Source organism: Rana temporaria, chromosome 2, assembly GCF_905171775.1.
Source record: "Rana temporaria chromosome 2, aRanTem1.1, whole genome shotgun sequence".
NCBI lineage: Eukaryota > Metazoa > Chordata > Amphibia > Anura > Ranidae > Rana > Rana temporaria.
This window is the reverse complement of record NC_053490.1, coordinates 412,120,661-412,192,749: the sequence shown is the minus strand read 5'-3', so window position 1 is coordinate 412,192,749 and position 72,089 is coordinate 412,120,661. Positions and strand designations below refer to the sequence as shown.

Genomic DNA, 72,089 nt, shown 5'->3' with positions numbered 1-72,089 from the left:
TTCATTATCTTGTTCATTTCTTAGATTAAAACGTTTCTTAGAAACAAAAAAGTAAAAATAATTCCAGCAAAGCAAGAAAAAAACTGTTCTTCAGAAATTATAACTGTGTTATTACTATTATTATGATAATTTATTACATATATGAAGAAAAGTAATTTAGCAAAACGACAAATAGGCTCAAATTATACATAAATAGAGAATAACAGAAGAGATGAAATACTGACCTTTTCTCAAGAATATGCAGTTTCAGGATCCTTTCAGTGCTAAGCACCGAGTCCATCCATACCCCCAGCTGATCCCGGCATGTGAACCAAGAGCCGAGCGGGAGGATACAACACCGCAAGCCGTCTGCCCATCGAGCACAGACTGCCGCACAGTAACCTGAAAACGCTTCCAGCTCCAGTGCCGGGGAGGCACTTTTTAAAGTAAGAGGCCAATCGGCACACTGTCTTTTATTTGCTTTTAAACAAATGGAATCACGCTATGAGTTCCGCTTTGTATTTTTTGGTATGAACACATACACATACCATAGACTGGACCTGGAGTTCCAGGTCCAGTCTATGCTATCCAGTGTGCAGGCACTTATCCTGTTCAGCGTTCATAACTATCTTTTTAATTAAAGTAGTCCATGTGTTGTGGTAAGCGCAATATTAACCTTGAGCACTTCGGGTGAAGCTGTGTTGTTTGGTGAAGGCATTTCTATCACGCTGAACTCAGATTGCATAACAAGCTCTGGAAGAATCTCCCATATATGTCGTTTCCTTTACTTTGGCTGTTGGACTTATTATATCTCTTATTGGGACATTTACTTATTATTGATCACATTTGATTGTTCACATCACTTGATTGTTGTTGTTTTTTGGTTATCTAGTACATTTGTGTTCACCATCACAGGTAACCCACTATTAGATGGGAATTTAACCGATACTATCACACACTGTTCCGGCCAGGAACTATTAGCGCCCTCACCTGTTCATCCTATTGCAATCACAGATCACCACTGTTTTGAGGAGCAGCTTTATTTAAAACACTAATATATTTTCGTATTTTTACTATTTTGGCGCGGAACTCACCTCTTTCCCAATCAGCAGAGATTACCTTACAAGAGCCTAGGCTTTCCTTTTGAAAAACAAGGGAAGTTTTCCACTGAGTAAAAATAAATGAGTGGAAATGGAGTTGCGCAGCCTATGCACGTATTAACATACAATTGCCATATCAAAGATTCGCCACTTAAATAATATTAGCAAATAAAACAATAAAGCATATACAAGATTGGTGTGGTATCCAGTGAACCACAAAACACATAAATATTGTGTATATACTAGTGATAAATAAATGTCCAAATGTGATTAGAAATATATTCCACTTCCGTGATACACTTCAATCCACTGTGGATGATGTAAAAATATGCTGTGCACTTTCACTTCTGCTGGTCACCTGAGTGCTCACAGAACTCTTACCTTATTTCAAACTTAAATGGGCCTTAAAGTAAATCTCAATGGATGGTCTGGTCACCGTTAACTGAAAGTATCTTGTCGACCCAAGTAGACTGCTCAAGATGGAGTACTGGTCCATTCAGAAGCCGTTACTCGCATTTATCAGCATGTTAGGATAAAGCATATATAGTGCCTCCCATATTGGCGTAGTTTAAAATCTCAAATGTATTTAATGAAAATGACGCTTATGACAATATACTGGTAAACCTGCTTTTAAATGGTAAAATACTCATCTGCCTCTCACATGACTTCTGGTCCGCTAGCTGCTCTGAGACGCCCTACGCGTTACGTCACATCACTCTGAAGAAGTCACGTGATGTTACATAACGTGTAGGGTGTCTCGAAGCAGACAGCAGACCGGAAGTGATGTGAGAGACAGATACTGCTGAGTATCTTACCATTTCAATGTGGTTTTAATAGTATATTAGTATGGGTAGCAAAGCACATGTAATCAAGGGCCCATCGCTGGATGGTAGATGCATAGATAGAATGTTCCTTTACACATAAAAAGGGCATAGGATTAGCTCAGAACAGTGTTGAGTTCTTTATACATTACAGTACAAACTACCTGTAGCTGACAATAAAAAAATATGCTGAGAAACAACTGTAATGTTTGGGGGACCAGCTTGATCGCAGGACACAGGCTTTTTAAATCAAAACTGAGGTTTATTAAACTTAAATGGCTTAGCAGCAAAAACAAAAGAAATAACAGTCTCACCGACTTGTACAGCTCAGAACTGCTATCGCAGTTAAACAGTCCTTGCATGTAAGTCCTTCAGTAGCAGGCTTTTAGGCAGGACACTGCTAAGTCCTTTCACAGCTATTCGCAGCTTTTCATAGCTTCCACAGGTTTCCTTGTCCACCATTCCCCATGCATAGACTCTCCTACACTCCTTCACCCTCACCTGCAGCTTCCTGTCTGCTTTAAACTACTTCCTTAGACAGGTGTGTTAACCTTTTCCGTACCCTTAAAGGCACCACAGTGCAAACAGAGGGGAAATATACCGTCCTTCCAGGACCCAGCCACGGCGTCCTGTACATATCCCCCCCCTGTGCCCCAACGCCAAGGAGGTGGGGGCAACAGTGGAGCCCAAACAATGGACTCGGGAGAGGGCATCTGCATTTTGAGGCAGTCTCCCGGGCCTATGCTCCACTATAAACTTAAACTCTTGGAGCGCCAGGAACCACCTGGTAATCCTGGCATTAGTCCCTTTACCTTGCCTCAGCCACGTTAAAGGGGCATGATCAGAAATTAACCTAAATTTCCTCCCCAAGAGGTAATATCTGAGGGACTCCAGAGCCCACTTAATGGGCAGACACTCTCTTTCAATAATAGCGTAGTTTTTCTCCGCTGGTGTCAACTTCCTACTGAGGAAGACTACTGGGTGCTCCTCACCATGAACAACCTGTGATAATACAGCTCCAAATCCTACATCGGAAGCATCAGTTTGGACAATGAACTCTTCAGAAAAATTGGGCGCTATCAAGACAGGGTTTTGGCACAGTGCTGACTTGAGCTCCAAAAAAGCCTTCTCAGCATCTGCATTCCACTCCACCATGACCGATTTCCGACCCTTAGTCAGATCAGTCAATGGAGCCGCCAATGTGGCAAAGTTGGGTACGAACCTCCTGTAGTATCCCACCATGCCCAGGAATGCACGTACCTGCTTTTTTGTGAGGGGGCGGGGCCAACTCTTTATAGCGTCTACCTTGCTGACCTGAGGTTTCACCACCCCTCTACCCATGATATAGCCCAGGTATTTCACCTCCTCCATTCCCAAAGCACATTTTTCAGGGTTTATTGTAAACCCCCCCTTCCAGAGAGAGTCCAGTACTGCCTGGACTTTGGGCAAGTGTGACTCCCAGTCTCTGCTAAAAATGACTATGTCGTCCAAGTACACTGAGGCATACTCCCGATGAGGTCGTAAAATCCTATCCATTGCTCGCTGGAACGTGGCTGGAGCAGTTTGCAGTCCAAAAGGCATTCGTTTGTACTGAAAACTCCCCTCTGGGGTAGAAAAAGCAGTTTTCTCTTTAGCAGCCTTAGTTAATGGGATTTGCCAATACCCCTTGGTAAGGTCTAATGTTGTGATATACCTGGCTGGACCTAGTCTCTCAATAAGTTCATCTACCCGGGGCATGGGGTAGGCATCAAACCGTGAAACCTCATTAAGTTTCCGGAAATCATTGCAGAATCGCAGAGTCCCGTTGGGCTTTGGTACCAACACAATCGGGCTCGACCACTCACTCTGCGATTCCTCAATGATCCCCAGGTCTAGCATCTTCTTTACTTCCTCTGAAACGGCCTTCCTTTGAGCCTCTGGGATGCGGTAGGGCCTGACAAAAACTTTGACTCCAGATTCCGTGATAATATTATGCTCGATGATACTAGTTAGCCCCGGCAAGTCTGAAAACTTCTCTTTATTTCTCTGCAAGAACTCCTTTGCCTGCTGACTTTGGTATTTAGATAGGGTATTTGCTACTTGGACACTCTCCACCCCAACCTGAGGCTCAAGTCTTGCACTAGCCAGGGAGGTCACCGGTTCCCTGTCTGTCCAGGGTTTTTAACAAGTTGACATGATATATCTGATACGGTTTCCTCTTGCCTGGCTGGTGGACTCTATCTTGACATCCTCAATAGTATCAACACTACTTTCATCACCATTAACCCAATCATTAGCATTTTCCTCATCTGGGTCCACAATAAAGTTTGGCAGTTCAGGGTTATCCCTCTCAGCAGCAGGAACAGGGGGGTTAGTTTCTCCCCAGTCTCGGAACTGTTCTCCTTGTTCCCACAGTTTTGTAAACAATGGACAGTCTCGTCCTATTATAACATCATGCACCAAGTTCTTTACCACCCCCACCTCTTGAGTAACAGTGCCACATGCTGAGGAGATAGACAACGTGATGAGAGGGTACTCTCTAGTGTCCCCGTGAATGCATACCACCCGTAAAGTTTTTCTTACCGGACCGATCTTCCCAATCACTCTAGGATGAACCAGGGTTACCATGCTTCCAGAGTCCAACAAAGCCCGGGCAGGGAGGTGGTTCACTTGGACTTCACACTCAAACTTTTCCTCCTCCAGGTCGAGGTGTGTGGTGCACACTTTATGGGCACAAAAAGACCCCCCCCGCATTCCATGGGCTCCTCTTGCAGTGGACAGTGTGCCCTGGTATGACCCCAGGAATGACATCGCCAACATTGTACATCCCCTCCTCTTCGAACAGGAACAGAACGCTGCAAAGGTACCGGGAGTGTCTCTTGGCCTTCCGGGGTGTTTGTTCCAGGGCTCCTTGTAACATCCTTTCGAAGGGCAGCAGTTGGTCGAACAGGCCGTGGTAGACTAGGCCCTATGCGCTTGGTAGGTCCGAGCAGGTCCTCCACCACTGTATATCGTTCCACCATCTCGACAAGGAGGTTTGCTGTTTTGGGGTCTCCATGGCTGACCCACCATTGAAGGTCATCTGGCAGGGACCTCAGGTATCGGTCCAGCACGACCCGCTCCACGATTTGGGGGCCAGACAACACCTCAGGCTGCAGCCATTTTTTTACTAGCTGCACCAGGTCATGCATTTGAGACCGGGGTGGCCGATCTGGATGATATTTCCATTGGTATACACGTTGGGCCCGAACGGCCGTAGTCACCCCCAGACGAGCCAGAATTTCTGCCTTTAGCTTTTGATAGTCTTTAGCATCATCTGGTGGCAGGTCAAAGTAGGCTTTTTGAGGATCTCCAGTGAGAAAAGGAGCAATTAGGCCAGCCCACTGGTCCTGAGTCCACCCTTCTCTCTCCGCTGTCCTCTCAAACGTAGCAAGAAATGCCTCTACATCATCGCTCAGGGACAATTTCTGTAGAAAATGGCTTTCCCTCACAGTCACCTGGTTGCCAGGGGCAACAGCCACTTGTTCCCGAACCTGAGACAGCTGCTGCACCGCTTCCTTTAAAGCTGTCACTTGAGCCTGCATAACCCCTTGCTGGGCTGCTTGCTGGGCTGCTAACTGGGCCACCAACATGCGAGTATTTTCTTGCTGCAGAGCCAGCGCCTCTTTGTGGTGTTGATTAGCTTCCTCATGGCGAGTCTGCGCTTGCATGTTAGCCAAGGTCAGCTGTTTAATTAGCTCCTCCATTGCTTCAGCTTTCAACGTTTGTGCAGCTTTAACCCAGGACATAAATCCAATGTACTGTCCCTTTAAATGTCAGTTCAACATAAAGTCCAATGCAAAAGAAAAAATGCCTGTTATTCAGTCCTACCCGCATTCGAGCACCAGTTTAATGTTTGGGGGACCAGCTTGATCGCAGGACACAGGCTTTTTAAATCAAAACTGAGGTTTATTAAACTTAAATGGCTTAGCAGCAAAAACAAAAGAAATAACAGTCTCACCGACTTGTACAGCTCAGAACTGCTATCGCAGTTAAACAGTCCTTGCAGGTAAGTCCTTCAGTAGCAGGCTCCCCATGCATAGACTCTCCTACACTCCTTCACCCTCACCTGCAGCTTCCTGTCTGCTTTAAACTACTTCCTTAGACGGGTGTGTTAACCCTTTCCGTACCCTTAAAGGCACCACAGTCCAAACAGAGGGGAAATATACCGTCCTTCCAGGACCCAGCCACGGCGTCCTGTACACAACATACAGTTTTTAGCCACAGTCTTAGCTAGCAGGAAGATACGTAGTTCCAGGTGGATCCAGACATATTATTGCAATTTATTTATTTTATAATAAATGGACATCTCAAAGACTAAGGACTCAAAAGTAGAATCTTTCCCCCCAGAAATATGCTTGACACATACAGGCCCTTAGATTCAGGCAATGCCACAAACAGGTAAATAGTCTGACAACTGAACTGCCTAACCACTAAAAGCACTGTGGACCCTCACACTTGGAGTCACAGGGGGTATTTATCTCTGAATAATTAGGCAAATCACATTTTAAAAGAACAGTTCACCCACCTAAAACAAATGTTTTTGTTTTTGGAAGATGCCATAGACTCAACTTACTTGACAATATAATCCTATAATTCTCATATTCTTTTTGGTGATATCTCCCTTCTTGAGTTCCTGCTGTGGCCATTTTGAGCAAGAGAAGGTTCAATTTTCCTAGGTGTATTTATATATACAGTATATAACATTTGAAATAACAAAGCTTGGCCAGAATACATAAAATCTCAGGTGGATAAGAATTATGCAAAGATCATCTCACTCTTATTTTTTATCCAAACATACATAAGCCAGGACTAAGCACATGACTAAGCTCCGGGATTGGAGTGAAACACGTTGGTGGCATGGCCTGGTCGGAGTCCAGGCTGAGGTTGCCACTCCATTCATCTCTCTAGGACACCTTAGATGTGCGACTTCCAGGGGCTATCCTTTTTTCTTGAACGGAAGCACATTTCCAAATGGGCATATTTTATGAATATTAAATAGAAGTTCCGCTCCCTACGAAAAAATTAAATGTCAGCAGCTACACATACTGTAGCTTCTGACTTTTAATATTAGAACCCTTACCTTAGAACACTTACCTTACACTTTAGATCAGCTCTCGGGTGCTGCCGCCACCATTCAAGGTAAGGGAAACCTATTGCGCACTGTGCTTTCTAACTGGCCCTGCGGCGTAGGAAGGAGGCCAAAAATCGGCCTTGTCTCCCGGAAGTGTGGAAAGGTACCTGTAAAAAACAGGTACCCATTTCCCCTCCCCCTGAAAGGTGAAAAATGTGGCACTGGAGGGAGGAGGAAGCATATAAGCGGAGGTTCCACATTTGGGTGGAACTCCGATTTAATGACAGAGAGAACATCTCCTGGAAATGTCCATACTGCCATTTGCAGAGAGTGGATGATTTGATTTACCTACCTTGTATCTAATTTTTTGTTCATTCTGGTTATATTTCTGGTTTAGAGAATTTTCTCCTATGTCTACTTATGCTGAGTAATTCACGATTAATTCCGGATCATAATCTGCCCCTTTCACTCTACATAGAATTTTTTTTTTTTTTAAAGAAATGCATGCTACTGTATATACAGTATATTCTACAAAAGAAGTATGTAAGGAAATTGCACAGTTATTATTGTATTCATTATTAATGAGTATAGAAGCAATTTCCACTGCAATGGGATTACAGTATGTACAAGGATTATAGGAATACTTTTGTAACATTGTACTTATAATATGCATAAAGCATTGCGAGACTCCTTCTATCAGTAAAATACAACCATTAGTAAAAAAAATTTAAATTATCTTTTCCAGATATATGTTTTTTTAATATTTTAGGATAAAATGATAAAAGTAACTTTCCTGCAATGCCTCGATCTACAAATGTTAGAAAAAAAAAAACTAACTGGTCTCGGGTTAGTGGAATGAGCTGATTTTGTAATGTTACCCCTCTAAAAACTATTGTAATTTTGAAAATGGAACTTTACAACTGGCCTCTCCTCCAGTCATGGCGTTCTTTTTGCTGCACGAAGGATATCTCAACAACAAGACTCCGCATCAATTATTTAAGGCATTGTAGACTCCAAATGCAGTTTGTAGTTTATGAGTGAGCCATAGCATGCAATGTGATGTAACCTTGTGGAGTTTAGCACACAGCAGATAGTGATAACCATTCTAATATATGGAAGGTACGTCAATTGTTGTATTTAGCTTGCACATGTTGATAACTGTGCCATTCAGGAAGTACAGTATATGGACACTTCTGGTATACACAAAGTCTTTTTTTGACTACCTGGTAAATGAATGAGGCGAGGTAAAGGTGACATTAGGTGCGCTATACACGTAAGTCACTAAAATTTCAGGAAGTAAACCTCCTCACTTTAGAGGTGACTGATTGGTTGCCTCCTGGACTTTCTTGATAATTTGACATGTCTGTTCGCATACAGCTTGCGTATATACATCTTATATCTGCCTTATGTGATCTTCTGAGCAGGGGTCAGCCTGAAAGAGGGAGGGAATTCCATTACATTGCACATAGCTCCCAGTTTAACTCTGAACATGGTTACAGTATGAGAGAGCACAAGTATGACTTTATCATTGTGCTTCTTCATTAAATTAATTGAAGGCAATGGAAGTTGGGTAAGGAACTTGGACTTCAGCATCTATTATTTTGAATAGTTCATTACCATGCCAATTATTTCAAAGGGAGATGGGTGTGCATGTGTGCCTAAAGAGGATGCTTGCAACTCTAGAAGTAAGTTAGGACACATATATGGGATGCTGAAGTCATGATTTCTGACTTGAGTCCCACTTAAAGTGTTACTACACCCACAACAGTAAAAGCGGTCTGTATATGCAGTAAAGCATGCTTTATTATGCTCACTGTGGAACCTAAGGGGTTAATCCTCTGCATTGTGTAAAAAAGCTGTTTGATCCTGTCTTCTCTGATCCACCCCTTCTTCCACTGTCCCCAAGCCATCTCCTGATAGAACATATCCTTTGGAATCAATCTACACATGCTCAGTTTTGTGTGTATTGCTAGAGATTTTTTTTTCTAGGGAGGGTGCATGCGATCAGCACAGGGCCAATCAACACTTTTCAGACAGAGGGTCAGGGGTCCTGCAGCCTCATAGGAAAGTCACAGTAGAATGAAAACTACTCCTACAATCTTTAACCAGACACTGATAGAAGTCACAAGACTTCTATATATTTCTGATGAGAAAAGGTATTTAGCAGTTTATAATTACTAAAAAATTTGCATTTCCATGTTTTGTGTACTGGGAGATCAGATATAGTGAATTTTCTCATTTATATTTGGAAGGCGGTTTTGGTGGTTCCAAAGCTCCAGATCCAATGCGACTACGTGCCTAGAGGTGGCATGTTTGGGGTCCCTATCGGACCTGCAAAGTCTAACCTATCAGGGCCCATGGGCCTATAGATTTGTTCCAGGTCCGACATGTGCCACTTTGTGGGTTTGGAAAGCTGCAACATGGAATTTTATAAGCCCTATTCAGTTGTCATCTGCTCGACCCCTCTGGGGTAACCCTACACTTCCTCAGCTCCATACCGCCCCGGATCCTCAGATGTGGGCACATTATGGAGTTAAGACTCTAAGAGATATTATGCCTTCGGGTACCCTACTATCTTTTTCCCAAAGGTTTTGTTTGCCGGGCTGGATGATTTTTCGTTACTTTCAGTTATGTCATGCTGTAAGGTCCCAGTTTCCGCAATCCCCTCCCTCTGAGCTGATACAATTGAGGAACTATTGGCCCCTGGTGATTTAAACAAACCTCTCTCAACTCTTTATGGTGCTCTCCTCTGTGTTGACTCTCCTAAGATAGAAAAACTGTGGGAGTATTGGAAGGGAGATATTTCCTCTCTGCATAGGGATGACTGGGAGGACTGTTTAGAGCAAGGCTCTAAACTTGTCTCCTCTAAGGATTAATTAATTTAGGTTAAGTTTCTTCACTGTGGTATACTATACTCCCTCTATGCTGCATAGAATGTTCCTAGATCTGGGCCCCTTCTGTTCCTGTTGTAGACTCCAACCGGGGTCCTATTTACATATGTTTTAGAAGTCCCTTTCTATTGTGACATATTGGGCTGCTGTCTTCGAGGAAATTAACCTTAGATTGCAATTGACCCTCTCGCCCTCTCTGTCCCTAGCATTACTGACATTATGATGAACAACTGTCTCAACATACTAAGCTAATAATATCTTATCTCCTTTACTATGCCATAAAAAGAAATCTGATGAAATGGTCATCCTTGATGCAACCTGAAGCATCCTTATGGGAGTGTGGCCCTCCCTCTGTATAAGTTAACGTATATTAATAATGAATGCCCCTGGAAATTCGAAAAGATATGTCCCCTTGGACCTCGACCTGAGGTGGTCCACCTATAACATCCTTGTTTGGGTGAAGGGTTAGGTACTAAGCTTGGAGTGTCCTTCCTACCGGCCCCTCCCCCTCCCTTTCCTGATTGCTCCTTTTGTCAGCCTGTTGCCCCTTTCTTTCCCTGTGCCCTCTCCCCTTCTTCTTCTCACACTTCCCCTTCCCTCTCTAACCTCCACCACACCATGCCCCTGGGTACATGAAGGCTCTCATTCCTATGAAGGAGGTTTTCTTTCCTGTTACTTAAGTGTTTAATTTGCCCGTGTTTTACTATGCATAGTCTGCTTATTTTTACCTGTCCTCTAATGGTTTTGATTGCTTGCCATACCCATATTATATGTGCACATCCCTGTGTTGTCTACTGTACTAAACCATGTTTTTGTGCTCTCTTTATACTGTTTTGCTATGGACTAAATTAAAGAACCCATGTTTTGTGGAAAAAAAATCCAGCATGTGAAATATTAAACCTAAAAATAGATCTTTAGCCCATCTAACTCATACCACCCAGCAAGTAATTAAATGGTATTAATCTTTCATCTGCTTTATAGCTAAACTTTTAAGAATTTCTGCTTCTTTCAACACTCTTCTTTGGTGAACAAATGCTAGCTGTGTTCTGCAAAGCTCTGATATGTTGCATCAGTCAGCAGAAAAATATGAAAAGTTCAAAGAAAAAGGTAAGCTAGAGTAATATGTAAAACTAAATTGAGAAAGAGAGTCACCGCTCAAGGTAGAAGGTGTAACTGATGAACCTCTTCACTGGATCCAAAGCCACGGGTGCTGGCAATACATGTAATGATGCAAAAATTAAGGGAAAAAGTCTGGACAGACCCACTCCAAAAAATTTTCCTTTTATTGTAAAAATGTAAAAATAAAATCACAGCATACATGACACAGCAAACCAGGTACAAGCTGACCTTACCCCTTGTTCCCCACAGCTAATGCTTACTGAACCTGCCCTTTCATAACAGCCCATCAGCCATCTTTAGTTTACAGCTTAGTGAATGAGGTGATGCTGTGCTGACTTCCAATCATGAGTGCAAAAATCCATGTTTTCATTTTCCTTACACGTGATTGGGTTTTCTTTTTAAATTGAATTTTCATTTTGTTTGACCTAAATCACAAAAGTTAACTTTGAAGGGGAACATGCTCTCCTCATTTAGTAAATCAACCACACAACCCCTTCAATCTTTCTCTGATGCTTTAATATCCATTGTGCTGTTCATGTTGGTCCCCATTATTTAGAAGAGAAAAAAAATGGGTAAGGCAGGGTAAGGTAGCAAAGTGGTTGCTATGGACAACATTATCCAGTTTTTAATGTGAATAGGGAAAGATGAAACAAAGAGTTACCCAAACTCTAATCCATGAAAAACCTAGATAAGATCTCGAAATTTGAAACATTTCCTACCACCAGGGTTTGATACCTCGTTTTTACTCCCTTAACCCCCCAGAATATACTACACATAATATTATTTAGTTCACTGGATACCCCTTAGACAGAGCACCCCCCCCCCTCCCTTTGGAGACATATCTCACTCTCCTTTCTTTTCCATTCATCTTTTCCTATTATTTACGTCAACGTATATTTCTATATGTATTAGTTTACATTTTTTTATGTGTAACACAAGAGATAGTTAGGATTACTACCTACAGCTCCAGATAAAGCCAAGCCATATTGCTGGAACTTGGACCTAGAAAAATGACCTATTTCCCCCTTGCTGTACTATGTCTCCCTTATTTAGGATTAATCGAACAATATTAACTTCAAAATTTATATTTATCACAGTTTGCATTTTAGACAACGGTTTTATTACCGTTTATTACCGATTTTATTTATTAAAGATCTGTTATATACTTTTACCCTACATTTAAACAGTAGTTATGATACGCGAGAAACTTCATCATTATACAAATTGTATCCTTTATTTTCATTAATTTATGAATTGTATAGCCAAGAATGTTGTTATCTCAAAACTTCAAGTTTCTCAGAAATTCAAGTAAAATAATATTTTTTAATATAGTTGTAGAGATATGTTCAATTAATGGATCTTGGATCTGAAATTATAATTTAAAGGCTAACTTTAGTGTAAATCATAGAATGATTTGGGGGCATAAGGTCATTTGCCACACTGAAAAAAAAGCATATTTTTACTAATCCTAATGGCAAAATTAAACAGAATTAAAACAGACTTTATTCAACTCACTCCTTCCAGACAGCTACATAAATGAAGTATAAGGCAGCCCGGACAGAAGAATAATAAGAATAAAACAGTAAAGACCATATCCGTGACACCATCTCAAGGCAATTAAGACTTAAGCCCCGAACAGCGTTACCAAAGCAGACATTTTACATAGAAACTTGGCCTTTCACTTCATATAGGCAGAGAATCACACAATCATAGTGGAAACTTGGAAGACACATTCATTGTTAATAAAAACCAGAAATTTAATTTTGAGATCCTAAGCATATAGAAATATATTACTGAGACATTGCAGGGTTCCCTCATGTGTATTACATTTTTGGCCATCTAACTGAGTTGTTGAAGTTGACTAGTATGTTATGAAGTCTATATTGAAAAATGTCAGCTTTGCTTTCTTAGATGAATGAAAATGCAAATTTACCATTAATGGGTATAATACTTAGTGCCGATCCTGACCTCCCTGGGGCCCTAAGCAAAATGACATGGCACATTAAAAATGAGAAGCGGGGGGCACTGACGACAGTGACATGTCACATTAAAGAAAGTTGAGATGCGGGGGAGGGGGTGTTCTGCTGTCGGAAATGACATCTTACATTAAATTGAGAAGCGGGGGGTGCTGACTTCTTACCTCTTCACCCATGCAGCCAGCGAGTTGAGAAGCGGGGTGAGGGGGCGAAAATGACTTCTCACCAGGTGGGGCCTATAGTAATTTGGGGGGCCCTTCGCAGCTTGGCGGGGCCCTAAGCGCCTTGCATAGTGAGCCTGTAGGGCAGATCGGCCCTGATAATACTAAAACATCTAATGTTCATTTTTGTTTTTATAAAAATGTCAATAGGTGTCCAGTAAAGCATTGAGTATATTTATCATATTTTAGCTGTTGAGATGCACAGGTTTACTAATTCATAATCATCTCTTCTGAATCGTAATCAGAATGAGTAAATGCAATTTAGACTATAGCCACATCCTTTTTGCTATTCCTAGCAGATGGACAGAGCAGTGAAGGATTTAAGGAAAATGTATTATGTACTTGAACTTGATAATGTAATTTCAAAAGTTATTTTAAATTTTTAAAAATCTGCAGCTTTCATTTAAAGAGGTTGTGAACTCTTTGAACAACAAACAAGAAAAAAAAAACCTGTAAGACAAAGGCATAATGAGCTAGTATGCATCGCATACTAGCTCATTATGAAATACTTACCTTACAATGAAACCTTACAGCGACACCCACACACCTCTGAGATGGCTGACATTTTCACCAGAGTTTCTTCTGGGTTTGCGGGCTCCAGCGATGTGATTCACGATGACGTCACTACCGTGAATGCTCATGGGTGCTGCTGCTCACAGCACAGGGCTCGGAAAGAATGGCACCCATGGCCATTTCTTCAGAGTGCTTGTGCCAGTGATGTCACTGGCTGCATGTATTATAGACTTACCTATAGGCAAATGTCTGCAGAGGACGTTTGCATCCTCTTTAACCGCTTGCCGACCAGCCGCCATCATTATACGGCGGCAGGTCGGCACGTTCCCACGAACCGTTGTAGCTGTACGTCGGCCCTTTAAGCAGGGATAGCAGGCACGAGAATGCGCCCACTGCACTGCGGGAGAACCGATGTACGTGGCCGGTGGTCGTGATGACCGCCGGCCACGCGCAAATGTGGGCACAAGAGCCAGAACAGGGATGTGTGTGTGTGAACACACACATCACTGTTCTGTGAGGAGAGGTGAGACAGATCGTGTGTTCCTACAAGATAGGAACAACAATCTGTCTTCTCCTCTAGTCAGTTCCTTCCCCCTACAGTTATAACGCACACTGAGGGAACACAGTTAACCCCTTTATCGTCTCCTAGAGTTAACCCCTTCCCTGCCAGTGACATTTACACAGTAATCAGTGCATTTTTATAGCACCGCAATGTTGCAGTCCCGATAAAAATCATAGATCACCGCTATTTCTAGTAAAAATATAATAATAATAAAAATGCCAAAAAAATGCCATAAATCTTTCCCATAGTTTGTAGACACTATAAATTTTGCGCAAATCAATCAATATACGCTTATTGCAATTTTTATTACTAAAAATATGTAGAAGAATGTAGCACTACCCCTGAAGGAGCTGCTTAGTATTTTGGGCGGCATGTTACCTCTCGCCGTCCAGGGTAGTAGCAGAGAGTTGAAAAAGTTCAAAGTCCACACTTTACACTTCTTTTTCTAAGATTTATTTGAGAATCTTGGTCAAGGAAAGAAGAAGTGGTTGAAGGGGTGGAAGGGTAAACAGGTAGATAGGTTTGGGTGTATAATCTCAATTAGGAAACACTCCTGCTTCCAGCAAACAGTTCTCATCGCCACTCTAGCCAGAGTGGGTATTGCTCACCCGGATAGGACCCTCTCACTGGCCTAGCAACCAGAATGGCACACGGAATAAAGCACAGTCTCTGCCACAGACCTTCCTTTATGAGGAGACACTTTCGGTCCAGAATCCCCTGACACAGGATTCAGCACCCGGATCTCTCCAGATTTACTTCTGTAGAGCTCAGATCTGAGAGGCGTTCGCCGTCAAGCCTCTCAGTGTATGGTGCATCCTTCGATTAAGTTTCGAGGCCTTCTCCCAAGATAACAGCCTTTTGCATGGTCCTCTCCAGGATAGGTCCTCCCCTGGCTTCCTTCATCAAGTGGCTTCTTCCCTTCAGGACAGACAGCACAGGATCACCTTGAAAGCATAGGCCCAGTATGACTACTGAGCATACTTAGACAGATCACAACCCCGGACCAATGTGGTCCCTGGGCCAGGATTTCAGGAGCACGCCCCCCCGACCAGGTGGGCCACGAGGTGGTGGGACGACAGACCGACGACCCCGGTCCAATGGCGTCTGCCCCTTAAGTACCCCTCTCCAGCATGCGCAGCGGGACGATCACCCCCCTGATTAGCTGCCGAGGGGGACACTCAATACACCCTGACTCTGCTGCTGCCACCCTTGGCCTGGGATGGTAATAACACCCCCAGGCGAACAATGGTGGTTACTTCCAGCACAGCCATGGCTGGAACAGAGGCTAAATTTGGCCAAAATCACACATGTCTGAGCTAACACTCAGACCCCCCTCTAAATTTAAAGCAGCGGCTGCCCAACAGGAGCAGTCCGCTACAAGAATATATATTGACCAAAACTGATGAAGAAATTCGATTTTTAAAAACATTTTTGGGGATATTTAATATAGCAAAAAGTAAAAAATATTGTTTTTCAAAATTGTCGCTATGTTTTTGCTTACAGCGCAAAAAATAAAAACCGCAGAGGTGATCAAATACCACCAAAAGAAAGCTCTATTTGTGGAAAAAAAAGGACGTCAATTTTGTTTGGGTACAGCATTGCACGACCGAGCAATTGTCAGTTAAAGCAGCACAGTGACGTATAGCAAAATATGGTCCGGTCAGGAAGGGGGTAAATTCTTCCTGGGCTGAAGTGGTTAAAGAACACCTAGTAGGCCTAACATCCAGGTTATTGTTTAGGCACCTTTTGTGACACCGTGACAACACTCTTTAAACTTTGCTTCTGCATTGTTTCCCTGTCACGTGCACCCCGATTGATAGTTGTTAGTGACAACACATTGCACAGGCAAAATCTATTGTTGTCACTATCAGGAATCTGGTCCAGACCACTAAACAGATACAGCGTATTATTATAAATTCATTTATTTCAAACTGCATACTGCTGTTAAAAAAACTGTTGGCCTTGATTAGCACAGTGCATGGAAGATGACTACTATGGATAAGAGCTTGGGCATAAATGAGAAAGTATAACCAGACAGGTTATGTTAGGTGGCTTTAACCACTTAAGCCCCGGACCAATACGCTGTCTAAAGACCCAAGGTGTTTTTACAATTTGGCAATGCGCTGCTTTAACTGGTAATTGCGCGGTCATGCAATGTTGTACCGAAACGAAACTTGCGTCCTTTTCTTCCCACAAATAGAGCTTTATTTTGATGGTATTTGATCGCCTCTGCGATTTTTATTTTTTGCGATATAAACGCAAAAAGACCGTAAATTTTGAAAAAAAATGATTTTTCTTATAACAAAAAGTAAAAAAAATCGAATAAACTAAATTTTAGTCAAACATTTAGGCCAAAATGTATTCAGCCACATGTCTTTAGTAAAAAAAATCGCAATAAGCGTATATTTATTGGTTTTCGCAAAAGTTATAGCGTCTACAAACTAGGGTACATTTTCTGGAATTTACACAGCTTTTATTTTATGACTGCCTATCTCATTTCTTGAGGTGCTAAAATGGCAGGGCAGTACAAAACCCCCCCAAATGACCCCATTTTGGAAAGTAGACACCCCAAGGAAACTGCTGAGAGGCATGTTGAGTCCATTGAATATTTAATTTTTTTGTCCCAAGTGATTGAATAATGACGAAAAAAAAAAAAAAAAAATGTTTACAAAAAGTTGTCACTAAATGATATATTTCTCACACATGCCATGGTTATATGTGGAATTGCACCCCAAAATACATTCTGCTGCTTCTCCTGAGTACGGGGATACCACATGTGTGGGACTTTTTGGGAGCCTAGCCGCATACGGGGCCCCAAAACCCAAGCACCGCCTTCAGCATTTCTAAGGGCACAAATTTTTGATTTCACTCCTCACTACCTATCAAGGTTTCGAAGGCCATAAAATGCCAAAATAGCAAAAAAAAAAACAAATGACCCCATTTTGGAAAGTAGACACCCTAAGCTATTTGCTGAGAGGCATGTCGAGTCCATGGAATATTTTATATTTTGACACAAGTTGCGGGAATATGACAAACTGATTTTTTTTTGCACAAAGTTGTCACTAAATGATATATTGCTCACACATGCCATAGTTATATGTGGAATTGCACCCCAAAATACATTCTGCTGCTTCTCCCGAGTACGGGAATACCACATATGTGGGACTTTTTGTGAGCCTAGCCGCATACGGGGCCCCGAAAACAAAGCACCGCCTTCAAGATTTCTAAGGGCATACATTTTTGATTTCACTCCTCACTACCTATCACTACCTATCACAGTTTTGAAGGCCATAAAATGCCAAGATGTCACACAACCCCCCCAAATGACCCCATTTTGGAAAGAAGACACCCCAAGCTATTTGCTGAGAGGCATGTTGAGTCCATGGAATATTTAATTTTATGGCCCCAAGTGATTGAATAATGACCAAAAAAAAAAAAAAAATGTTTACAAAACGTTGTCACTAAATGATATATTTCTCACATATGCCATGGGCATATGTGGAATTGCACCCCAAAATACATTCTGCTGCTTCTCCTGAGTACGGGGATACCACATGTGTGGGACTTTTTGGGAGCCTAGCCGCGTACGGGACCCCGAAAACCAATCACCGCCTTCAGGATTTCTAAGGGCATAAATTTTTGATTTCACTCCTCACTACCTATCACAGTTTCGAAGGCAATAAAATGCCAAAACAGCACAAAACCCCCCCAAATGACCCCATTTTGGAAAGTAGACACCCCAAGCTATTTGCTGAGAGGCATGTTGAGTCCATGGAATATTTAATTTTTTTGCCCCAAGTCACTGAATAATGACCAAAAAAAAAAAAATACAAAACGTTGTCACTAAATGATATATTTCTCACACATGCCACGGTTATATGTGGAATTGCACCCCAAAATACATTCTGCTGCTTCTCCCGAGTACGGGGATACCACATATGTGGGACTTTTTGTGAGCCTAGCTGCATACGGGGCCCCGAAAACAAAGCACCGCCTTCAAGATTTCTAAGGGCATACATTTTTGATTTCACTCCTCACTACCTATCACTACCTATCACAGTTTTGAAGGCCATAAAATGCCAAGATGTCACACAACCCCCCCAAATGACCCCATTTTGGAAAGAAGACACCCCAAGCTATTTGCTGAGAGGCATGTTGAGTCCATGGAATATTTAATTTTATGGCCCCAAGTGATTGAATAATGACCAAAAAAAAAAAAAAAAAATTTTTACAAAACGTTGTCACTAAATGATATATTTCTCACATATGCCATGGGCATATGTGGAATTGCACCCCAAAATACATTCTGCTGCTTCTCCTGAGTACGGGGATACCACATGTGTGGGACTTTTTGGGAGCCTAGCCGCGTACGGGACCCCGAAAACCAATCACCGCCTTCAGGATTTCTAAGGGCATAAATTTTTGATTTCACTCCTCACTACCTATCACAGTTTCGAAGGCAATAAAATGCCAAAACAGCACAAAACCCCCCCAAATGACCCCATTTTGGAAAGTAGACACCCCAAGCTATTTGCTGAGAGGCATGTTGAGTCCATGGAATATTTAATTTTTTTGCCCCAAGTCACTGAATAATGACCAAAAAAAAAAAAATACAAAACGTTGTCACTAAATGATATATTTCTCACACATGCCACGGTTATATGTGGAATTGCACCCCAAAATACATTCTGCTGCTTCTCCTGAGTACGGGGATACCACATGTGTGGGACTTTTTGGGAGCCTAGCCGCGTACGGGACCCCGAAAACCAATCACCGCCTTCAGGATTTCTAAGGGCATAAATTTTTGATTTCACTCCTCACTACCTATCACAGTTTCGAAGGCAATAAAATGCCAAAACAGCACAAAACCCCCCCAAATGACCCCATTTTGGAAAGTAGACACCCCAAGCTATTTGCTGAGAGGCATGTTGAGTCCATGGAATATTAAATTTTTTTGCCCCAAGTCACTGAATAATGACCAAAAAAAAAAAATACAAAACGTTGTCACTAAATGATATATTTCTCACACATGCCACGGTTATATGTGGAATTGCACCCCAAAATACATTCTGCTGCTTCTCCTGAGTACGGGGATACCACATGTGTGGGACTTTTTGGGAGCCTAGCCGCGTACGGGGCCCCGAAAACAAAGCACCGCCTTCAAGATTTCTAAGGGCATACATTTTTGATTTCACTCCTCACTACCTATCACTACCTATCACAGTTTTGAAGGCCATAAAATGCCAAGATGTCACACAACCCCCCCAAATGACCCCATTTTGGAAATAAGACGGGGGCCCCGAAAACCAAGCACTGCCTTCAAGATTTGTGTGAGTGAAATCAAAAATTTATGTCCTTAGAAATCTTGAAGGCGGTGCTTGGTTTTCGGGGTCTCATACGCGGCTAGGCTCCCAAAAAGTCCCACACATGTGGTATCCCCGTACTCAGGAGAAGTAGCAGAATGTATTTTGGGGTGCAATTCCACATATAACCATGGCATGTGTGAGAAATATATCATTTAGTGACAATGTTTTGTACATTTTTTTATTTTAATTTTTTTTGGTCATGATTCAATCACTTGGGGCAAAAAAATTAAATATTCCATGGACTCAACATGCCTCTCAGCAAATAGCTTGGGGTGTCTACTTTCCAAAATGGGGTCATTTGGGGGTTTTTTGTGCTATTTTGGCATTTTATGGCCTTCGAAACTGTGATAGGTAGTGAGGAGTGAAATCAAAAATTTGCGCCCTTAGAAATGCTGAAGGCGGTGCTTGGTTTTCGGGGTCCCGTACGCGGCTAGGCTCCCAAAAAGTCCCAAACATGTGGTATCCCCGTACTCAGGAGAAGCAGCAGAATGTATTTTAGGGTGCAACTCCACATATAACCATGGCATGTGTGAGCAATATATCATTTAGTGACACATTTTTCTTTTTTTTTTTTTTTTCTCATTATTCAATCACTTTGGACAAAAAAAAAAAAAATCAATGGACTCAACATGCCTCTCAGCAGTTTCCTTGGGGTGTCTTCTTTCCAAAATGGGGTCATTTGGGTTTTTTTTGTGCTATTTTGGCATTTTATGGCCTTCGAAACTGTGATAGGTAGTGAGGAGTGAAATCAAAAATTTACACCCTTAGAAAGCCTGAAGGCGGTGATTGGTTTTTGGGGTCCCGTACGCGGCTAGGCTCCCAAAAAGTCTCACACATGTGGTATCCCCGTACTCAGGAGAAGCAGCAGAATGCATTTTGGGGTGTAATTCCACATATGCCCATGGCATGTTTGAGCAATATATCATTTAGTGACAACTTTGCGCAAAAAAAAATATATATATATATATATATTTATATTTCCCGCAACTTGGGTCAAAATCTAAAATATTCCATGGACTTAAGATGCCTCTCAGCAAATAGCTTGGGGTGTCTACTTTCCAAAATGGGGTCATTTGGGGGGGTTTTCAATTGTCCTGGCATTTTATGCACAACAATTAGAAGCTTATGTCACACATCACCCACTCTTCTAACCACTTGAAGAAAAAGCCCTTTCTGACACTGTTTGTTTACATAAAAACATATTATTTTTTTGCAAGAAAGTAAAGTTGAACCCCCAAACATTATATATTTTTTTAAAGCAAAGGCCCTACAGATTAAAATGGTGGGTGTTGCAAAAAAAATTTCCACACAGTATTTGCGCAGCGTTTTTTCAAACGCATTTTTTGGGGAAAAAATACACTTTTTTTTATTTTAAAGCACTAAAACACACTATATTGCCCAAATTATTGATGAAATAAAAATTATGATCTTAGGCCGAGTACATGGATACCAAACACGACATACTTTAAAATTGCGCACAAACGCGCAGTGGCGACAAACTACATACATTTTTAAAAGCCTTTAAAAGCCTTTACAGGTTACCACATTAGATTTACAGAGTAGGTCTGTAGGCATGGTGCAATTGCTGTTTACATATGACTCCAGACCGACGCTTGCGTTCGTCTTTGCGCAAGAGCAGGGGGGGACAGGGATGCTTTTTTTTATTTTTTTATTTTTTGATATATTTATTTCGCTTTTTTTATTTTATTTGTTAACTGTTCCTTCCATTTATTTATTTTTTTACCATTTTTATTGTTATCTCAGGGAATGTAAATATCCCTTATGATAGCAATAGTTAGTGACAGGTACTCTTTTTTTTTTTTAAATGGGGTCTATTAGACCCTAGATCTTTCCTCTGCCCTCAAAGCATCTGACCACACCAAGATCGGTGTGATAAAATGCTTTCCCATATTCTCAATGGCGCCGTTTATATCTGGGGGGTGGGACATTCCCTCCCACTGAATGTAAAAGCAGTCTAGAGGCTAATTAGCCGCTAGGACTGCTTTTACATGAAAGCCGACCGCTGGCTGAAAAGAATGATACCAAGATGATGCCTAAACCCGCAGGCATCATTCTGGTATAACCATTCAAAGTCCTGCAACATACCAGTACGTTGATGGTTCTTGTTGGACATGTATTGTAATCTTTTTTTTTTTCATGCAGTCTGTTGGCTGAACAAAAAAAAGATTGATCGGTGGGTATGCCCACCATTAGAATACCTCCCTTCATCCACCCACTTCTAATGATGGGCATACATGCACCATTTATATATGCCGAAGCATGGGGGCATCCTCCCGCAAAAAAGTTATGCCGCGTACGGTCGGACTTTTCTATGCCGTGTACACATGGTCAGACTTTTCCACAGGAAAGCCTCCGTAGGAATGTCAACCGTATGTACGCGGCATTAGGAGCAAAATCGCTCCTCCGCCCCTAATGCCCCCATGCTCCGGCATATATGCTCTTTTTTGAACTGTAGTGGTGAAATCACCTCCTACAGCATTGGAGTCGCGGCTTTATATATCGTGGGAGCAAACGCTGTTGCTGTCACGCTAAATAAATCCGCACTGCAACTGAATGGCGTACCTGCTAAGCAAATGATGGTTAACATTAAAACAAAGTAACATTCCAGTATAACAGTAAGATCATACCATACCTGCAAAGCAAATACCTATAAAAAAACATAGTAAAAAATAAAACATTTTTTAACGCAACCTGTGCCTAAAATATATATATGCCAAAGCATGGGGGCATCCTCCCGCAAAAAAGTTATGCCGCGTACGGTCGGACTTTTCTATGCCGCGTACACACGGTCGGACTTTTCTATGCCGTGTACACATGGTCAGACTTTTCCACGGGAAAGCCTCCGTAGGAATGTCAACCGTATGTACGCGGCATTAGGAGCAAAATCGCTCCTCCGCCCCTGCTGCCCGCATGCTTCGGCATATATGCTCTTTTTTTTAACTGTGGTGGTGAAATCACCTCCTACAGCACTGGAGTCGCGGCTTTATATATCGTGGGAGCAAACGCTGTTGCTGTCAAGATAAATAAGTCCGCGCAACAGCTGAATGGCGTACCTGAAAACAGTAAAATAAATTACATACCTGAAAAGCAAGCATGAAAAAACATAACAACAATAAAACTTTGCAGAATAGAATACAGTAAAAAAGAGCAGAACAATAGAGAGAGAATAGAGAGGGAGAGAACAATAAAACGACAACTATTTTTGGTTTTTTTATTTTATATTTTTTTGTGTGTTTTTATTTTTTACTTTTTTTTTTTTTTTTTTAACACTTTTTTTTGTAACTGTGAACTGTAACTTCAACTTTTCGGTTCCAGGTTTGGGTCTCTCAAAATGCGATGGCATCTTGGGAGACCCTGTGTGAGTGTGCCTAGCCTGTGAAATGTTTCACCCTACACTAATAATTAACGTGTGTGTGGAAGCGTTCAAAACATTCACCAATACAAAGACCAGGATTGCCAGGACATTTGGGACAAAAATAACGGGTGTCACGCCTAAATCCGCGCTTGGTACAGACACGACATTTTCTTTGGGGGGCTCGTTGGGTAGGGGTACTCGGGAGGACATAAGAAAAATGCCTCTCATGCAGTCGGCTTACTGCATTTGGTAGGAGATGGTGAGGTACAATACCGCCTGGATACAGGAGTTCTGTGATGATATCCCTCTGGAATTGAAGGAAGGATTCATTCCGTCCTGAAGCTCTGTATACGACATGAGCATTCAGTAGAGCCAATTGAAATAAATGTAGAGACACTTTTTTGTACCAGCGTCTCGTCTTACGGGCAATATGATACGGCGCCATTAACTGGTCGTTGAGGTCCACCCCTCCCATGTTTTGGTTATATTCGTGGACACAGAGGGGTTTCTCCACAACACCAGTCGCCGTACGAATTTGGACTGTCGTGTCTGCGTGAAGGGTGGTAAGAACGAAAACATTCCTATTGTCCCGCCACTTCACAGCGAGCAAATTTTTACATCTGCAGCAGGCTCTCGCCCCCGGCCTAACACGGGCATCTACAAGCCGCTGGGGGAAGCCCCGGCGATTAGGTCGCACGGTGCCACATGCTCCAATCTGTTGATCAAATAAGTGGCTAAAAAGTGGCACGCTGCTGTAAAAATTGTCCACATACAAATGGTACCCCTTTCCGAATAAGGGTGACACCAAGTCCCAAACAATCTTGCCAGCGCTCCCCATGTAATCTGGGCATCCTTCCGGCTCTACCTGACTATCTTTTCCCTCGTAAACCCTAAAGCTCCATGTGTAGCCTGTGGCCCTGTCACAGAGCTTATAGAGCTTGACCCCGTATCTGGAACGCTTGCTGGGAAGGTACTGTTTGAAAGACAAGCGGCCAGCAAATTTAATCAGGGACTCATCAACGCATACAACCTGCTGGGGATTAAACAAGGCTGCAAAACGTTCGTTGAAATGGTTTACGAGGGGCCGAATTTTGTAGAGCCGGTCAAATTCAGGGTCTCCACGTGGACGACAAAGTGCATTGTCACTGAAATGCAGGAACCGCAGGATCGCCTCGTATCGTTTCCTGGCCATGTGAGCAGAGAAAATGTACATATGGTCAATGGGATGTGTGGACCAATACATCCGCAATGACGGAAATTTGTGTATGCCCATGTTGAGGGTAAGGCCCAGAAAGGTCTTAAATTCGGAAACCTTGAGAGGTTTCCAATGTTTGGCAAGGCGAGACTGGGGGTTAGCGGCGATGTAAGTACCAGCATATAAATTAGTCTGGTCCACAATAGATCTATAGAGATCTTCCGTGAAATACAGCGAATAAAAATCAAGTGACGTAAAGTTCGCTGTATCCACCTGAATACCGGGTTGGCCAGTGAATGGGGGAAGTACAGGTGCTGTAGAAGTGGTGGGGACCCAATCAGGATAGGCAAATTCTACAGGAAGGGCACTATGGGCACGACGGGCCTGTCTCTGTCTTCTTCTTGGTGGCAGCGGGACACTACTTGTGCTTGCCACATCGCCAGCTTCAACTGCACTTATGGGACTCGCCACGTCACCAAGTGTTACTGCAGTGCTGGATAAACGACCAGGGTGTACTAGGCCGCTGGTGCTTGCCAATTCACCAGAAGGAATAGCGGCACTAGTACTGGATCTCTGCTCCATACGAGGGTCCTGCGGTTCTTGCTGCTCAACAACATCAGAATGGGATCGGGTACGCCTGGCCTTAGCAGGGACCTCAACTTCGTCGTGCGAGCTATCTGACATGGAGCCGCTGTCGTAAATGGGTTCATATTCTGAGCCAGAATCTGTCAGATGCGTGACCTCCTCCTCTTCACTATCTGACATGCACATGAACTCCAAGGCCTGCTTATCATTGTACCTTCGGTTTGCCATTTTGGACTCTAAATTTAGTGGTACAATGGTAAGGATTCACAGGTAAAAAAAGCACCTGACTATAGAAAAGCAAATGTAGAAAACGCTTCAAAAAAAACTGTAAGCGATCGCAGGGATCAGGCCTGTCTCTGCGAACGCTGCAGTTATGTGTCTTGTGTTTTGTAAGTGACAGTGATCGATCGATACTGCACTTGGGTGGGTTGGGCTGGGCAGAGGGGGAAAACGCAGGTGCTAGCGGGTATCTGGGCTGATTCCGCTAACAATGCGTTTTTGGGTACCCTAAACTGCTGGGTACGCTAGTATAGATCTGATCAGATCAGGTATCGATCCGTTCAGATCCTATACCACTAAGGGGGGTGTATGCTTAGCGAGTGGGTGTAAGCGGTACTGGCTCTAACCTAACGCTGCCTGGGGCGACGCAGACCCTGACTGGCGCTAAAATTTAATTTATATCACCCGCCGGGTGATCAGGGGGTTAAACCTATTGGGTTATATACGGCGGGTGCTCTGATGCTATAAACAGCAAACTAACCAACCAGCGTCAACCGTAACACTTATACGGTGATCACTGGTGAAAGGGTTAACTAGGGGGCAATCAGGGGGTTAAAACCTTTATTCGGTAATATATGGGGGTACCTAACGCTTTCTAAAAACCTGGTGGCGAACCTAAAATAACTAAATAACTAACTGGCTAACCACGTCACCAGTGACACTTATACAGTGATCAGTGGTGAAAGGGTTAGCTCTAGGGGCAATCAGGGGTTAAAACCTTTATTTATGGGGGTACCTAACGCTATATAAACCTGGCGGCGAACCTCAAAAAAAACTAACTGCCTAGCGGCAACAGTGACACTAATACAGCGATCAGAAACCGATCGCTTAGTGACACTGGCAATAGGGGTGAAAGGGTTAACTCTAGGGGCAATCAGGGGTTAAAACCTTTATTTATGGGGGTACCTAACGCTATATAAACCTGGCGGCGAACCTCAAAAAAAACTAACTGCCTAGCGGCAACAGTGACACTAATACAGCGATCAGAAACCGATCGCTTAGTGACACTGGCAATAGGGGTGAAAGGGTTAACTCTAGGGGCAATCAGGGGTTAAAACCTTTATTTATGGGGGTACCTAACGCTATATAAACCTGGCGGCGAACCTCAAAAAAAACTAACTGCCTAGCGGCAACAGTGACACTAATACAGCGATCAGAAACCGATCGCTTAGTGACACTGGCAATAGGGGTGAAAGGGTTAACTTTAGGGGCAATCAGGGGTTAAACCTTTATTGGGGGGGGGTAGGGGGCTACCCTGGACCTAAAGGGGCCTAAACCTAACTGCCCTGACACTTTTTTCTGTCACACTGACACTAAAAGCAGTGATCAGAAAATAAATGATCACTGCAATCAGTGACACTGTGACAGGGGGTGATCTGGGGGTGCTGGGGGGGTGATCGGGGGGGGGTTATGTGCCTATGTGTGCTGTGTCAGTGTGCTGTTGGTGCAACTCACAGTACTGACGTCTTCTCTCCTCTGGAACCGGACGAAAAGACCGCCAGAGGGGAGAAAACGTCACTTCCTCCCTGCCTGTGTTTACAGTTACACAGGCAGGGAGGGCTCAGGTGCAATCTGATTCGCCGAGGGAGATCGAGAGGGGACGGCTGGAAACCAATAGCCGCCCCCTCCTCCCGGACCTCCCGTACACCGTTCCCGGCCCTCGCATGTACCGGAGGGGGTCCCGATCGGACCCCCGAACCCAGGTAAGGCGGGGACGTACCTGTACGCCCATGTGCCTGTACGTGCCATATTGTGGACGTATATGTACATGCGGGGGTCGGGAAGTGGTTAAAGGAACCAAAAAAGTCCTCCATTACAATAAATCAATGCTATTTCTGTTTTGTTCTTTTAATTCCACCCCACCATAACCTGTTTCATTATACATTTTCTCTGGAAAACTGTAGTAACATTATCATTACCTAAAGTGAAAAGCAACATCTATGGCATTTCAAAGAAGTTTATTTTGAATGAATATGCAGTTTCACAGGATAAGTGAAATAAAAGATTTCAATCACATGATGTGTTACCATTCTAAATGGCTCATTTGACCCCTTGAAGCTGGTGCCTCTTGATCCTTTAAGGGGTTTAGGATGCCAGGAGACGGGATTTATGACCATGTGATTGCTGTGATTGTCTGTCACGGTGGTCAAACGATCAGAAAGCTTACGATCGGGAGATTTCCATTAGCCGCTGGTAACAGGGCGTGCGCTCTCGACACTGTATTTACAAATATGCAGCCCCTCGACACCAGGGCCCACCTGCCTAGAGGCCGCATATTTGCATGTAGCTGGCGCCAAGAGGTTAAAAATGAATTCCAGCTTTGACAATAGTCACAAAGGATATAAATCCACCTTTTGAACACCAAGTGCATTTAGAAACCCAAATAATATCTTATGAGGCCCCGTACACACGACCGAGTTTCTCGGCAGAATTCAGCCAGAAACTCGATCGGAGCTGAATTCTGCCGAGAAACCTGGCCGTGTGTACACTTTCGGCCGAGGAAGCCGACGAGTTCCTCGTCGAGCCAAATAGAGAACATGTTCTCTATTTCCTCGTTGTTCAATGAGGAAAGTTGGCTCGCCGAGATCCTCGGCGGCTTCACACAGAACTCGACGAGCAAAACGATGAGTTTTGCCCGTCGAGTTCCTCGGACGTGTGAACGGGGCCTAAGAGTAGCAGTGACATTATCCCTACGCTGAATATATCCTGTGAAGAGAGCAGGGATATGGAATAGAAGCTCCATCCGCTACAGGCTTCCCATAGAAAACTTTGGGGGTGCGGGGGCAGATAAAAGACCAGTCACTCTGCACAAGGAGAGAGAACAGCAGTGACCAGTCTTTATCAAAGGAAACTACTGAACAGAGGCAAGGTTTCACAGTGGTTTCCTGGACAGATCTTGAAGAAATACACAAAACACACCAAGATTTAAGGAAGAATGCACTAGACATTATTTGGTTATTGTTCAGCTTTAAAGAACTAACAAAGCTGTTAAAAACTCTACATGACAATGATGGATATCGTTTCATTTTACAAACCAGTTTAAATTGGCAAGGCACATTTCAGTAAGGGTTATTGACAGAAACCGATGCTCAACAAGTTATGTAAACTTACATGCAAGAATCTTCAAGCGCGTGCTCTGCCAGCAACCTTAATGTGAACAAGTTCAATTCATAATGAAAATAGTTCTAAATATATATTGTTACTAGAGTAAAAATATATGTATATGAAGATGCCTGCACTAAACTTTCAAGTCAAGGCTGAAGTGCAGTTTATAGGTTTTTGTGGTTAACCAGAAACTTTTTTTGGGATAAAAATTATCTTGACACTTGGAAAGATCTAAGTGTGGGTGGCGTGGGAAATATTTGACTGGGAAAGCAATTTGTCACTTGAAATCGCATTAAAATATGGAGTAATGGTTTGGCTTTGTGTAGTGAAGGAAAGGGCAGATCATGACAAAGAGAATGCAAGCTACATTATTGAAAGGATTCACTGGAAAATTAGTGCATACTCATTCCAAGTAGACCTTGATTATATTATTTTTGTGTCTAAATAACATCCTAATGGCTCTACACCCCAAACACATCGAGTCACTGGTTACTTTATCAAATTACCAATATACAAAACGTCTTTTTATGACTACTACAGATATAAAATATATATATTATTATTATTACATACAAAATCAATCATGAAAACAAAAAATTATTTGACCTGATAATCTGCAAGCATGTTACCAATTAGAGGGCCTTCTGATTCCTCCAGTATTGACTTGTATTGTAACTGTACTGTTTGCCCTAACATTGCAAAGTGCTGTGCAAACTGTTGGTGCTATATAAATCCTGTATAATAATATTTACACATAGGGCATAAAAACCTTTAAAACCCCTTTAAACATGTCTCTGCCCTATTTACTGTAAAAATGTAAAATGATGTAATGTGTACCTATTTCTTATTGCTCATTACCATTGGGTTTGCTAATAAACAGATATTTTGTTTAAATCATTTTCTAATATTATCATATAAATATAAGTCAAAATGCTATACATTGACTTTCAGCCATATGAACTTTTGCCTGCATAGCATCTCAAATATGTCCCACTGTTAATGATTAATTTTACTATGGCATCAAAAGATGGTTTGTGCATTAATGCAAACCACATTGCACTTACCAGTAATTATTGATATCATTAATGAATCCTTTACCTCAAGGTGGAAAAAGCAAGGATTTTGTCTAAATATTTATTGATAACATTTTTTTTTATATTGAATGAATGAATGAATGAATGAATGACTTGTATAGCGCAACTCATGCGAACTGAATCGCCTCTGGGCGCTTTTTCCAGCCAGAGTCTGCTTGGCTGGTGCGGTCATTTTACCCCGTAGGATCATGACACGCTTGGGACACACAGTCATACACACAGATATACATATATATACTGGGCCAATTTGGACAAGATCCAATTTACCTACCAGCATGTCTTTGGAGTGTGGGAGGAAACCGGAGTACCCGGAGGAAACCCACGCATGCACGGAGAGAACATGCAAACTCCAGGCAGATGGTGTCGTGGTCGGGATTCGAACCAGCGACCCTTTTGCTGCTAGGCGAAAGTATTACAACACATGTTTTTAATGGTTACACATCCTTTAACTACTTGACGACCTGCCGACGTTGTTTTATGGCGGCAGGTTGGCTCCCCTGCGCGAGAGCCCATAGCTCTACGTCGGCTCTCTCCCAGGATACTAGGGGTGCGCGCGCGCGCCCCCCGCTCGCCCCCCGAGTCCCGTGCGGCACCCGCGATTGCTCGTTACAGAGCGGGAACGGGAGCTGTGTGTGTAAACACACAGCTCCCGGTCCTGTCAGGGGGGGGAAATGCTGATCCTCTGTTCATACAACGTATGAACAGAAGATCAGTGATTTCCTCTAGTGAGGCCACCCCCCCCACAGTAAGAACACACCCAGGGAACATACTTAACCCCTTCCTCGCCCCCTAGTGTTAACCCCTTCACTGACATTGGCATTTTTATAGTAATCCAATGCATTTTGATAGCACTGATCGCTATAAAAATGCCAATGGTCCCAAAAATGTGTCAAAAGTGTCCGAAGTGTCCGCCATAATGTCGCAGTACCGAAAAAAATCGCTGATCGCCGCCATTACTAGTAAAAAAAAAATATTAATAAAAATGCCATAAAAATACCCCCTATTTTGTAAACGCTATAACTTTTGCGCAAACCAATCAATAAACGCTTATTGCGATTTTTTTTACGGAAAATATGTAGAAGAATACGTATCAGCCTAAACTGATATATATTTTTGGGGGATATTTATTACAGCAAAAAGTAAAAAATATAATTTTTTTTCAAAATTGTCGCTCTATTTTTGTTTATAGCGCAAAAAATAAAAACCGCAGAGGTGATCAAATACCACCAAAAGAAATTTTTGGGAAATAAAGGACGCCAATTTTGTTTGGGAGCCACGTCGCACGACTGCGCAATTGTCAGTTAAAGCGACGCAGTCCCGAATCGCAAAAAGTGCTCTGGTCTTTGGGCAGCAATATGGTCCGGGGGTTAAGTGGTTAAATACACTTGACTGACAAATCTGCCAAATTAGCTTTACTGAAAGTGGAGTTTCCATCTCAACATTTTTTTTTCATTATTGTGCTCATTAGACCTAAAAAAAAAAAAAAAAATCATCTGGAAATGCCTGTTGCTATGCGGTCCCACGAAATCTGCCTTTGAAACCACCTAGGATTCTGACATCATCTCTCTCTAATGCTCCTGGGAAATGTGTGTCATTATTTCCCAGGATGTGGTGCGCTGTCCAATTATCACTCCCCATCCAAGACTTCCAGGAAGTAAGTGCTTGTAGGCTTCACAATGCCCACAAGCAAAATGACAACGGTGTATTCTTTTTTGAATATCTATGCGGATCGGCGGCGGATTGTAAAATAGTTAGTGACCGGATTTATATTATAAAAACGCAGGATGAAAGGACATACATTAAAAAAAATGCAAATTGTGGTTGGAACTCCACTTTAAAGCGTAACTCCAATTTTGTTGAGAAAAAAACATTCCCCTCTGGGTGATCATTGAACATTACAAGGATTTTAACAAACTTTGTTGCAAATTTCAACCTTTTGTTATTCTGAAGAAATCCCTCTGTGTTTGTTTGTGTCCATGTTCTGAATCTGTATCCCTTTAGACATGATTTCCTATTGGAAGTATTACACCAAAAATAAACATTTTGTTGCAGGGGATGCCTGAAAGCTGACTTTTATCTTTGGGCAGACTTCTGTGATAATTGGTGATCCAATCACACAAGCAGGAAATTATGTTTCTGAGGGGCATGTACACAACACCTCCATATTACATTATATTTTCAGAAAATTGCAGAGCTGCAGATTCAAAAGGAAACAAAATTATTAAATTACATACCGTATTTATCGGGGTATTGCGCGCTCTGGCATATAGCGCGCACCCCTAAAGTGGACCCGACATTCCTGTAAAAAAAACATTTTAGTACTTACAGTTTTGGTGTCTTGCGCGGCGTCCATCTGCGGCCTCGTCGGGTCCGGCGTCCGTCAGCGGCTTCGGGTGTCCTCTTCGTCTGGTCCGGCGTCCTTCTGGGGCGTCCTCCCCGCTCGATCCCCGCTTTCCCACGCCGAGTTTGAATACTGCGCCGGCATATACCTAGCGCAGTACACTCGTGTATAGTCGGGCAGGCTCGGCTACTCTCGCGCTCACGTCCTGTACGTCCAGGACGTGAGCGCGAGAGGAGCCGAGCCTGCCCGACTATACACGAGTGTACTGCGCTCGGTATATGCCGGCGCAGTGTTCAAACTCGGCGCGGGTAATGGCGTATATCGCGCACCAACGATTTTGCCCTGATTTTCAGGGCAGAAAAGGATGCGCTATACGCCGATAAATACGGTATATGACTATTTTTTCTTTATTTGCTATTTATTTTTCATCACGAAAGAGGAGTTACTCTTTAAACTATTGTTTTATTGATCATTCACTGAAATCACTATGCTTTCGAATTCCTAGTGAGTGAACATGTGCGAGTACACTGTCTTACATGTGTGAAAGTGTAGTATTGCTGTTGGAGCTGTACAAAACCCTGTCTTACCCCAAGCTTAGTAAGACAGGTCTATTTTGTTGACCTTCATTCCCCCATTACTTTTCATTAAAGAAAATGAAAAATCTATATTTTTTTTATTTAATACTGGTTAATACAAAGAAAAATATGCTTAAATAAGTCCCGACTGTCCTGAATTGGACAAAGCATTGTGAAACATAATATATAACAGACAGCATTATATAATTAGGCTATATAAAAGTTATGAATTATTGTTTTAGATTAATATTTATAGGCACTGAAAAATTTCACGAAAACAAAAGTTCGTTTTTTAATTTTAATTTATAGAAATAATATGCAGACCTTATTTATTTTAGAGATATTTCTAGAAATTTTTAGGACTTTTTTCTACAGAATACTTTAATATACTGTATTCTATTTTATATTCACTGTCAACAATTTTATTTTCCAAGCCAAAATCAACTAAGTCAAAAATGCTGAAGTCATCATAATACAATTATTATGGCTAAATAAAACAGCTGGCTATTTTTATTTTACAATAAAAAATATACAATTATAGCCTCTCTGCTTGCAGACAGAGCAGCAACTAAAATACATCCCACAGAATTAAACACAAGTTGTGCATTTGAAAAAAGGCTCAAACTGAACTGATTACCAGAGCTGAAATTTGATTTATACCAGATCCTCAAGTATCAACACAGCTTTCACTCCAACATGTTGTCATATCCTGTTTTCAATGTCTTTAGGGTTGAAATGAATTCTCCAAACAGTGTACAGACAAGTTTAATGTTTGAAAGCAGTTTAACAGGAGTTCTAGTGAAAAGGAGAAAAAATGCATAATAAGCTTATTGAAACAATCTTGCTGACAATTGAATTTTCCTACTGTGTCATTTAATACAGTGAAGTCAACTAAGTGCACAAAAGTCTAGAGCGCTCATGGAAAAGTTAAGCAAAAATTAAAGGCTAGATTCTGAACTGCATATTGTTGTCGATTAAGAGATATTAAAAAATATGCGTTTTTAGCAAAAACAGTTAATTGCATAGAGGAAGAAAAAGGAAACTGAGCAGGCAATTGCTTACTCAATATAGAATAGGACTTTTTGGAGGTAATATGTCTGTTATCAGGTGAGCATATACAACACAAAAGTTTAAGAAAGTACAATTTTTTTTGATATAATTATAAAATTACATAGTCATAAAAACACTTAGGCCATTGATGAATGCTGATTACAAGACTACTAGATGATACTGATGCTGGAAACCAACATGTTTTGCAATTTTGCGTCGTCAGGGCGCCGCATCCATCTATCTTTGCATCTAGTCTATGGGATTCTGGAGAGACCGCATACATCGCCAAGCAAGTGCCCACAAATACAGCTAGCTCCCAAGAATCATGCGTTCGGTAGGGGTCAGACCCGCCAGATTACTGTGAGGCTACTGGACCGTGCTGGTAATCATAGGGTGTGTGGGGTCAGGATCTGCTATCTTAGTAACTATGGGCCAGATTCTGATACATTTATGTTGCTCCATGGCAGCGTAACGTATCCCATTTACGTTACACCGCCGCAGGTTTACAGCGTAAGTGCCTGATTTACAAAGCTCTTACCTGTAAACTTGCGGCGGTATAACGTAAATCCGCTCGGCGCAAGCCCGCCTAATTTAAATTGGGTGGGCACCATTTAAATTAGGCGCGTTCCCGTGCCGAACGTACTGCGCATGCTCCGTCGGGAAAATTACCCGACGTGCATTGCGCTAAATGACGTCGCACGGACGTCATTTGTTTAGACGTTAACGTAAATGGCGTGCAGTGCCATTCACGGACGACTTACGCAAACGACGTGATTTTTTAAATTTCGACGTGGGAACGACGGCCATACTTAACATGGCTTAGAACACCTAGGGCTCAGCCCTAATTTTACGACGTGTATCTCGAAGGAAACAACGGAAAGTTAGAGCGACGGGTAATGCGGACGTTCGTGGATCGCCGTAACTAGTCATTTGCATATTCTACACCGACCGCAACGGCCTCGCCACCTAGCGGCCTGCATAGAATTGCATCCTAAGATCCGACAGTGTAAGTCAATTACACCTGTCGGATCTTAGGGCTATCTATGCGTAACTGATTCTATGAATCAGCCGCATAGTTAGGACAGGCGGATCACAGAGATACTACGGCGTATCAGGAGATACGCTGTCGTATCTCTTTTGTGAATCTGGCCCTATGATCCCACATATTTTTCTTCAAATATCAACACAAGGCTAAAAGCATACAGCAGAGTGAGACCAATAACTGCCACGCCACAGTAATGTTATTGCGGTAGTGGTAGCAGGAATATGCCACAGATGTCCACGTTGGTCCCCTCCTAGTGACGCTAGAATACCACTGTCTGTGTTGATGGGGGAATCGTGTGAATCTCTTTCCTGCAACGTGGTTGCAGAAAATAAGTTTGCACCGTCTATGGCTTGCCTTACTTCTGACTCCAGTAAGGTCCCTCTCTGCTGCCAGAATCTTCTCTCTTTTGGGTGCCGTTCTTCAGCCGCCTTGATTGGCTGGCATGGTATAACGTCACTCCCACACATGCATAGGAGCAGTGGCTGTTGGTGCTAAACCTTTTTTGGTGGGCGGACCCCTGGTCCGCCCACACTCAGCCTCTACACGGTGATGCCGCCCCCGCACACACCCCCCCCCCATGGCTTCCACAGGTTTCTCAGCTTCCTCTGCTTCTCCTCCCGGCCAACCTGATCCACCTTTTGTCCTGATTGGCTGGGAGGAGAAGCCGGAAGACAATAGCGAATATTATTTTGTTATTGTCACAAGTGGGTGGGTTCAGGGCACAGTTGAGATGTAGTAAGACAAAAGCAATGTCACAACGTCATTTGCAGCCAATGGGGCAATTTTTCAAAAATCCAAAGTATTCAAAAGTGCCGATCTTAGCATTTTGAATACTTTCAAGTGCAGAGGAGGGGTCTGGGGTCTTATAGACCCCAGATCCATCCATAAAGAGTACCTGTCACTGCCTATTACTGTCACATTTGATGTTTAAATTCCTTGTGACAGCAATAAAAGTGATAAAAAAAATTAAAGGGACAATGTAAAAAAAAATATTAATAAGTAAGAAAACAAAATAATTTTAAAGCCCCTCATCCCTCTGTGCTAACGCGGCAAAGCACCTATGGAGATTTTTAACTACCGTTGTTTTTTCCAATTCCACAAGTGTGTGCAATTTTAAAGCACTCTACAAAATGGCATATGAATTAAATCAAAGTTCGATAATGCAAAAGGAAACACAGATTTGCAATTTTTTTTATGTTTTTAAACTTTCGGTCTGCTAAAACTTTATCAATGGCAGGCACAAAAGCCTATGTTGTGCCTGTGCACTCCCACCAGTTGAGTTTAGGAAGATATTCTTTAAAGTAAAGCCCCGTACACATGATCAGAATTTCAAATGGAAAAAGTCAGACAGACTTTTTCCATTGGAAATTCTGACCGTGTGTATGCCCCATCAGAGTAATTCCATCGAAAATTCCGATGAATTCCATTGGAGTTTACATAGAGAACATGTTCTATTTCGATGTGAATTTGGTTGGACAAAGGTCCGGTCGTGTGTACAGGGCATAAGAGTTAAGTTGTGAAACTATTTACTGCATAACGTAGTAATAGCATAAACAATAATGGAGTTTGAACTAGTGATTTATAGTGTCATTGGATTCTTTGACGTTATTAAATCAGGCCTCCAGCACTTTACAAATTTTGCAATATTAAATAGATTGTGTGACCCTTTTTCTTGTAATGTCAAATAATATTTTAGTACATTCTATAATTATTAGTCAGACAAATGTTATAATTGTATAGATATATGAAGATGTTTAAAGGATACAGTATTTGGCTGTGAACTGAATTTTCTGGTTCCTTTCTCTGGTGCACACTCTCCAAAAATGCATTTGGAAATTGAACAGTTTGGCAGTGACAGGAAGCGTTTTTGTTGAGCCTAAAGATGGGTTGTAAAAGATTCTTCAATGTGTAATTATATTTACTACTGTATACACCATGTATGGAAATATTAGTTGCATATAAAGTATGGATGGGTGCCCAATTATGTTCTACAATCCATCCCCTTAGGCCCTGTACACACGATCAGTCCAAACCGATGAAAACGGACTGAAGTACAGTTTCATCGGTCCAAACCGACTGTGTGTGGGCCCCATCGGTCCGTTATCCTTCGGTCGCAAAAAATTTAGAACTTGCTTTAAAATTGAACCAATGGACGCCTAACCGATCGGTCAAAACCGACGGTTAGTACGCAAAAGCATCGGTTCCAAACCCGCGCATGCTCAGAATCAAGTCGACGCACGCATGCTTGGAAGCATTGAACTTCATTTTTCTCTGCATGTCGTTGTGTTTTACGTCACCGCGTTGGACTCGATCGGTTTTTGAACTGATGGTGTGTAGGCACATCAGACCATCAGTCAGCTTCATCGGTTAACCGATGAAACTGAACTTCAGTCCGTTTTCATCAGTTTGGACTGATCGTGTGTACAGGGCCTAAGAGTTAGTCTGAAATCTTAAAATCCAAGAGTACAATTAGCACACCCTGGGTGTGCTAATTATGCTTTTTGAGAATCGCTTAAGGCTCGGTTCACACCAAATGCCGATGCGGCTCTCAGCAGGGGTCCGGTGAGTACTTGTTCACTGTTTCCGTCAGATTTCAGCCTGAATTTTAGCCTGAATTTGGACCTAAAATGGACCAAAAGACACACAGGGCTCCTGTGCAAATTCAGAGACATATCGGAGATTCTGCATCCAATTGACAATAGTGTGAACCCCGGCCTTAAGGTTTTTACATCCCCCCATGATTGGAACTGCCCTGAATAACAGTGGCTGACTTTTATTCACATTTTCAACATGTCCAATACTTTTCTTATGTTGAGAATTAAATATGCTAATTGCTGTAAACGAGTCCAGAAGAGGATGCCCACATCCAGTACTTTTCTTATTGACTTTAATAACTATTGAACAACAGATTGGGCCAGTCACCCACCCCACTGTTCATATTAATGATTGAAGATTAGACAAGTGAAAATATTTTTTCTGTGTAGTAGATTTAGTCTATTTATTATGTTTTTTTTTTTTATCTCAGTAGGTTAATTATAATCCTTAACACAATGCTATTTTTCTGTTGCAAGATTTATATGTTTTGCATTCCCAAGTATCTTTCTACAAAGTCATATAAAAGACGATAAATTGCGTAGCTTATTTTTTAGCTTGTAACCGGCTACTGGATGTAGCTGTAAATTAGACATGTATGGTAGAATAATAAATCAAGTTTAATCTGAAACATTTGTCTACTTTCCATGAGTGATACTACCAATTAGCAATTAAGGAAATACAGGTGATAAATGGTGCCCGGCACACACAGTCATTACAGCTTTAGGCTATCTCAGTTGAAACTTCAAGTGGAAGTTAAACAGTGGAATAAACTTATAGATTAGTAAAGAAACTCCATTGAAAAGTTAACTATACCAATAAAATTATAAAAGGACCAAAAATGTATCTTCTAAAAAATGTAAAAGCTGTAGTAAAGCAAAAGAGATTGCTGTAAAGCTGGTAATATATAGCTTAGTGTGAGAATTTATTTGCAAAACTCTAAGGCCAACCACAAATGACAGATGATCAGCAGGCTGTCAAAAAATTAACAGATTACCCCATCCACACAAGCGAGGTGGATAGAGGAATCCTCCCTGCTGTGCCATTGTATTCTGACAGCGTTCAACAGAAGTTAACAATTAGATTGATATCTGTTGAGCGTGAATGGCCCAACATGGATCAAAATTCTGCCAGTCCCTGCTGAACCGGTCAAATTTTGATCCATCTATGGTGAGCTTTAATAGCATGACAAAGGCATGTAAAATGTTGTCATTTAATCACTTCAGCCCCGGACCATTTTGCTGGTCAATGATCGGGCCACTTTTTGCAATTCGGCACTGCGTCGCTTTAACTGACAATTGTGCAGTCGTGCGTCGTGGCTCCCAAATAAAATTGACATCCTTTTTTGCCTCAAATAGAGCTTTCTTTTGGTGGTATTTGATCACCTCTGCTGTTTTTATTTTTTGCGCTATAAACAAAAATAGAGCGTCAATTTTGAAAAAAAATATATATTTTTTACTTTTTGCTTTAATAAATATTCCCCAAAAATATATAAAAAAACGATTTTTTCCTCATTTTTCATACGTATTCTTCTACATATTTTTCATTAAAAAAATGCAATAAGCGTTTATTGATTGGTTTGCGCAGAAGTTATAGCATCTACAAAATAGGGGATAGTTTTATGGCATTTTTATTAATATTTTTCATAATAGTAATGGTGGTGATCAGCGATTTTTATCGTGACTGCGACATTATGATGGACACTTTTGGTGCCATTTTGGGACCATTCACATTTATACATCGATCAGTGCTATAAAAATGCTCTTATTACTGTGTAAATGTGACTGGCAGTTAACCAGTAGGGGGGCGGGGAAGTGGTTAAGTGTATACTAGGGATGTGTTCTAACTGTAGGGGGGATGGGCTATGTGTGACATGACACTGATTACCGCTCCCAATCACAGGGCGCTGTGATCAGTGTCCTGTCACTAGGAAGAATGGGGAAATGCTTGTTTACATTAGAATTTCCCCGTTCTCCCTCTCCTTGAGACGATTGCGGGTTTCCCCGCGGACATCGAATCTGCGGGACTCACGGTCGAACTCACAAAGCTTGCGGCGGGTGCACACCCACAAGCCGCGTCTTAACCTCCCTGGCGGTATGATTCTGTCAGAAAAAACATGCTAAAAGCGGTACCATTATTTGCAAGGAAATTTGGCGTTTTATATTGTAGGTCTGTAATTTTTAGAAATAACTCACTTAAATCTGACCAAACAAGATTCTAATAGGCATCCCAGGTATGACATTTTTTAAAAAACAAAATTATAAATTATAATATAATAAATAATTATAAATAATTATAACAAATAATAATATAATTATAATAAAAATTATTCAATAATGTAATCAAATCAAAATCACTGAAATTTGCTCAGTTGCAGAATTGTCGCTGTCATTATTTTTTTTTTTTTATGACGAATTTCCCCACAAATCGCTATCGCACAATTCTGCAAGTGATTATAATTTATTATCGCTGTTTTTTAGCTGATCTAAAACTATTTTTGAGATAAAGGGACACTTTTGGTTGCTATGGACAATCTACAGTTTGCAGGCAGAAAGAAACGTTTTTATTATATAAAATGACATGCATGACACAGGACAGACCACTAGGGACAGGGGGGGTGTGTATTTTTTACATACAGTACTGTAATCTATAAGATTACAGTATACTGTATGTAATGTGTTTGTTTACTTTTTTGAATTTGGCGCCGTTCTCCGTCCCCGTGCGTCGTAACGTCGCAGGGAACGGAGATCGGCGTCACACGGAGGCACTGTGTGAATCGAGCGAGGTCCTGCTCGCTCACACAGCGCGGTGGCATCGCTGGATCCAGGGACAAGGTAAGTAACTTGTGCCTGTGGATCTAGCGAGGCAAGCCCGAGTCTGACTCGGGGTTTCCGCTCGCAGCAGGAAAATCTAACCCCGAGTCAGACTCGGGAAGACCGCCAGGCAGGTTAAAGGGCAATGTACCTGTACGTTGATCTGCCCAGCTGTGCCATTCTGCCGACGTATATATCAGCTTGAGCCGGTCGGCAAGTGGTTAAAAATGCAAATGTCATAAAAAAAGTGAATAATATACCCAAACCTTCCAGCTAGATATCACCAATTACATAATCCTACGTTAAGGTTGCATTACATCATCACAGCACGTGAAGATAACTTTATTTTCACTCTTTTTTTAGCATTAAGGGGCTGAGGGGTCAGTGTTTGTCTAGACCACATCAGGCACATCCAAAAACAGAACATGGTATAAATACTGTATGTAAGCAGATGGGTAAAAGGCCAAGTAGTCAGTTGACAGCATTCTGTCAATATACCAGTGACTGAAGTTAAAACTTCAATTAATCAATTTATAATTATTATAATATAAATATAATTTACATTCCCTTCATCAAAATTGTATGTACAATTATTTAAGGCCTGCAAGCTTTGGAATTTGGAATGTAAACGAAAGCTTGGAAGCATAAAAAGACAAAAATGACCTAAGCAGAGTTTTGATATAACTGTACAATTGCTTCTTTTTTAGAACAGTAACTTTTATAACTTGTCAATTGCTTATTAGTTTTTACAGGTGAATGCACTGTGAGTGCAGTGTACAGAGAACTTTGTCACATCCTTCAGGCAGTTACCCTACTGTTGACCCTCTTAAGTTTTTCAGTTGATGGATTGTACTCATGATACCACGTGTACACCTATGCATATATAGAACTTATTTTTCACAAAGTCAAATGTATGCAGCTACAGAACTGTTGCAACTACAACTTTTGTACAATATAGAAAAAGAAAGAATAAAGTATTGAATATTTCCCAGACTAAAAAAAAAAAATAGGAAAGCATGTTATAACAATGTATTCTCTCTCAAGTACAATATCCAGTATTGATTATTCATAAAACAAACTGTGTTCATACCATATTTGTTTATATTTTTTTAATTAAGGATTATTAACAGCATTGTCCTAATCATAAAGTATACAACATTTAAATTATAGGCAACACTAAATTTATTTACTATATTTACTTTTTATTCACCATATTTGCCTGACCAGATTTATAAAAAATATGTACCAAATAATGGTTTAATGACCTAGATGTTATATGACATTGCAAACAATGCCTGCTTGTCTCATGCTCTCAGATCCACTATTTTATTCCCTTGATATGTACTTACCTTGTGGCTGCTATAAAACAACAAGAATAGGGCCATCTTGCTGTAAGCTTAATTGAATTACAACAGATATGTTGTTAGGTAAAAGTGAAGATACCTGGAAATGATAAAAGAACATACTAATATATATACGTTTATATATATATATATATATATATATATATATATATATATATATATATATATATATATATATATATACAGTATATATATTTCAGGGGGCTTATCAAGATTTGTTTTTGCAGGAATACCAGAAATTTGAATCTTTCTATGGTACATTGAACTAAGTTTTAATTTGTACAACTGAAAATTAGTACTGGTAACAGTAGAATAGTATAATTTAGCATGTATTCCATATCACCAGTCTTTTTTACAGATAGTGAAGGTAAAAAATGACAATGTCTTATTAAGAAAACGATGGCTGCCACTGACATAGAAAATGCAACCCTGCTGTTTTTGACTAGGTCTAATGACTGTTGGTAAATACAACACTCCAACGAACACCTATAAATTAGTATAGCTAATTCATGAAATAAATAAAGAAAAATTATTCCTGCTGCTGCTTTCCCAGTTTACTGTAGAACAACAATAGTACCCAGTTTTATATATGAATGCACAATATCTCCAACAGTTATTTTTGGAATATAAAGTAACAAGGGGACCGTATCTGGGATGACAATGTCATAGCAGTTATGTTCCTTATTCTCATTAAAATAATTTTGTCTCCTCCCATTATTTTCCTCCACCTGTTATCAGCATATACCGTAGTTAAAAATCTAGGATTGAATGGAAAATTATTCTTTTGCAATGTAAATTTTCAAGAATTGGGCCAATTGTCTTGTTTTTCTAACCCTAGTCCAAGGCCCTATATGTTGTATTTACAGTATATATTGAAGAGCTAAAAACTGAAATGTCCTTAGCCTATCCACCATGACTCCAGCCTAGTCTATCCCCTACATATGGCAACAGTATATCATGCTTTTCTAGCATTTTAGAACCTAAAGCTTAAAACACCCTTAGCATCTCTACTAATAACTCAAATTCATCAATCAACATGACTATATATCTTTAGCTCACCTGTGGTCTAGTTGGCCTGTGCTAAGGTTGTTGCAGATTCAGGGGATCCCTGAGGAGTGAACTTCTAATGTCTCTCAAAAACTGTAAACAGAGATGTCATTTGTTAACTCTTTCCAAAATCACCCGTCACTGGGCAAAGAAGCTAGTAAAGACAGGAAATCTGAGATGAAAAACATTTTGCCTGACATCGTTAATCTTAGACTTACTGGTTCAGATTGCTGTGCACATTACATTTCTTCACCTAAGGGCTACTTTTGAACTTTTTGACTGGAATGCACAAGCAATGTCCTTCAGGCAAATACTTCATGCCCCAGAAAGACAAATTCTAATTCATAGTTATTGTACAGCATGCTAGGATATTACAAAAGACAAATGATACACAGCTGGACATCCTAAGGTATCAGAAACAAGATCTTCACTTGACATATTATAGGAGATCCCTCCATATGGTGGCTCTGGCGCCTGAGTTGATGGGACCTCTGTTTTTAGGTAAGAGGCACAGTGTTTGTTCCCCAACATCTATATTGTTCAGATTTGTATATTGTATTCATTGACTGTTTTTAGTGTAAGGTTAACTTGTATGTATTCCCATACTATGCTCAACTTTTTCTATAGCTAACAATTGTATATCAATTAATTTTAGAACTCTCCTGACGAAGCGACTCGTGAAAGCGTTGTGAAACTAGTTGAGATTCCTCTCACGTGACCCCTACCTCCACCGGGATCTTCTCCCCAAGGGATAATTTAACATCTGTGATTTGTACGGCTGGTCGCACTGTCTGTCATTGTTTTAGTTGTTTTTAGTTGTTTTTTATATCCTCTTGATATTATGTCAATAAATGTATACCTTTTATTATAGATTTCTCTCTTGAGCTTACCTGCCTACCCTGTACCGCTACCGTCCTACTGCCCCCCTCTTTTCTCAGCTTTTGCTGTTGGTCTTTTGGGTTTGGGGTCCCTTAAGCCCTATCTCTATTCATATTATAGGAACATATAATAACAACTGAATTCAGTATGTGGGTATGGACCTGAACAATATATATTGTTCTTAAAGAATGGGAAGTGTGTTTATGTGGGGGCGTTGTAGAAATGGCATTTATTTTCCGATTTTAAACAGAAACGCTTGAGTAGCCAGACCAGGGATCTTGGTAGCGAAATTCCCTTCTTAACATGGAGAAACCTTAAAATAACTTTCCACACTGAGGAAACCCTGGACAATAATTACTATATCTACAGCTCACAGTACATTAGCATGATGGTCAATAGGAAGAATGACCCTTACATTTGTGGTCATTAGGAATAATCCCCCCTTTCATATAGCTAAAAAGATCATTGGTGTCAGTGGTTACTTATATAAGAGTCGGGAATTGCTAACTGCTCAAGTAACCCCTGGCAGGCCATGTGTGCTGGACAAGAGGAATACATATGGGCTACCTATAGACAATTTTGGGCATCAGATGTAGCACCCTCTACCATAGGTTGGTAGATAGCTGCCAGGCAGGTACATTTATACAAGCTAGGCCTGCTTGTTTTTGATCTGGGAGCAGGGAGTCGTTAGTGTAGCAGTGGGTGTGAGTCCTTTGCTTCAGTTCTTGGGCACCTCCTCTGCTTCCAGGGAGAATGTTCTGGAAGAGGAGCAGGGCTGGGAATTGGAGTGATCGGGAGCTCATGTGTGGAGCCCTGACCAATCCCCTATTGGAATTGGCAGGGGGCAGGCCTCCTTCATAAGGTCAGGTCCAGCCCTGGAGGGGAGTTGTCAGCTGGGAGATGTGAAGAATGGAGTGTTAGGCTGCAAGCAGGAGGCCCACCCCCATCTGGGGGGTGTGCGCCTTGGAGGTGGAGCTCAGGAGCCTCATCCTTACACGGTCATTGAGGAGGTGTCCTGGAACAGAGGAGCCAGAGAAGCAGTCGGTACGCATGTCCAGTTAAGTTCTTCACCATGGAATCAGGGTAGGAGAAGGTCGGTGAGTGAGACACAGTTGATATCTGAAAGAGGCATGCCAGGGGAGCTGGGTGCAAGGCCAGAGGAGAGACTGTGGGGTTTTGTGTCAAATCGATGTGACCTGCAGGTGCAGGATTTGCAAGTCGGGCTAGCTGGGATCAGTAGTCCACCAAACAACTCAAGCTGCTAATCAACTAGACCGCAAGAGGGGGTACTGCAGGCTCCTGGCCTATTAACGAGCCAGCATGTTCAGTGAGCACCTGGGACCATTCAAAGTGATCCCTGGTGTAATGTGAAGATGATGGGGTGGAGGAACTAGTATCGCACAGTGAAATATTGCGCAGGTGGAGAAGAGTCCTGGGAGTAACAGTCTGCAGGCTATATTGCAGAGGAGGAGTGATAGCCTGCAGGAGTGTGAATGCTAGAGTCCATCATCTCTTCAAAACTCACATTTTTTATACTATGATGGCAAAGTGATCTGTCCTATGGGCATCCCATAACCCCTTTTCCGAACCAAGTTATATCCCCCAAATAAACAAAAACAAACAACGCAAAATGACTGTTCATTGTCTCTGAGAGTGATATATGGAGGTCTGTCACCAGGGTGATTTGGTGGATGTTAGTAACTAGTAGCAACCATCCGCTACAATAATTTCCCATTACATCAAAGGCATACACAATTTTAAGGTTTGACATTTGTTATTCTGCCCAGTCCTCCTCTGGCCAGCATGGAGAGCGTTAAAGCCAATCAAGTCCATTGCCTTCTATGCAGCGTGCTGAGAATCTTGGGATTTGTAGTTTGAGACGGTAGCCATATAATGCAATAGGAGGACTGGAGTGATGATTTTTATTAAACTGCCCGGGGAAGTTCATCCTCTTGACACAGAGGGAGTAAGAAAGAGAGCACCTTTGTTTATTCACCTGCCAGCTGGAGACCAAACTAGCGGAGATACAAGCTTGAGACTGGAAGCGAGGATACCTGTGGCCAGTGGAGCACTGCCCACATCACAGCACTACTGCTGCAGGAAGACTGGAGCCTTCACTCACCCTCTGCGTCCCACTGTTGATCACTGGAGGCTTTCAGGGAGAGACTGAGGGGGCACCCCCCCTTCTACAGCGAGAGGTTACCACAGCATTCCGGTGACTGGTAAGAGGGGTATTCGCTCATTGTTGATACTACTAACAGGGACTGAGACATGCAGGGCAGGAGACCGATTGTATCTGATCCATACTGCACCCTATACTGCACTTATTCCAAACCTAGACTGAACCTATACCAACCCTATAACCACATTAGTCCGAACCTTTACTGCATCTGAATCACATCTACTTTGCACCTGTGCCGAGACTATACCATACCTATACTGAATGCAAGTTAATTGGGACTGTCGTTAAGTGCACTGAAACCCTTAATAAAGGGCCCCAAAATTAGCTGGCAAAAGAACATCTCAAAGGACTGTCGCTCCCGTAATAATTGTTCTCAAGGACTTCTGTGTTCCCCTGCGCCCTCTGTTACCATCCTTTTTTTGCTTACCTAATTGGTCTTGGACTAGCATCGCTGCCATAAATGTACTATGGTGGTAAAGTTCCAGCACTCAGTAGATTCAGCTTTACTACTGCTCACTGTTGCACTTGAGGTTGCCTTGCTACTCTTTAGGCTGATCTGGATACCAAATGTTATCTTATGCCTAGTCCATACTTTTAATCGCTTTGTATGCTAACATTTATTATTACCGTTGTTAATCCATCTTATGCTAGCCTAGTTACCAACCATATTGGGTGATAATATTTTGAGTTTTAAGATGTATGATTATTCCTGCGCTACCATATATGAGAGGAAAATAGTGAAACTGCTGCAGGAACCGAATAAGGGTCAGACCATACCCATAAGAGAATAAAGTAGAGTGGAGGATGGTGCTGCGCTGTTCCTAGTAGATAATGTACTACTACAGGTAAATGTACATATACAGATGCAAACAATAACTGATATCACAAAGTGCCAGCGTGCATAAAAGCTAAACATGCAAATACAAGCTTAAAAAAAAACTAAGCAGATAAAAAAAAACCACAAATAACTACACAAATGAGCTGTGCAAACTTGCAAAATAAATGTGCAAAATCAACAAATAAATAACTTCCTAGGAAGTCACGTTTTAGTGACACAACGCGTAGGGACGTTTTTCACGTTTTTCTTTAACTGTGCATGGGCCGGGCGCCTACATTTCCCAGTGTGCATTGCGGCTAAGTACGCCGCACGGGCCTTTTGATTTTGACGTGGACGTAAACGACGTAAATCCCGATTCACGGATGACTTACGCAAACGACGTCAAAAATTCGAATTTCGACGCGGGAACGGCGGCCATACTTGACATTACTATTCCAATAGGGCCTAGCTCTAACTTTGCGCGGCCTATCTCTTACGTAAACGGCGTAAAGTACTGCGTCGGCCGGGCGTACGTTCGTGAATCTGTGTATCTCCTCATTTACATATTCTACGCCGACCGCAATGGAAGCGCCACCTAGCGGCCATCCAAAATACTGCAATCTAAAATAGGATGGCGCAAGCCGTCGTATCTTAGATATGTTTAAGCGTATCTCTGTTTGAGCATACGCTTAAACATAAGTCGGCGTAGATTCTGTGTTAGGTCGGCTTATCTACTGATAAGTCGGCCTAACTCTTACTGAATCTACCTAATAGGATTATTAGTTATTTATGCACGTTGCACTTTGATATCACTACTATACTGTTTTTATTATCTGCTTAGTATTTTTTGAAGCTCATATTTGCGTGTTTAGCTTTTATGCACTCTGGCACTTTGTGATATCAGTTACTATTTGCATCTGTATATGTACATTTACTTGTAGTAGTACATTATCTACTAGGAACAGCGCAGCACCAACCCCCACTCTACTTAATATACTCTCCTGTAGTCCAAGTGAGGGGGCGAGCACGACACTCCACACCAGGGAGAAAGCCTTGCATTACTGTGTGGAGTTACAGACAGAAGAACAGGAAATGAGGATTTCTCAGAAGAAATAAGGACATTTAAAAGCAAAATTGAAGGATGAGGTAAGTGAAGGAGGACTGCACTAAGGTAAAGGAAGCTATTTAGGGAAACAAATTGTACCTTTACATCCCCTTTAACTGCTTCCTGTCTAAATTGGCCCTAGTATATGTATGTGTAGAGACCCCCCGACCCCTTGGCATTAGGAAAGGCTGACATTTCACCTCAGGGTGCTGGTTCTCCGGCATGGTGGGTGTGGTTAGCTGCAGGAAAGATGGGTGCAAGTCACTTTTAGAATGATCCAAAATGAGTTTATTGCTCACAACAATAACATTTAGGGAGAGAGGGTTAAGGCATAGGACACCCTAAGACAGTAGGAAGACAGATCAGCGGACTCCAAGAACAAAACAGCCAGGTAGACAGCAATACAGAAGGCCTGCACCCAATGTTCTGTACCTACATAGCAACAGCTGTCTCCTATAGCAACCAAAAACTCACCACACCACGCAGGGTTTACACTGGATGAGTCCCTCTTGACGCCTTCCCAGCCTCTCCACAGTCCCCGGCTCATGGAAGAGTAACCTCTGGTACTTCATCTCAGTAATCGCTCTCTTCCCTCATGCCTCCAGGCAACAAACAGGCTCTCTCTGGCAGGGCCCTAAACACAAGGCAAGGCCTTAGACTCCGGGCCTCGCCCAACTCAGCTGTTCCATACACATCCATTCCAAATCAAGGTCTGGGTGGGAGGACCCCCGATCATTTGACTTTCTCCAAATATATACTCTCTCCCAGCATGATCAGTGGCAGAAACACTTACTGATTGGCAGAAAGAGATATGCATATCCATAACTCAGTCTCACTGTAGCTCATCATACTAATGTCAAAGGCAACAGTGCCACCTATTGAAAAAAATGAGGAACTACAGTTAAACAAGGCTTAGAAGAAAACTCAAATGATCACAAAGACTACAAATTAGTTAGTTTCCACCTAGCACAGCAAAATGTAATTGTAGCCCCTGTTTAAGACCATGGTGCTACAGTATGTATGAATGTGACTTAGGGACCTTAGATTGTAAGCTCCTTGAGGGCAGGTACTGATGAGAATGTAAAATATATATGTAAAGCACTGCATAAATTGACTGCAGTATATAAGTACTTTTAATAAATAAATAAATACGTAAATTAGGACGACTTTATATGGATGATCAGCCAATGCAACAATAAAAACAATAACCTTTAGCACAGATCAATATAATTGTCACAAATACCTTTATTTGGTTTTATGTACTAGGACATCTAGAGGTTGCTCCTTACTGCACTGGGAGGCAATACCTCCCCCCATCTACTTTGTACAATGCCAGTACATATATTGCAACAATATGTATTTTAGTTAACTGGCCTATCTACAACTGCCTACAATGTGCAAAATGCTATATAGTTACTAACAGCTCATTCAGAAGGGTCATTAGTCCTGTCTTCCATGCAGAGCCACTGGCAAAGTGCATGTGCATCCAACTGTGTGAAGGCAGCCCACATTAAAGTGGATGCCCCTGCAGAGGTTTCATGGACACATTTGCATTTTAAAATATGAAATGCGGGCAGGAGTGGGTGCACTAAAAAAAGGGGGGGATAGGGGGAAGGGGATTGGCCTGAGAGGAGGCCCAAAAAGGGGTTACCAATAGCAACAAATAATTGATCTAGAGTATTCTGATACAAAAGATTTAATATAGTATCAAAAATGGAGTATAAAAAGTACAGTCATAATGAACAAAATAATGAAAAATGCAACCATTTAAAAGGAAACAAGTTGCCAGAAACAATTATAACAAACAAGACTGACAATAAACAACACACAATGACGACACTGTCCGGACGTATCTGGGTTCAGCCACGAGTGGTATGCACAAGATATAAGTAAGTGGTTCATTTGGCTACTCAAATAGAGAAGGGAGGGGCCTATATTAGTCAGAGACAATGATCTGATGGCCCTATCTAAATTCAGCCAATTAGTGTCTATGCTGGTGGCCAGGGCTGGACTGGGACAAAAATTTGGCCCTGGACTTCATCCAGACCGGCCCACTTTGACAGGTCTCTCCCACAGCGGCCGGACAACTCCCGCACCCCCCCCCGGCCACCCAAGCCCCCTTCACTAGCCACTAGCCGTTTTACTTTATTAGAGTAGAACGGCTGGTACTGGTACTCTTTTAGGCAGTACCAGTGGGGAAGCTAGACATTCTTTCTCCCGGGGCAAAGAATCAGTTTGGTGCCCCCCCCCCCTCATGGAACAAGATTAGGCAGAAGTGAGAAACTCCCAGGCCGCTGTCACTGAAGCCGGCCCACTGAGCCATCGGCCCACCGGGAAACTCCCTGTAGTCCCAATGGCCAGTCCATCCCTGCTGGTGGCTGCACCCAATATGCGGGGAGGGAGGGAGGAAGGAGGGAAGGGCAGAGGAGCAGCGGAATAGTATCTACAGGACTAATTAAGTTGTTTCATCTTCATATATAGAGGATGAGGGCCAGAATAGTATTCTAGTTGTGCCAAGTGGTGGTCATAATAGTCCATGAGTAGAAGCGGCTGAGAGGTTGTTCAGATAATTGAGGTTGTGCAGCACCAATACATATGAATAAGGACGGTCATAATAGACTGGTTCCTATGTAGTCCATTAGTGTAAGCCTGCAGAAGCAGTAGGGGTAAGTTGATTTAAGCTTGCTTTAGACATGCATAGTCAGTCCCATGAATGAGAGAAATATAAAGCAATTAGTCTTGCTAGAGTAAAGCATGTCAACTAATAATAGTATTTTTTGGATGTTATATAGGCACTGTTACTGCTATAGTCCCAATATTGCTGGATACCATGCATGTATGTTGATAACTTGTGGTCTGTACATTACCAGTTTGTCGTCTTGTTCATCAGGCTTGACTCAATTCATGAGTAGATTATACAGCGATACAGACCTTATGTGCATTGATGCCCATATTTATCTATGCAGTGCTGGCAATAGTTGGTAGGGAAATCCGCATGTGATGTGCCTAGCAGTAAGCGGATACCGCAATGTGGGGGCTGCTCAGCTGAGCTCCTCGATGCTTCTCAGTACTCCCCAATGCTCGTAAGCCGTCCGCGGCTCTCCGTTCCGACGGCACCTCCGTCCTTCACACGCAAGGGATGCGTTACGTGACAGGCGTCGGGTGATGACGTCAGTGTCTGCATTTGGATCCATGCACCCACTCCTGCCCCCATGTCAAACTTGTGTCCTTGCAGATGCTGTGTGTGCATCCACATCCATGGGCTATGGGCACACAGCTCCGAGGGCGATGACGTCAGTGTCTGCATTTGGATCCATGCACCCACTCCTGCCCCCATGTCAAACTTGTGTCCTTGCAGATGCTGTGTGTGCATCCACATCCACGGGCTATGGGCACACAGCTCCGAGGAGTGTGCACACACATCTGATAGAGGTTCTTCACAGAGGATGGGACTAATTCCCTGTTTGAATGACCTCAAGACTGATGCCGCATACACACGGCCGTTTTTCACGAAAAGAAAAATGCAATTTTTTAAATTGGTTGTGAAAAACGGTCGTGTGTAGGCTCCAGAGCATTTTTCTCGACGAGAAAAATGGGCATTAAAAATTTAGAACCTTTTCTATTTTTTCTCATAGTTTTTCACGTCATTGTCTTTCTCGTCGTGAAAAACAGTCGTGTGTAGGCTTTAACGATGGGGGAAAAAACGCGCATGCTCAGAAGCAAGTTACGAGAAGGGAAATTTGCATAATCAGACCAAAGGGTGGCACCATTCGAATGGAACTTCCCCTTTATAGTGCCGTCATACGTGTTGTACATCACTGCGCTTTGCTCGAGCATGCTGGCTTGAGAGGAGTCACGTCATTTTACACGGCATTAGAAGTGACATTTTCATCAAACTGGCCACACATGCTCAGGGTTAAATGACACATACATTTTTGCTGAGTGAGCAAATTACAAGCAAAATATGCCTGTCTCTATGATTTAGGTGATGAGCAATTGTTTTCAATCGTTTCAGTTTTTGGCACAGGACTGATGTTTTTGTAAGTCATAATATTAAAAAGTCATAGTGCTGAAGCAAAATTGTTGTGCATCACCTTTTTTTTTACTTAATTTTCTATATGAGCTATAAAGAACACCACATGTGTCTTCATGAAGGAATCAAAATACCCAAGCTCTTGATCAAAGATGGCTTTTTTGGGTCACTTTGAAAGATTGGGTGTTTCAGTTTTTCTATAGATTTTACCCACTGTAAATTCCTTGTGCTTCAGTAAGACCTTAATATAATATGACAGAATATTTGTTCTTATGAATCATATAAGGATAACATACTCCTTAAGGGAACTATATGTTGATTAAGGAAAAATCCAAAACACATGCTCATAGAGAAATATGAAGTAATGGGAGTGATTCTAAAATACACCGACACAGAGAGTACATTTGTACATTGAACAATCTAAATAGTTTATACTGTATTTATTTTAGTATTCATAATTCTGGAAATTTTGTTTTAGATCTGTTAATTGTGTGACCAAAATATTTCTTTAAAGTTTGAATTATGCATTTCTGAAGATAAAAATACATTTGGTTAGGACAAGGTAAAGATTTTACTTTTCTACAATCTGGAGTCATTCCACTTGGCTTAACACTCTAACTACATTCATAATTTCATTTATGTGTTTAACCACATACCACTTTATTTTTACAATTTCAGTATGTTATTTTGTTCTGGTCTTGTTGTTTTAAAATAGTTATTGATTATTTTAGAGCAAACCATTTTAACTTGAATATACAGCAATTGTGTTTTGAGGAACTGAATAAAGTGTTTCCATATTGCAAGCCAAATGTATTTTTTAAAGCGGAACAAAACTTTTTCAATCAGTATTACTTATTTTTAATTTCTGTGCTGCTAGCCTAAGTACATAGATAGGAAAATATGTAATTTGTATTTGTTTTTAACTTACATTTTTATGTTACTTCAGTTGCTTGCTGTTTTCAGGCCTTGGCCAACATGATGTCAAACATCCCAGGAGTCTTCATGGGCATTTTATGTCCTCAGTAATTATACCCACAATTCAGGAAAACATGCAGCAAGTATAAAAGGTGAAGGCCAAAGTTTATAACTGCTGTGCAAGTCTTAGTTTTGGTACCCACTGTAGAGAGTACATTTCTGGTAGGGTCCTAATGAGATCAGCGAGAAAAGCAGTGATGTCAACTACCAGCTATACCAGCCTGGAAAGAGAAAGCCCCTACAAATGTACCATAATAAACCTTATTAAACCCTTAAAGGACTGGGGTCTCTTTCAGTATAAAGCAACGCGAAAGTATCTCCAGCAAAAAGTGCACCAACGGCTGGTATTCAGATTCAGGAGGTGAGGGAGTTCTTAAAATAAAAGCAAGAGTGGATTTCTATCTACAGAAGGTCCAGGCAGTTATATATTTTATTCATTCTAGGCTTGGTTTATAGCCAATGCAAAAATACTGCACAATAGGCGTAGAATCCACCCACTATCTGGGCTACAGAATTGGGCAGGGGGTTCCCTAAGTTTCTTATAGAAAATAATGAAGCATCTAAATGTTGGCTTCAGTCATAAAAACAAGTTAGAGCCTTTCCGGTGATTTTGGATTGTGCCTAATTTTGCTACTATAGCAGCTCCACTTATGGATCTTACAAAAGGAGCCAAGTCCACCATGGTAAAATGGAATGAAGAGCCAAAGTTTTTCAAGTGCTGCACTGTGTAAGGGACTGGTGTTCACCCCCAACTTTAGTCAATAATTTATTGTACAAATCCATATTTGCCTGGGAGCAGTTTTGTCCCTGGAAACTAATGGAGAAGCACAGTAGCATATCTGAGCTGGAAACTAATCTCTGCAAAACTTTTCAATAGTGGACAAGAAGTGTCTGGTTATAAAGTGGGTACTAGAGTCATGAACATGTTACCTTTTCGAGCTGACAGTTCGATTATATACAGACCATTTTCCTCTACAGTGGATAGCTTGGAACAAAGGGAACAATTCAAAAGATGGTTCCTAGCTCTGCAAGACTTTATATATTATATATTATATTTTATATATTACATATGATATGGAACACATGCCAGGTATCCCACAAGGGGATGCTGATGGAATACATTCCTTATATGCTGGCAAATTATGCTCTGTTCCACAGTTCTGAGCAGGCAGGGCAGGGTATATGAGAAAAAAGAAGAAGATTGTTGCGCAGACCCAGCATAAAGTGCAAAAAATAAAATAAAAAATGAAAAATAAATAAATAAATACCAGCCGCGTCTTAAGTGTGCCATACAGCACAGACAAGCATAATGAGAAAAAAGAAGTCGCGCTAGTTCAAAAATAAAAAATCTAAAAATAGTGAAAATCCTGTGACTAGTTAAACCAAATAGTTAAATATATGGTGATAAGCACCATCCATGAAGAAGTGCAATTAACATATAACCACTAAGCGACACAAATATATCTAAATCAATACAACATATTGACAGTCCAAGTGAGCCAAAAGGTTAAAGTAGTCCGCAGGTGTGTGATGAAAAAGAATCTTCCGACTAACAGTGATATCAACCACGCTGTGTTTTAGACCAACAGGAGACCTCCACCACAGATAGTACTGACTCTTACCAGAATTCAGTAAAAATTAGGCATGAATATCAAATCCAGCAGCAACATACAGGGTAATCTTCAACCAGCAGTATCCATAAATGAATATTCACCAATAGAATCCAGGCTCCATAAATGCAAAGGAAACACCAAGAGAGGAATATAGTGTAATACTGCGCTGGTTTATTGTAGCATAAAAAGAGCCAAATGCTTACTTACATCTCCAAAGAAAGAAATAGGCATCAAGCGGACATAAAATCAGGTACAAGGTAAAAAAACACACAGCCGGCCGGACTGTGTATAGGCGTGCGTCCGGATATCCGGATCCTTACACCTGAGCAGGCAGGGCAGGGTATATGAGACACTGGAAGGTAGGATTGAAGAGTGTGTTTGTGTCACCTAGGTTTCTTACAAAGACATGTTAAGAGACTCCAGGATTTATAGCTAATGTGGAGTAAGCTAAAAAATTGTTAGAATCTGAATACATTTTGTTCTGGGTCTTGGAGCCCAGATCCTTTGTAGAGCTTTGGGTAGGATAAAGCCTTCATTCCTAGGTCCTAGTCCTACCTGGTAGCCAGACCTCATTATTAGTTTCAGCTATCCACAGGTCAATATATATATGTGAGCTGGCTGATGATCATGGCTCTCTCTCTCTCTTTCTCTCTCTGCTGTAAGAGCCTGCTGCTGGGTGAAAATAGCGCTGACAAGACAATAAAAAGCTACATATGCTGCCTGTTTGTTTTAGGGAACTCATTAGGGATCAAGAACTGACCTGAGTTCAGTTAGTGGTTTAAGCAAGCAGATGTTTGTTATATGGTATGGACTTGCTGAACAAGGCCATCCTGCAATACAACTGTGTTTGTTTGTTGCCTTGCTGAATAAAAAGTGCAATGAAAACCTGCTTGGACTGTTCCTGTTTCTTTTGTGGGACTATTGTAGTAAACAAAAATTTAGAGTCAATCCAGCTTTATAAATCAGCTCTCCTTCAGTTAATGGATGGGGTTGGTTCTAGCCTTCACTGTATTGCTTAGTAGACATGTGCATTAGTTTTTGTCCGAATACATTTTCGTTCGAATTTCAGCTATTTTCGTTATTGTTTTAACAAACGAAAACGAAGTGCAGAATACAAAAACCGAAAGATCCGACATAAACAAATGCTTTATTTTCGTTTTCGTCGGTCGAATGTGCCTAACCTTAACTCTATTAGTCCAAGATTATTCTACAAAGAGAGAAAAGATTCAACATAGAGAGAAAAGATTCAACATTATAGAGAGAAAAGATTCGACATTATAAAGAGAAAAGATTCAACATAGAGAGAAAAGATTTGACATAGAGAGAAAAGATCGCTGCTGGAATTGGGTGGGGGAAGTAAAATAAAAATAATGATGATGATGAATGTTATTGGATGATTGTAACCAAAAAAGAGGAGCAGTAAAATAGCTAGAACTAACTTGACAATTCAACATGAACGACGAAGATTCGACAAAGCATCAAAAAACATACAAATGTCAAATCTGTCATTGAAGGCTTAAGGTGTCTGTCTGTCCAATGTTCAAAGAAGATTCGACGAAGCAGCTAAACTGTATGACGCCGCAATCGTACATTTCTTGTCAAATGCTCGGCCCATAGGCTATAGAAAAATTCTAATGTTGGTTGACTAGTAATAATAATTATTGAATATAATAATTTGCTAGTGTCATACAACATTAGAATTCTTCTATAGCTTGTAGGCGGAACATTCGACCGGAAATGTACAATTCGACGTACAGTTTCGCTGCTCCATCAAATCTTCTTTGAACATTCGACAGACACCATAAGCCTTCAAAGACAGATTCAACCTTAATTCATTCGGATTTTCAGACGAAAAACGAAATAAATAAAAATGAATTTCGGGAGTAACTGAGGCCCTGTACACACGATCAGTCCAAACTGATGAAAACGGACTGAAGGTCCGTTTCATCAGTCCAAACCGACCGTGTGTGGGCCCCATCAGTCAGTTATCCTTCGGTTCAAAAATTTAGAACTTGCTTTAAAATTGAGCTGATGGACTGATAACTAGAGTTGAGCGGACACCTGGATGTTCGGGTTCGGGTCCGAACCCGAACTTTAACCCGAACCCGAACTCCGAACCCCATTGTAGTCAATGGGACACAGACTTTTAGAAAAAAAATGCACGGAGGTCCCCGCAAATTCAATAACCAGACCCTTTAGGTCTGGTATGGATATTAAGGGGAACCCCGCCGTCAATTTAAAAAAAAATTACGTGCGGTTCCCCCTAAATATCCATAACCAGACCCTTCAGGTCCGGTATGGATATTCAGAGGAACCCCGCCGTCAATTTAAAACAAAAATGACGTGCGGTTCCCCCTAAATATCCATAACCAGACCCGTTATCTGAGCACGTTAACCTGGCCGGCCGCAGAAAAGAGGGGGGACAGAGTGCGGCCCCCCCTCTCCTGAACCGCACCAGGCCACATGCCCTCAACATGGGGAGGATGTCCCCATGTTGATGGGGACAAGGGTCTCATCCCCACAACCCTTGCCCGGTGGTTGTGGGGGTATGCGGGCGGGAGGTTTATCAGAATCTGGAAGACCCCTTTAACAAAGGGGACCCCCAGATCCTGACCCCCCTGTGTGAAATGGTAATGGGGTACACTGTACCCCTACCATTTCACGAAGGAAGTGTAAAGTCTTGTTAAAAAAAAAACACACTGACACCGTAGAATAAAGTCCTTTATTAATAAAAAAAAAAAGAAAAAACTCCAGCGGTGATAATCCACTCGTTTCCCGGCTTCCTGCGTTGTCCTGATCCTGCGACGGCTGCGGGTGATCTCCAGCGATGAGAAGATCCTGCGTTGGATGATCTCCGCTCCAGCGATGAGAAGATCCATCCATCCAGCGCAGCAGCATCCCCGACCTCCTCTCACCGCTGGACACAGCCCAGCCAATGACGCGCTGCATCTGTGACATTACTTATATAGAGGAGGCAGGGCCACCCGTCACGTGACCCCGCCCCCTCTGACATACCCTCTGCTACGTCACTGGTTAAGCCCAGGGTCTTTCCTGGAAGAACTTACCCAGTGACAAACTTTTTTTCAGCATGTCGTTGTGTTTTACGTCACTGCGTTGGACTCGATCGGTTTTTGAACTGATGGTGTGTAGGCACAATAGACCATCAGTCAGCTTCATCGGTTAACCGATGAAACGGACCTTCAGTCCGTTTTCATCAGTTTGGACTGATCATGTGTACAGGGCCTGAATAAAAAAAAATTTCGGACGAAAACTAAATTCCAAAACGAAATATTTCAGTGTGCACATGTCTATTGCTTAGTTTCAGTTTAGCCTGCATAAATGTCTTAGGGAATAGATGGTTAAGCTAGCTACACAGATTTGGCAGGAAAAGATAGCTTTCAGTTTACTGTAGTTAGGTGATGACTGTATATGATTTAGATTGGTCGCTATGGGTTATTGCATCCTGGGCCATTCATTCTGAAAAAGCAATCATAACTGCAACTTCACACCTCAGTTTTATATAAAATACAGACAATTGACCTGGGAGAAATCACAATGGTTTGTAGAAAAATATTGGTTTATGAAAATGTGCACTGATTTATTTTAATAAAGATATCTTACAAATAAGACCTTCAGTATACCATAACATATAAATGGAGAGTTAGTGGAGAATTGCCCTTTTACCCTTTCTTTTGTTTTATATTCATTATGTTGCATGAGAATGTTTGATTTTCCTGTATCAAATGGGATAAGCATTTCCACAAGCAATCTAAATAAGGCTGTTGAGCTTTATCTACATAAAAGTGTAAAGGAAATAACTCAGGAGTAATGCAATGATATAAATCTGCTGTACTTACTGTGTTAACATTTTCTGGCTTGAAACACAAATGACTTCAAAATGTAAAGTCCGCTGGGGATTCTACCAGAAGCAAATGTCTACCCCTCGCATCATTTTTTCCAGACATATAATTCAATGAAGTGATTTCTCCTGGCTTAAAAAAAAATCTCACAGGCATGTGTGCAATAGATGAAAGTTGTCGTCTTTTCGTCTCTTGCCTGAGCTGACTCCATGTTAATATAATTCCTCCCACATCATTTTTGTGGAATGAAGTTAGGTACTGGAGTGTAAAGGCTCTGCACAGGTGTTTCTTTCTGCAGAAGTGCAACAATCCTTAGGAATTTGTAATGTCTAGAAACCAAGCAGACTGTTTTATATGGGGGATGGGATTTGTTATAATGAAAATGTAAAGTAAGTAGAGAGATGTGTCTCATGAAAGTTATTCGGATTGCATAAGTCAATATATTTGGGATATAAATGTACAAATAATGTCATACTTAGTTATTGCTTTATTATTGCTTTTGTGATTTACTTCAAGTATTTTTATATTTTTGCCAATATGCTACTTTATACCAAAGGTTCAGTGGAAAGTGGAGACTTGGGAGTTGGTTTACTAAAGAAGTTAAGAATCTTCTTTTGAGAAATTGTGTAACTATTTATTTTGATTATCCAGTCACGTGAAAAGCATGTAATTGGGTACTTAAAGAAAACAGGAATTTGCTATTTACATGATTGAATGATTGCAGTAAAGATTCCCAACCCTCTTTCGTTAATAAGCGTCTGGGCCCATGTTTGTGGTCCTTAGTTTAGAATAAATTTAATATAGGCCACTTTCTTTGGGGCTCCTAGGGCTTGATGATCTAGAACAGGAGTCTCCAAACATTCTAAAGAAAGGGCCAGTTTACTGTCCTTAAGGCATTAGTGGGATCAGACTGGACACTTTGAGTAGAAAACATTTCAGCAGGAGTAAATAATGCCCCACATCATTGTTTTTTTTTTGGGAGGAATAGTGCCCTGTTGTTGGTATCAGTGGTAGGAATGGCGCCCCATTGTTGATATTCAAGGGAAGAATGGTGCCTCATTGCTGGTCTCAGTTGGGGGAACAGTGTCCCATCACTGGTCTCAGTAGAAGGAATGGTGCCCAATCGTTGGTTTCATTCAGTGGGAGGAACAGTGTCACATCACTAGTTCAGTGGGAGATATTGTGCCCAATCTTTGGTCTCATTGGGAAGAATGGTGTCTCACCATTGTCTTCGTGAAAGAAACAGTGCCTCATCTTTAGTCTCAGTGGGAGGAACAGTGCGCAATCATTGGTGTCAGTGGATGGAATAACCCATAGGCATGATAAAGGCAAGCAAAGGGCTACATTGAGGCCACAGTTTGGAGACCAATGATCTAGAGCAAAACTACTGTAATCTTTAAAGCTGCAATAGAGGCAATTACAATAAAACCACATTATAAGTTACAATTGCATATGTTATTATACCATTAGCTGTGGCATGTATATCCTTTTTTCAATTGCAAGTTCTGCTATCACTATTTAACCTAGTGATCCTGCCAGGTTTAGCCATGTCCAGACATGGTCCAGACTAGGGGATGGCAGCACTGCCATACACTGGCCATATACTGCTCAAATTTAATGTGGTTCCTGCTGTTGCAGCTGTAATTCAAGCAATATATGGTGTTGCTTTCACTTCTCCATTCCACAAAAGTCAATCGTTCTTTTGAACCCAATGGGAATATGTTATTCAAAATGGATGGACAAATCCCCCCAGCCAGACTATTGTATTTTGACAGTCAGAACAATGCTGGCATCTGATTGGTTAAAGAGGATAGAGAAACTATACATGTATAGCCAGATTTAGTTACTTTATGTAGGTGTAACATATTCAGGATCAGTACTCCTGCTGCTGCTTACAAGCTTAGGTGCAGATGCACTACATGCCTGCATGTACAGCTTAACTGATTATTTACAGACCAACCTTATGACAGGCACAGTCTCTGTAGCACTCATCACCACAATGAGTCCAGGGACTATGGATTATCTATAAACTGCCTGGGTACATAATATTTGGAGGACTGGACTCCCCTTACTGAGCTCTGCAGAGTGTAACTTCAGCTCTTCTCCCCCTTTTTTCTGAGCTCTCAGGCAAGCTTTAAAATTCAGCACTTTGAATGGATGTATAAAAGAAAGGGCTGCAGATAGACAGGTATAACGTATGTAGGAGGATTTGTTTAATCTCTGTGTATCGGGTTCATTACACCCCAGTAAAACTGTTTAAAATGGGCGGGGTTACAGACCCGATGTGCAACAGGTGCAAGGTAATGTCCTGCGATCTGATTCACTTGCTCTGGCGCTGCCCCAAACTCCACAGGTTCTGGAAGGGAGTTGTGGACACACTTAACTCTGTGTTCCAGGTAGCCGTACCCCTGGAGCCGATATACTGCCTGCTTGGAGTATTGGAGGGAGTGGTAACAGAGGAGTTGACTCGAATGGCACTAAATAGGGCACTGTTCCAGGCCAGGAGGGCCATTCTCCTGAATTGGAAGCTGGAGGATCCTGCCACGCTTAAATCTTGGGTGATGCATATGGGCAGGATGCTCGTCATGGAGAAGTACATATATCAGCATAGGGGAAATGCAGGCAAATTCGACAGGCGTTGTCAAGGGGCGGTGGGATTAGAGGGCATGTTGATGGATGTTACTAGGATGTGCTAGAGGCTGGATGGAGAGACATATGTGAAGTGAACTATATATGATGTGGCTGTTATGTCATATTGGTTTTCTTTTCCTGTATGTTATGTGAGCAATAAAAACTTTTCTGATTTAAAAAAAAAAATCTCTGTGTATCACCTGAGGCCAGCCCCTTTACTGGGTACATGTAAAGGCTGCACAACCACTTTAATGTTAAGTCACAGCCCTTCAGCTTAGGCTAAATTTAGCAGGTATTTCTGGACATTTTGATTAGTCTCCATAATACATTGATAGCTGATTTTTTTGGAAACATGTTTGGGATTACATTGAAAGACTATGTAGCTGACAATAGCCAATAGCATTTCAAACCATTCTATAACAGTGTTGTTTAAGTGAATGAAGCTCTAGTTTAAACTTGCAGATGTTCATTCAAGTAATGCGTTATATAGAGAATGTGTTTTAAAGACTTTCAAGGGATAAACACTACATGTAAATGTTTAAAATAATTTGTGAAAACTCTCAATGATAACTTGAATCAAAAGTAAAGTAAGAGGTAGGAGACTAGTGGAAGGAATCATTTACAGCTGAAGAGCAGTATAAAGAAGTATGTTCAAGCTGAAAATTTTAAGGCAGTATTAAACCCAAAATCAAACACTTATCACTTTAACCATTCAGTGACTGCCCACCGCAGATAACCTGTGGCAGGGCAGTCGCTCTGTGCCGGATCACGTATCTAGCACAAGATCTGAGCGCCAAGGAAGAGAGCGCATCTGCACGCCCCCACCACCACAGCTGTACTGTGATTGGCTGCAGCACCAACCAATTAGTGGCTGCCGGCCCACACCCGACGATGGGCTCTGGACATTGACGAAGAGAGCCCTGTGTAGGTAAACAAACACAGGGCTCTCTTCTGACAGAAGCAATAGGCTGTTTTTTTGCTTCCTGCTAAGCAGGAAGCAAAAAACAACATATAACTTAGTAAAAGCAGCACACACAGTACATAGTAACACATGTTGGCCACACATTTGACGCCTTGATCTTCCTAGATGTTAACCCCTTCCCTGCCAGTGTCATTAGTACAGTGACAGTGCATATTTTTAGTACTGATCACTGTATTGGTATTAAAAGTGTCAATTAGGTTTGCTATTTGAATCTCAGGGCGCGTACACACGGTCGGTCCATCCGATGAGAACGGTCCGAAGGACCTTTCTTATTGGTTAACCGATGAAGCTGACTAATGGTCTGATGTGCTTACACACCATCAGTTAAAAAAAACGATCGCGTCTGAATGCGGTGACGTAAAACACAACGACGTGCAGAAAAAAACAAAGTTCAATGCTTCCAAGCATGCGTCGACTTAATTCTGCGCATGCGCGGGTTTTTAACCGATGCTTTTGCATACTAACCATCGGTTTTGACCTATCGGTTATCAGTCCATCGGTTCAATCTTAAAGCAAGTTCTCTTTTTTTGACTGAAGGATAACTGACCGATGGGGCCCACACACGATCGGTTTGGACCGATGAAACGGTCCTTCAGTCCGTTTTCATCGGTTTTGACCGACCATGTGTACGCGGCCTAAGAGTTAACAACAGACCAACACAGGATAGAGCTGTGGGTGTTTGTGGTAACGCAGTGCCACATCCTGAACGTCAATTGATCAAATATTGAAAGTGAAAACATGTACTTTTAAGGCAACAATCAAAGGAAAAAGCTCTGCCGCACTTTGTTACTAATATGTTTGGAGGGGCATGCCTTCTTCACCATAGCCTATTATCCACTTTACCTATCAAAAACAAGTTGGTGACAGTATAAACTAGAGCTGGGTGCACATACCTGCAGCAGCTTTCTGTTAACCCACTTTGCCCAACCTGTACCTGTAGTATTTCCCTGATCAGAATTGGACTGCAGTTGGTACAGAGCTGGTACACAGAAAGGTGTTACAAGTATGTGCACCTACCACTAGGTGCCTACTGTTCATAACTGTCAGTAGCTGCTTACGTCACATAAAAATTGCACCCCAGACTGAAACAAACAAAAAAAAAATGTAATCCAGTTATGAGTTCTTTATCTATTTAGGTACTTTTGCAAACCTAGCATAAGTGTCAATATATGTTTATGGTAATCCCCTTCACAGCCTTGAAAGAAACTACTTAACCACTTGAAGACCAGGCCTATTTCCGACATTAATTTTATCCATCAGAATGCATCCGCTTCCATTGTGGAGTCACTCATAAGCTAGTGATAGGACTACAGATACCAGGGTGCCTTGGCGGGGCCTGTAGCTTACGAATGTATGATGTGTGCACACTAAACCCCTGTTTTTAACGCATACTGTTAGACAGGTCAATTTGGTTGTCCAAGGGCTGGTCGGTAATGCCCTGTACACACGATCGGTCCATCCTGATGAAAATCAGAAGATGTAGAAAGGCAACTGGAGGCCCAGGGGGAGGGAAGAGGGGGGTGGGAGGGATGGGGGGGGGGCGGAAGGGTCACAATAATAAAGACAGAGAATTGAAAAAAAAACGTGTTAAAGTAAATAAAATAGATACTTGGGGCCAGATCCACAAAAGAGATACGCCGACTTAACTCGATTTTTCTAATTTTACACGGCGTGTATCTTTGCGCCCGATCCTCAAAACGAGAAGCGCCTGAAATTCCGGCTTTTCCGTCCTACCTAAAAAAATTACACCGGTCCATTCTCGGGCGCAAATTACGCTAGGCACGCCTCTTTATTTGATAGGCAAAGATGCAAATGAGGGAGATAGGGCGATCCACAGAATTAAGTGTGTGCGCCGTAGATTACGCCCTGTGCGCACCTGTTAGTTTCCTGGTGGGAATTTACACTTTATAAAAGCAGCCCTAATTTTACACATGCCGTCTGAATGTCTGCTGAAGCAACACCATTCAGGAAGAGCTCAGCACACACACGTTCAGGACTAAAATCTCTCTGCCAAAATGCCAGGACCATCAATGATACTAGCTGCATTAGTGTCTATAGAGGCACAAAGAAGGAGGAGGGCACAGAGGAGGAGGAGGAGGGCACAGGAGAGGGTATACCGCCCACGCCAAGATTTGTTTGGCATGCCTGCTTCTGAAGTATTCCGCAACTACAGATTTACCCGTGAGGCCATCCTGGAATTAACAACAATACTTCAGGATGATCTTACCAGCCCAACCCAACGCTCCCATGCACTGCAGCCACTCACCAAAGTACTGGCAACTTTGCATTTTCTTGCCACTGGCTCATTCCAACGCACAAGTGGAGGCGTGGCTGGGATGGCACAATCCTCCATCAGCAGGTGTGTGCACCAAGTGGTCCCTGCAATCCTGCGGCGCATGGGAAATCAGTTTCAAAAACCCACCCAGGAGGATCAGCGTTTAAAGACCATGACAGACTTTTATCACATTGCCAGATTTCCACGCACCATCGGGGTCATTGATTGTACCCATGTGGCACTACAACCACCCCATGATACTGAGCACATGTTCCGGAATCGTAAAGGCTGGCATTCCATCAATGTGCAAGTCATCGTAGATGCCCATGGCCTCATCTGGCACGTCTGTGCTAAATTTCCGGGATCCTGCCATGATAGTTATATTTACCGGCAGACCCAGATCTCAAGAGATTTGGACCAGAACATGTATGGAGACAGCTGGCTGATTGGTGAGTGACATGTGTGTCAGGTATGTCCCCCCCATGATGCTCACATCACAAGGGGCACATGCATGACTAATATCCTCCTGTCTTTTCCCTTACAGGTGACTCAGGATATGCCTTGGGACCTCATATAATGACCCCATTCAGGAACCCCCAAACCCCAGGAGAGCAACGCTACAACCAGGCGCACATACGAACCCGGGGAGTGGTTGAACGGACCTTTGGGCTTATGACGTCCCGCTTCAGATGCCTGGATAAGTCTGGGGGTACACTGCTGTATTCCCCTGACTTTGTGTGCCAAATAATTGGGGCATGTTGTATACTCCACAACTTTGCCCTCAGAAGGGGACTGCATATTGACTTATGTGATGACCTGACCCCTGACCCAGGCAATACCCCCCCAACCAACTCTACCCGGTCTGCTGAGGGCACAGCAGCCAGGAGACGCCTTGCAGAAGGCATTTTTTCCCAGTAAACGTACATGATTAATGTCACAATAAGAATGTATCTTTTCCCTGTAAATGCACATCAATAAAGTCACAATGATAATGCATGAATGCACACCACTGTGGTTCCTAGCACAGACACATCACATGCACATTGAATTGGATTAGATCCAAGTCCCCCCCCCCCCCTTTGGGACTTGGGAGCAGTAACGCCACGCCACGGCTCCAATTATGTCACTGTGCATTCATACACCATTCAGGAACCTGGGATTGCACTTCTCCCTGGTCCTGGGGATCCCTTCTCCACCAAAACTGAGGGTGACACCCTTAATTTCTCAGGAATGCCACCCCCCCACATTCACACATCATTCACACACATAAATCAAATCATAAGTACAGAAGACCAAATTAAATAATAAAAAAAAAAATGCATAAACAAAAAAACAAAAGTATCCCAGCAAATTAATTAGCAGCGGCGATTGCTACACCTTGGCTGGGCAGGGGCACGGGCAGGGGCACGGCCACGGGCACGGCCACGGCCACGCCGTCGCGGAGGATGTCCATTGGGGGGGGGGGGTGAGCTGGGGAAGGAGGAGCCTCCTGGGGGGGTTGAGCTGGGGAAGGAGGAGCCTCCTGGGGGGGGTGAGCTGGGGAAGGAGGAGCCTCCTGGGGGGGTGAGCTGGGAAAGGAGGAGCCTCCTGGGGGGGGGGAGCTGGGGAAGGAGGAGCCGCCCCTGCTGGCCTGCCCTCCATGGCCCCTGCAATGCGAGTGAGACAGGCAGTGAGGGCAGCCGCATTGGCCTGGCCAGACCTTGTATTGTCCTGCACAGCCTGGGTCAGGGCACTCAGCTCATGGGCCACGCGCGTTGTGGCGGTCTGTATGTCGTTCAAACATGTAATGACCGCCGTTGAGTTGGTGGCCACATCACCAAGTGCCTCCATCATTTCACCCTGGCTGTGCTCCATCTGCGTAAGTTTTTCCAGTATTTTTCCAAGAGTGCGGGTCTGCCGGGCATTGTCCTTCACCACACTGGCCGACAGACGCTCGCCCACAGCCACGGTCTCCTGGGTTGGCCCCCTGGCTGCCGCTGAGTCTTGCGGGCCTGGAGGAGGGGAGAGAGTGACCCTGGTGACTGGAGGCCTGTTGGGGGAGAAGTGGGAGGGGCTACCCCTGATGGTGGCCTGACTGGTGCCAGCCTCAGGGGTAGCCTCAGGGGAAGACTCAAAGGTCATCATATCAGTGGCCAGGAGGACTTCCCGGCCAATCTGCATATTTTCCTCCTCCTCCCCCTCATCATCCTCCTCCCACTCATCCTCCTCCCCCTCAACCTCCTCCCCCTCAACCTCCTCATGAGTGGAGGTTTGGCCAATCCCCTCCCCTGGGGAATCCTGCCCTTCTTGGGACTCATCATCAGCCTGTCTTGGGGGTGGTGCTGCAGCCTGGCCCGATGGGCCTGCAACCTCCTGGCCTGCAACCTCCTGGCGTGTAACCTCCTGGCGTGTAACCTCCTGGCCATCTGTGGAGGACACAAAACAATCACATGTTTGAGGAACCACACACTTGGCACATCTTCCCTTCCCCCACCCACACATGCTAATCAACAGAGAATAAACAAAAAAACCTACCTGTCCTCCTAGGAACATCTGACGTATAGCCAGGCAGGCCCACCACCTGCTGTGGGTGGAAACACTGGGCCACTGCCCATTCCTCCTCCGTCAGTCTGACTGGGCAGGGTCCCCCTCCTCCAGTGCCCCTGGTATGGGCGTCGATCCTTGCCATCTTATTCCGGACGACGCTTCTCAGATCATTTATTTTTTTCTGTATGCCAGCGGGGGTCCTAGTCTCCCCCCCCCCCCGCCGCATTGATCTGGTCGGTGATTTTTTTTATAAGCTGCCTCCTCCTGGCCGGGGTGGTGTTCTGGCTCTCAGGGCCATGCAGAAATCACCCATATTTCACAATGCCCCGAGCAAGAATTTGCTTCTCTCCCAGGGTGAAATTAAGCTTCCTGCGTTTGGGGGGCATCACATACACCACCCAGCAACAACAAACACACCCGACAAACAATCTACAATACACACCCAAAAACCTGACAAAAATATATACCACAAAAAACTAACTAAAATCTAAACACACAAGGACACAGCTAATAGTAATTCAAAAACAAACACGCACCAACAAACAAACAAAAAACAAACACCAAAAAACAAACACCAAAAAACAATCAGCAAAAACAATAACAAACAAATTAAATAAAGACACTTCTCAAAAACAAACAACAACTAGACTCTCCAACTCCTCAAACACTTTTCTCACAAACACAACTTACCAACACACAAACAAACAGAGCAGAAGCAAATTGCTCATGGAAGGGGAACAATGGGATATACTTTTGCAAGGGAAGTGTGTGTGTGTGGTGCTTTTTACACACAGGGCGATCCTCAAACTAAGTACACTTGGCCTTTTACCTATCTCACTGATTGCGCCGAGACCAGTTCTGCACATGCCCAGTGAGGTCCCGATTCGTGCGCGCATGCGCAGTACGGCCGGCGCCTCATTTGCATGGGGTCACGGCTCATTACAATGAAGCACGCCCACTTCCTTCCCACTTGCAAAAACCCCGCCCTACGCCTCTGAATTTAAGTTACGCTGGCGCAAATTTAGACGCAAATGCGCTGTGGATACGGCACTTACGACACCAACTTAGGGCAACGTAACTTAAATGACATAAGTTAGGACAAACTAAATTTGCACCGCTGGCTGAGGATCTGGCCCTTGTTTCCTTGGATTTAAAAAAAAAAAAAAAAAAATTCCCATATATAAAATTTCCACATATGATGCGAAACCATGAAGGAGATATGGCGGGCATATGATTGGCGGGCAAGGCTCGCTATCTTCTCTCGGTAATGGTTAAAGTCTGAAGTGGAGGAAAAAAAATTAAAATAAATAAATAAAAAAAAAAGAAAACGGTCTGATGGACCGTTTTCATCGGTTAACCGATAAAGCTGACTGATGGTCAGTCGTGCCCACACACCATCAGTTAAAAAAACGATTGTGTCAGAACGCGGTGACGTAAAACACAAGGACGTGCTGAAAAAAATGAAGTTCAATGCTTCCAAGCATGCGTCGACTTGATTCTGAGCATGCGTGGATTTTTGGTTAAATTTAAAACAAGATTGCTTTTTTTTTAACCTATGGATAAATAACCGATGGGGCCTACACACGATCGGTTTGGTCCGATGAAAACTGTCCATCAGACCATTCTCATCGGTTTGACCGATCGTGTGTACGCGACATTAGTGAACTTTGAGTTTTCCTTGGATTTTTCCTTGGCTTTTTTTCTATTTCTGATATTTGTTGCTTCCAAGTTAAAATCAGTGGCCCAGATTCACATACATCAGCGCATATTTATGCGGGCTTAGCGTATCTAATATACGCTATGCAGATGCAGCGCACAGAGTCAAGCACAGTATTCAGGAAGCCAGTGCTCCCACTCGCTCTCAAATCTACGCTGGGTTTCCTCTGCATAAGCCAGCGTAGGTGGAAGTGGGCGTGAGCCATGCTAATGAGGCGTGATCCCATGCAAATGATGGGCCAAGCGCCATAGAAGTACTTAAAACGAACGGCGCATCTCAGTGCGCATGCTCAGAATCACGTCGGAACTACTCCCTAAGATACGACGGATCACTGCCTACGACGTGAACATAACCTACGCCCAGCCCTATTCACGTACTACGTAAACGACGTAAAATACGACGGCTGTGTTCCCTGGTCCATACCTTAGCATGAGTTGTGCCTCATATATGGGGAATAACTTTACGCCGGGTGTACGACTTACGTAAACCGCGTATATTATTTTTTTTTGTATAGTGTGAAAGATGATGCTACACCGAGTAAATAGATACCTAACATGTCACACTTTAAATTGTGCACACTCATAGAATGGCGACAAAAACTACAGTACTTAAAAGTCTTCATAGGCAACACTTCAATTTTTTTTAATGGTTACCTGTTTAGTGTAACAGAGGAGGACTTGCACTACCAATATTGCTCTCGCTCCAACGATCGCGTTGATACAACACATGTATGGTTTGAACAGTGTTCACATTTGCAGATGCAACTTACATATTAATTTGGGGCTGGGGTGCTTTAAACATTTTGTTTTGTTTTCTTATTTATTTTTATTTTTATTTTTGCACTGTCCCTTAAAAAAATAATTCTGATCACTTTTAATGCTGTTGATGTAAACATCTCTTGTGACAGTAATAGGCAGTGACAGGTACTCTTTATGGAGGGATCTGGGGTCTAAAAGACCCCAAACCACTTCTCCACACTTGAAAGTATTCAAAACGTGAAAGATCAGTGTTTTTGAATACTTTGGATTTTTTAAAAATGGCGCAGTTGGCTGTCAAGTAAACTGGAAGTGACGTAAGTAACTCGCTTCCGAGTTACTACATCCAGAACCTGATCAAAGGCGATTCTGGCTTTGTTTGAGTCTCCGGCAGATGTGCTGGCTGGTGGCTTAGGTCTCCCAGTGGGGAAGGAGACTCAGGCGAAACGGCGGAAGGCGGTGGAAGGAGAGATGCCACCTCCCGGTGCTTGTAATATCAGCCACAATACTGCTTAGTCGCATTGGTTGTTATTACAAGAAAGCCAACCATCGGCTCTAAAAAACAGTACCAGGGTGATGCCTACAACTACACGTCACCCCCTTGTACAACCACTCGAAGGCAATGACGTAGCAGGTATGTGATTTGACGGCAAGTGGTTATACTGTTTATATAGCCAGAAGTTGTTTTTTGTTTTTTTTGCATAGTAGGGAAAGGATTCAATATCTATCAGGTTCTCTTGCGTTGTTTGCGCTCCACTGGAGAGTATTTTTCATTTAGTTCTTATTTTGAAGATGCAACAGGAAATGAAAGGTAATCTCCCCAAATAAAAGGATTGCAATCCTATGCCTAGTACACACGAGAGGATTTATCCGCGGAAACGGTCCGGAGGATAAATCCTCTGGCGGATTTTGATCTGATGGTTGTACTAACCATCAGATCAAAATCCCCGCGGAATTCCCTCCGCGGTGACGTGTCGCGCCGTCGCCGCGATGATGACGCTGAAATATAAGGACTTCCACGCATGCGTGGAATCATTATGACGCATGCGAGGGATGGAATCGGACGGAATGATCCGCTGAGTCTGTACAGACCAGCGGATCAATCCGCTGGACTGGATTCCAGCGGATAGATTTCTTAGCATGCTAAGAAATTTTGATCCGCTGGAAATCCATGGCCCGGGAAAAATATCCACGGATAAATATCCGCTGGATCGTACACACCAGCGGATCTATCCGCTGAAACCGGTCCGCGGATAAATTCCAGCAGATCGATCCTCTCGTGTGTACGGGGCCCTAGACAGTTGTCACCCTAATAGGTATTCCCATTAATCAATTCCTCCCCAGCTCATGACTGCTCTTTTTCCCATAGGCTGGGCAAAATGTGGTATTTGGCAGGGGTACCGGAATTATAAGAATGACTGAACAGGATTACAAATCCCATTTTCTTCATTCAGTGTCCCCTAGATGTAAAATGCTGTGAAACAAATGGGTATTCATCTGACACAATGTACTTTAGTGTTTAATTAAATGCCTGGACAAAAATGCTATTTAAAGGTACCATAGGTTCCATTACAGAATACCATTACCAGCATACACACATCTGTGTTTAGTTGATGAGGGAAATGCAAGTGTGGATTTTGTGACTGTAACAAGTAATGACTAGTAATCAGCACAGGCAGCATACATTCAACTTTATCAACCGTGTCAAAGGAATAGTGTCAGCAATTACAGTATAAACTTTCTGAAATTCCTGGCTTTTAATAAAGCAATATAGGTCTTACTTTTATTTTTTCTATCCACACTTGGTATGTAAGTCTAATGTATGATGTTGTGATCTGTCGCTGTAGATAAAATATATATGCCATTCTTTGTTAAAGGGTCAAACAAGGAAATGTTTACATTGGCTTACAGCAGGGGTCAGCATCCTATCAATTGCGATCTACCCGTTCACCGCAGGCGTGTGATGGGTAGTGTGACAGACCTAACCGGGACATGGGCTTTTGGTATTGGACCCACTGGCGCAGTGTCCCTCACAAACGACCCTGCTTTGCCAACCCTCTGGTCCAAGGATCACTAAATGGTGGACCGCAGTCCTGATCTGGTCTGGGTAACTGTCCTGTTTGGACCGCCACAGTCACTCCACTTAGGTGTCAGTCCCCGCCTCCCTCCGCCTCCCCTGCCACTCTCATCTTCACAGCAGAGCAGAGAGTAGAAGGCAACACAGTTGTGGAGGGGGGGGGGGCAGTGGGAGTGTGAAATTGGGAGCTGTCCAAGTTAACTTTTCAAGTTTGTAAGCAGGTGCCTGGTTGCTGGGACTGCCCTGCGTCCCAGCCTGTTAATATGAGAAATTAACTCCAGCAGCTTCTGCTCCTGCCTTCCCTCCAGAACTGTGCTGCCTCCTGCTCTCCGTTCTGCTGTACACCTGTGTAAATAGGAAAGTGAAGCTAGGAAGTAAGACACTGAGATGTGGTTGTGTAGGGGGTTAATGTTAATGGGGCAGAGGACACTACTTTTTGGGGTGGGGGTAGAAACTGTGGAGGAAGCAGAGGGGCAGAGGACACTACTGTGGGGGAAAGGGCAGAGGACACTACTGTGGGGAAGAGTCAGAGTACATTACTGTGGGGGGGATTGTGTGAAGAGGGGCAAAATACACTACTGTGGTGTGAGGTGGGGTGATGTTAAGGGAATGCAGAGGTTACTACTGTGTGGGGCAATGTGAAGGGGGGCAGAAGACCCTACTGTGACACACTATGTTCTTCATGACATATTTTTATTGCGGGCTTCACAGTTAATTAACTATTTAAGAACCGCTACACGCAGATATACTGTGGCAGGGCGGCCCTCCTGCGCAAAATCACCTACAGGTAGGTGATTCTGTGCAGTGGGTCTGGGGCACCTGCCCACACCGCCAGTGACCCGCTTCCGCTGTGATTGGACACAGCGGAAGCCAATCAGCAGGTCTGGCGGCTGCGATGGCCACCAGTACTCCACACTCATTCACAAAAGAGGCAGAATGATGGTCTGCCCATGTAAACTGTGAGTGAGGAAGATGGAGATCTTGTGTTTCTGCTAAGCAGAAACATGGATCTCTGTGTTCCTCCAGTCACAGCATTCCCCCCACAGTTAGAAAGCACTCCCTAGGATCACACTTAACCCTTTGATCGCCCCTGATGTTCATCCCTTCCCTGCCAATGTCATTAGTACAGTTACAGTGCATATTATTAAGCACTGATCACTGTATTAGTGTCACTGGTCCCCAAAAAGTGTCAGGTGTTTGTATTGCTTGCTGCAATGTAGCAGTCCTGATAAATATCGCCACCATTACTAGTAAACAAATTAAAATAAAAAAATTCCATAGAAATATCCCATAGTTGCTATAACTTTTGTGCAAACCAATCAATATACGCTTATTGGGATTTTTTTACCAAAAACATGTAGCAGAATACATATTGGCCTAAACTGATGAAGTCATTTGATATATATTTTTTTATTTTATTGGATATGTTTTATAGCATGAAGTAAAAAAAAAAAAATATATATATATATATATATATATATATATATATATATATATATATATATATATATATATATTTTTTAAATTGTCTGTCTTTTTTCGTTTATAGCACAAAAAAATA

General features: G+C 42.4%; 1 long non-coding RNA gene across 1 annotated transcript; it reads right to left on the bottom strand.

The window, feature by feature from the left end:
* Positions 1-32,671: 32,671 nt before the first annotated feature.
* On the bottom strand, positions 32,672-42,319 carry LOC120928664. The gene is made up of 3 exons (XR_005747290.1): positions 42,114-42,319; positions 41,040-41,133; positions 32,672-32,985 (listed from the first exon to the last, which is right to left on the bottom strand). It is a non-coding gene; the product is annotated as an uncharacterized LOC120928664 (long non-coding RNA).
* Positions 42,320-72,089: the final 29,770 nt, after the last annotated feature.